Consider the following 61,081-nt stretch of genomic DNA (forward strand, 5'->3'; position numbering starts at 1 on the left):
TTTTCTTTCTTAGTTAATTTAGTGTGATATTCATGACTTTATTTTAAGCCTAATTATGAAAAATTATCCTTGGAATTTTGGTAAAGTAGAGGCCGGTTTAACTAGGCATATGTGGGGTGTCTAACACCGTCCCACACCATACCTTGGTCCCCGTACCCTAAGAATCTCTAATTCCATTGAGCAATTAGTCACCAAAAAAAAAACCTTAATTTTGCTTTTTCAAAAAATCTCAGATTTTCCTCAATTCTCAATTTCCAAAAATTTAAGTGGCGACTCCGATCCATCAACTCTATTCCACTCCACACACCATTTTTCACCGTCCCCTCCCTCGGGTCGGGTAACCACATGATGGGTAGGATGGGGACCAATGAAAAAAAGACAATCTCGACGGTTGAAAGTTAATTTCAAATCAAAAGCAAAAAAGGCATGATTCATTTACCTCTATTGTGATGCTAATGCAATGATTCAAATCAAATGCAAACAATAAAATGATTCTATGTATGCCACATAATTAATAAGAGATGTAAATCGGGCCGGGTTGCTCGCGGTCCAGCACGATTTTGGATCGGCCCGGAATGGCATGGCACGGCATGAAGGCCCACGAACCATGCCAAGCCCAACACGAAGGTCCATGCCATGTTAGGCTGGGGGTTCGAGGTCCACGGGCTGGGACAGTCGTATCTCACATGCCAGTACGGCCCGCAGCACGACCCTTCATGGGTTGAGCGTGGCCCATTCAGAATATAGCCGTTGCCCCCCCCCCCCAAAGAGGCCCAACGGCTAGTTTCAGCTTTTAGGGGGGTTATAGAAATACCCCCCAACAGCTACAAACAATCATATTAGGGGGGTATTTGTGTATTTTGCTTATGTGGATTAAAAATGACATAAATGCCCTCCCAACAGCTATATAACAACTAGTTTAGGGGGGGTTGGGTAAAGTAATAAATAACTTTACAATAACCAAAATACCCCTCCCAACAACTAAACAGCAGTTAGTTTTTTTGGGTATTTTGGGCAATTAAATTATGTTCAATTCGACAGTCAACTATTCCTATAAATAGCCCTCTCCTCCACCATTCTCATCACATCAATTCAACAATCAGCATTCAACAATTCTTTTATCAAGTTATTCTCTTAATCTCTTCAGTCATTCCTCTTTCAGTCTCTCACTCTCTCTGTCTCTCAGACTCTCAGTCTTTCATACATTCTCTACAATCTGAGTGAACTCTGATAGTCTCATAGTCTGATTGACTGATTGAATGATTCTCTAAGTTAGCAATTTGGGAGGCTTGGAGCCTTAGACGTTGTCACGTTGAAAGGCTTTAACCGTTGAAATCAAGGCGGGATTCTGAATCGGCAATCCGAGGTAAGTCCAATTAAATTAATTTTATTTTTTTAGAATTTGAAAAAAAAATGGCCAGCTCTTCCCAAAACCCCAAGTTTAGCAGTCCTATTTGGAGAATATTTAAAATAGAGGATTTTTAAGGGGAAGGAGAAAAGAGTTGTTTGCAAAAAATGTAAAAAAGACTTTAATTATTGTAGCAAGGGTAGTACTGGCCATTTAACCAGACATTTTCTCACACATGAGAAGGAAGAAGAAATAACCCATAATTTAAATGAATTTTTGGAATAATGGAAAATAAATTTTAAAAATACTGGGAAAAGTTGGAGTCTCGGAGAATATTTCTCGCCACCAATCCTGCTATGGCACGTGATCCATGATCTACTAACCCCTCCGGTGTCTACAGGCTACAGTTCCATTGGATTCTTGTTTAGTTGTTTTAGTGCAGGACCTGTAGGTACCACACTACCACAGTACCAAGGTTGGGTAGATGCAGTCGTGAATCATGATGCAAAATATAGATTACAATTTTACAATTACAAGACAAAGGAAGGTATGATAATGTAGTGCAAAAATGAGGTATCTACACTGATCAAATACAAAAAAAAAAAAAAAAAAAATCTATATATAATCAAATCTCATCGTATTTCAATTTATACGAAACATACCTCCACCTTGCCTCATTTTTGTTGTAGGCAAACCATTTGAAGACCAATTGATCTTACTTCTTGGAGATTGTACAAACAAGAAGATTTTACTAGTTACTTGAGTAGAGGTAATTTGATGAATGTAAACACTTTTTGATTGGTTCATTTTTTCTCTGAATTTCTGAATTAACGCATCGGATATGTGATTTCGCTTTATCATATGAACTTTAGGCTGTGTTTGGTTTGAAGGAAGGAGACTTATATGGGACTGTTTTGGGCATGCCCCTTTATAAAAGGTAGTGGTGTAAAGGGTAGGGGTGTTCACAGATTGAGTTGGGTCGATTTGAGTTATTTTATTTAATCAATTTGGCCTAATTGGTATACTTAATGACTAAATCGGAACCAACCAATTCTGAAGCAAAATCAACCCAAACATAAGGGTCGGTTTGGGTCAGTTTATCGGTTTAGCCGGTTTTTATGTATATATTTTAAACTAAAATATCTATTTATATTTTTTATTACTTTTTAGTTTTTATGAACAACAAACTATATATTTAAATCGATTAGTTTTTTATGCAAAACTGATTTTTTGTTAACATATATTTAAATTTGTACAAAACTGAATTAAATATTGTACTATTGTATTATATTTGTATTGGTTTTACATTTTAAGTTTTTATCATAAATAACCAATTTTTTCAAAGTTCAAACAAAACACAAATAAAATATGTCAACATTTAACATGTAGGGTAGGGACTAATTAATAATTACTTGAACATATAGGATTGGTTCGATTTGGTTTGGTTTTGGTTTTCACGTATAAAGACCAAAACCGAACCGAGTTGTCGATTTATCTTCTAATACAAACCGAAACGGATCAGTGGCTTTGAAAAACTGACCAACTCGGGTTAAGTCAAGTCAGTTTGGTCAGTTTGAAATTTAATATGAACACCCCTAGTAAACAGATCGAATTCGAATTGGATAAGGCAATATCCAAATTCGAATCCAATTAGAAAATTTGATTCAATATCCAACAGATATTGAAAATTAATATTCGAATTCGAATCCAACTAAATATTCGAATATTTGATTCGGTTCAAATTCAATTAATTATTTATTTTAGGTAATTAGTAAATATATAAAATAAATATTTTATATATTATATATAAGAATTAAATAATCAATCAAATTCGGATATTGATCGAATCGAATAAGGTTATATTCGAATTTGAATCCAATTAACTATTCAATATGAATAAAATATCCGAATTCGACCAATTAAATATTCGAATTATCCAAATTTGATTCGATTATATCAAATCTCGAATTCGAAATTAAAATTTCGAATACCATTGACACCCCTAATCAAACGAATAAAATAAAGGAAAATAGTTAAATCTGATCACTATGTTTCATGTAAATAGAGAAAGCTCCCCTCGTTTTTTTTAAATTGGACAAATACGTTATTTATTGGCTGATGTCATCAAGAAAGTCCACTCGGGTTAACAACCCGTCCAAATCTGTATGAATATGACATTAATTTTTTTTAAAAACCGACTTTGCCCATCCACGACAAACGGTAGAGATATCTAAACAAACAACAGAGTGATGCAATAGCTCAATAATGGCTAATTTTCAAGATTTTTTCATGTTTGTTGGCAGGAGCCATCAAGATTTTTTTTATTTCATTTCGGATACATTTTAGAGAAGTTAAATTTTGATGGATTCCTCAATCTTGTATTGTGTATATGCGATTAAGGTTTTAGTAAGCCGGATAAAGTGTTAGTGTCAAAATTTAAGAATACAATTAATTAAAGTTCATAAATTTTGTGTGCATTTGAATGGATTGTAATTATTAAAAACGTAAAATTACACTCCGATGCAGTTTTGTGTGTATTTGAATGGAATATAATTTTACATCGATGATAAATGTAAAACCTCATCACATTTAGAGTTTTACATCGATAATCGATGTAAAAAAACTACATCGATTTTCTGGATGTAAAATAACTTTTTACATCGATTTCAAAATACAACGGTTATATATATTTAAGGTTCAATGTAAAATGATAACATTTTACATCTCTTCAAAATACAACGGTTTTACATCGATTTTCTTGATGTACATACAAAATATTAGATTTTGCACTCTATATATTTAGAGTTGTACTCTTCCAAACTCAGCAAACTAATATAATTTGGTTTCTCCTTTCTGCTATACTTTTTATTTTATTTGACTCATTATTAAATTAAAAAAAAAATACGATGTGCCTAAATGACTCCGGTATAGAATTGGAAGTAGTGAAAACACTAAAAAACAGAGGAACTTGAGTTTGACTTCTCTTCCGAGTTCAACAAGAAACACAGAGGTCTGAACTGAGAAACACCACCACGACGGTACTCTGATCGCCCTCAAAACGTACCAATGGCAAGCAGATACACTTACGATGATTCAGCAGCAACAGTAGCAGCTGCGCCTGGTATATCTACTGTATCAAGCTCAGACGCGTCAATAAACGACCAGGATCGTTGCCGGCCTACCCACCAAGTCACATATTCAGACGATGAAGACTACCAATATGCGTATTCCGACAATTACGACACAGCATCTTCACATGGTGAGAAATACTATGAAGTGGCATATCCTGATGACCAAGATTATATGGATGCATATTCAGACGATGATGATGATGATGAACATGAACATGAAAATTTCCAGGAATTATGCTCAGATGATAACGATTACGACACAGCAGATGATGAATATGATGAGGAAAAGCCAGATGATGATTACCCAAAAACCAAGGTTTCCAGCTGCCTTCATCAACCTTCTCTCACAGGGGAATCTGAACCGTATGCACCCTTAACAGATAGCATGGAGGTACTCATTAGAAAACTGAACTCTCCTCTCTTTAGAAAGATCTCGAGTATGGCGGCTGATTTGGGAGTTGAAGAAGGAAATATCACCAGGTGTTCTTATATTGAAACTCTAGTGAGATTGAAGAAAGCAGTTTTGGGTGTTCGGTTTGAGCTCAGTGATGCACAAAATAGGAATTTGGGGGAATTTGAATTCTGTGGAAAACTCGGAGATGTGGCTTGCAACATTGATAAGATACTGGACGACATTGCGTGCTCTGTTTTGCGCTCAAATCTGACAAAATTGGGGCCAGAGCAAGAATCCAGGATGGTGGAAATTCTCGATATTACCATTGATGCTTACAAGATGAAAATGAATGCAAGCATCTCCGAATTGGAAGACGCAGTAGAAAAATTGAAAGGGAAAACTGAAAATGAATCACGAAGACGCCGGATATTTGAAGCTTTACCGGAAAATTTGAAGAGGTGTGTTTTTTATGCTTGTCTGTTCCCCAAAAATTATATATTTGAGAAGGATACGTTGGTCCAGTTATGGGTGACAGCAGGGTTAATTGAGGCCGGAATAGAACGAATGGAGGATCCTGGTAACAAGTATTTAAGGGAATCATTGTACCCTTATTTCTTCGAGGAGTCATCACTTGATCATGGTTACACAGTACACGATGATGTCTATGATCTACTACATCTACATCCTGGCCATGAATTTGCTAGAGTGGAGCATGACAGATTCGATTGTATCACTGAAAACACTCGATTTTCGTCTTTTCTTTGCGGGGATTTTGGTCCTGAAACTCTTGAATCCTTGTCGAAAGCCAAGATACTACAGACACTTCTGTTACTACATGACCAGAGAAGATGCATGGAGCAAATTCCATCTGAAACGTTTTCAAAATTGAGATTCCTCCGCGTTTTAGATTTAAGTGGGACTCACATCTTGAAGCTTCCAAGTTCTATCAAAGAATCAAAAGATCTGCGTTACCTCGATCTCTCCAATACTCCCATCAATAAGCTCTCGAAATCAGTGGGTGACCTACAAAATCTACAAGTACTGAAACTCAGGCATTGTAAGAAGCTTGTCGAGTTACCCAATACCTTTAGAAAACTCACCAGCCTTCGGTATCTCGATTTCGATGTGATTCACCAGTTGACTTCTATGCCTCCAGGAATGAGGAGTCTGATAAATCTGGAAAAGATGAGCGGGTTTATTGTTGGAAGAGGGAACGAATTTCAAATCCAGGAATTGAAGAAAATGAAAAGGCTTCGAGGATCAATTTGCATTTCCAAGCTCGAGAATGTGAGAGGCCGCGGCGGAGCTCTGAAGGCAAACCTGAGGGGAAAGCGACAACTTCTAAACCTAGAGTTCCGATGGAGTAAGTTAGAGGATTCATCTGAGGAGGTCCTTGAAGGCCTCGAACCCAACGAAAACCTCAGAGTGTTGAAGATTATAAGCTACGGTGGAGTGAATTTCCCAATTTGGCTAGGGGATTCAAAATTCTCTAAACTTGAGAAAATCTCTCTGAGTAATTGTAGGAACTGTACCCGTCTCCCTCCTCTAGGACAACTCCCATCGCTGAAGTCGTTGTCCATGTCGGAAATGCATGCAGTTAAACAAATCGATCATCAGTTTTGTGGAGATGAGTTCATGAAAGCATTCCCAAAATTACAGACATTAGAATTTGATGGCATGTCGTGTTTGGAGGAGTGGACGGTAATCAAAGCTGGTGAAATGCCTCTTCTCAGTAAACTTACCGTTGTTGACTGCCCCAACCTGGTCACTCTTTCAGTGCTTTCATGCTTCAAATCCCTTGAACATTTAGAAATAATTTTTTGCCCTAAGCTTCAATCCTTACCAGAGGGAGGACTTCCAGAAATTAAAACATTGGTTATTATAGGGTGTCCAGTACTTGCAGAATGGTTTACCAAACAAGGCAAAGATAGGAGCAAAATAGCAGGCACCCCAGATATATGGATTGATTACAAACAGGTCTCCACAATAAACACTACAGAGGAGCCTACAGGTATGGCTGCTTCATTCTTCATTATAGTCTTGTCATGTTGAGCAAATAACTACGCTTTTCTTTTTTTTTTTTTTTTTGATCGAGTATACCACCAGTCCTGCAAAACAGGAAAAGGTCCAAGTACACTGCAATACCAGAACCTCATTATGGTGGGATGCAGTTTTTGGTTTAGATTGAGTCCTAATAAAGTTCCCTCTTTCTGAGTGCTTGTATGGCACAACCAGACCAAATATCTACAATCTTCCAATTGCCATGTTGGCTGCAATGTTTTGAGTTTTGGTATGTCTATAATGCATCAAGTATTGGTTTAACAAGGTGGTCTAAATGGTCAAAGAATTCAGATCAACTCAAACATCTCTAGTCTTAGGAAAATGAAGCCCAGTAGACCTTTTCATAAAGGATGCTACGTTTAAAAAGTGCACCTTTGCTCTAGCAGGATTGAACAATAGATTCATCTTTCCACATTATAGATAGATACATGGGAGGCAATTAGAAATTGGGATAATATATTCTTTGCATACAGGGAATACCATCTATAGGAATGCTGAATCTGTTTGTCTATCTTCGGTGGACTATATGTTACTCCAGTTGTGAAGTAAATGAACTTGGAAACTGTAATTACAGTTGGAAATTAAAAGCATAGTTGAAGGGGAAATATATCTGAAAGCATGGGTTTTTGTCATAGGCCTGCTAAATTACTAAAATGCCTTATCATAGTTGTCTCTTGTATCAAAATTTGTTGTTGTAAGGTTCATCTTGTATTAAGATTATCTCAGACAAGAAAAATAAGGTATCGGAGGGCCAAACTTGAAATTCCTTGAACAAATAAAGTAAAACAATAGCATTTCAGAAAGTTTGATAGCACTACTGGCTTATTCATGGATCCATGGGACAAAATCCTATATATGCCATTCTCCATCTCTATTTTGCAGTGAGATCTTTGCATAAGGGGTTACTTGCTTAATGGGAATTAAAGGATGAATCCTTTTCTGCATGATTGATTTCCCTACCCTTCTATCCTGTTCAGTACAGTAGAATGTGGGATGTCAGTGTAACCCTATTTTGAAATCATTTTAGTTACAAATATTACTGTAATTAACCTCGACACTTTAATCCTTATAAGCATATCATACTTCCATGGCATGCTATTGTCCTTTCTCTTGAGCCTATTTTCTGTGGATTTAGTAAAGCATACCTGAGGCCCAGGACCCAAGAATTCTTTTGATAATGATAAGAACAACAACAACAATAGTTATAATAACAGTAGTACTACTACCTGTAGTGCTAGTTTATTTTTTTCAGTTGGTTATTCTTCTGAATAGAGATATAATTATTGATGCTGCAGATGAAAGAACCAAAGCAGAAGATGTGGCAATTGGTCAGACTGAAGGGGATTTTCACAACTTGACATCTCTACTTTGTACGGAACAAAGGGACTTCCTCGTGCAGAACAACGGAAAGCAAGTTAGAGTTCAGGAATTTATGGGAAAATTTGTGGGGTTGTATTTTGCAGGCTGGTGGCACAGTGCAGTTCATTGGTTCACCCAAATTTTAGTAGAGACCTACAATGATCTCTACCATAAAAATGATTTTGAAGTCATCTTTGTCTCATCAGACAAAGACAATGAATCATTCATTCAGCATTTCTCCAAAATGCCATGGTTTGCTGTTCCATTTTCTGATGCCATGACCCGTGATCGACTCCATGAAGTGTTCAAAGTTAACAACATCCCAAGCCTTGTGATACTTGATAAGAAGGGAAGGGTTTCTAGTTATAATGGTGCTTGGATTGTCAGGGTACATGGAGTACAAGGCTATCCATTCACACCAGAATGGATAGAAAAGCTACAAGAGGATGAAAAGGTAGTGAGAAAGGAGCAGTCCTTACTCTCTATCATGACTTCCATTTCTGATCACTTGATTTCAAATGAGAGAAACAAGGTTCCCATCTCAGAGCTTCAACAGAAGGTGGTGGGCATGTATTTCACAACTACTTCTGAGGTGGAATGCCTTGATTTTACTGCAAAACTCGTGGAAGTTTATAAGGAACTGAAGAATAAAGGAGAAAGTTTTGAGGTCATTTGGATCTCCCTAGGTAACAGTCAAGAATCCTATGAAAATGGCTTTAGAAATATGCCTTGGCTTGCCTTTCCCTTTGAAGACAAGAGCTACAAGAAGTTGTATCCATATCTTGAACTTACAACCCTTCCAACTTTAGTTGTGCTAGGGCCTAATGGGGAAACACTCAATTCCAATGCTGTTGATCTGGTCAGAGAATATGCTGCTCTGGCCTACCCATTTTCACAGAAAAACTTAATTGAACCTGAAGAGATGGGGAACTTAAATCCCAATCAACAGTCACTTGAGTCAATTTTGGTTTCTGGAGAAAAAGATTTTGTGATCAGAAATGATGATGCTAGGATTCATGTGTCTGAACTTGTTGGAAAAAGTATTCTGTTCTATTTCTCTGCACAGTGGTTCCCTCCTTGCCGTGTTTCTCTACAAAAGCTGATTAAGGCATACCATGAAATTAAGCACAAGGATGATGAATTTGAAGTGATATACATATCATATGATACTGATCTTGCATCATTCAAGGAATTCTTTTCTGGTATGCCATGGTTGGCACTCCCCTATGGTGATGACAGAGAGAAATTACTTAGTCGCAAATTCAAGATTGAAGGCATCCCTACAGTTGTAGCAATAGGACAAACTGGAAGGACCATCACAAAAAATGCCTGGGATCATCTTATGGTTCATGGTGCTAATGCTTACCCCTTCACAAGTGAGCACTTGAAGGAGATGGAACAATAGGCACTTGGAATATTTGACATCTAGGTGTAGATGGTAAAGCACAGTCTTCATGTGGAGCAAAATTCATTCCTACTAAAGGATAGATCTGTCTTGGTTACAGGAGGGAGATTTATGATTCTACCACATCGAACCTTGAACAAGCTCTCTGCTTACGAGTCACCCAAGGGCCTGGAGTCAGCTGGAAATGCAAAACCAAGGGCTGGTTGATAATCTCAAGGATAGAAGAATCTGGACTAAGAAATTGAAAAAATTACAGAAAGTACGGACAGGCCTAATGCAGATTTCAGATTCCCACTGCAAAGCTATAAACATTCAGAAGGTCCAAAAACCACACTCTATGCACCCATACCCGCCCGTGAATTGCCATCAATTCCAAACTGGCACCTACCCCAAATGTACTTTGAGCCTACAAATTCTGACCATGGGGTTATCCGTTATTCTCCCTTGAAATTAATACTTAGATTGTAATAAGTGAAAAAAAAATAAAAAGAGATGATATCCTTCACTTTTTATTCTCATAGGTGTGGATGTGATGATTATAAATAGGCATTCGTCATACTCAGAACTCTCAAGGAAAATGGATGCCGTCTGTTACCTATTTTATTCCAGGTTGATTTATTTTTTGCATTTTTATCGTATCTGTTCTACATTTGACTCTCATATAGCAAGTTCCATACCCTCTCTTAAATCTTAATTGTTTGTCAAAAAATAAAAACCCCTTGACTGTTCAGTAGTTTTGAATCAGATGTTTCTGCATGTAGGTTTTAGGGGCCATTTGATGGATGGAATAATTAAAAAAAATAAAACATATGAGGTTATTATAACCAACCACACTCCAGCTTCAGCCATTAAAGGAGATCACGACCTCATTAAAACTAATTCACTAAAAGACTCTTTTTAAGCCTGGTTCAAAGACATTAAGGCCATGTTTGGCATGTTTTCAACCCATAGTTGACCAGACCCAGCCGGTCGGACTGTTCTACCTGCAACTCGATCATGATTTCAGTCCAGGTTAACCTAAAATCCGAAATTTATTTGAAAACCATTGATTTAATCAGCGATCCACAGACCCAGGTTGTTAAACCATTGAACCATTTGACCTGATCAAGAAGTCATGGGTGTTCGCTTTGGGGATTTTGAGAAGGGGAAAGTTGGTTAATGGGATTCACAATCCCATTGACCAACCCAAGTAAGTGATACCCACTCCTAGGTGGGTAAATTCACTTTCCCATATAAGGAAATTTTTCTAACACTTGGATGGGACAAAAATGCCCTTTTGATAATGGAGTAGAACCTCAGTTTGGAAGGAATGCAAATACAAATATGTAGACTGCAATACCTTATATTTTGTATGTATTGTACTCCTCCCAAACTGAGCAAGAATAGGTAAGAATGAGCAAAGTAAAAAAAATGTTGCTCCAAACCTAATGTTTTTTTCTTCAAAAAAAATGATTTTTCTTTTCTATAATGATTTTTTCTTTGCAAGAATGAAAATGAATTTAAATCCATTTAGATATAATTTTCACTCTCATTCCTTTCTTTTGTCAACCATAATTATATTTTAGCTGAAGTTAGGGTGATTATTTGTAAGACATCCCATTGGCTTGCTCAGTGTCATGCTTTTGAATGTGTTATGGATACCAATACGATCAATTAAACAATAAAAAATGTCCTTACACAGAGGCAAAATACCATTAGTGCACAACCAATTTCTCAAAATACTGGATCAACTTGTCATGGAGTATATAAGATTTATGTGGTACAGATCATCTGTGTGAATTACTAAGCCCAATAAACATGTAAATGTGAATTGGAATCTCTTTTAAGAGTTATTAACAAATCCTTTCTGGCCAATCTGAACTTATTTTGGATTTGAAAAAGAGACACCCAATGTTCCCGGATAAACACTGTCTCATATTGGTGCATGATGAAACTCTCAAATTTTAAAAGACAAGTGGAACACAATTAGGGAGGTAAAATTAAAAATCCTTGAAATTCATTTGGCCCACAATAAGAGAGTTCAGTAATGATGTTTGACCTAAAACTCACCATGACTTTCATATTTTTCTTAAATTCACCATGACTTTTCAAAACCTCTAGAGAATCTTTGTCAATGAGATTTTACTTTTTAAAACTCACCTTAAATCAAATCACCCTATACAAGGTTTGTAAAGGTTTTTCTACATTTTTCTTCCTTTCCTTACTTTTTCCTTCAAATTAAACACAGCCATCATTAATAGAAGTTGTCCAAACCACCCGCAATCAATCTTATTAATATATTTTTACAAAAAGAAAATAAAATATTTGATACAGAGATAAATTTAAAAAATATTTTGAGGCTTAAGCATAACTATGGAGATGTGCATGTGGGCCGTTTGTGGGGCACCGTTTGTGGGGTGCAGATCTGATCTCTAGAGCTGCTTACTTTGCAAGTGGAATGGGCCTCCTAAAGGCTAAAGCCCAAGCCTCCTCTCACTATACAACCCAGTACTGAATGGCTACCTTGAAACCATTGCAGCACAAGTTTCTCATTATCAATAATAATTTTCAGTTTTGTCCTTCTCATGGTATTTATTTCGTGAAAGACTTTCTTGCTCATGACCTCTACTTATTAGTTACTTCTAAAAATGTCTTCATCAAAAGAATTGAGGGAGGATTGATATGGTTTATGTTGAGGATCCTATGCTTAGTAGTTGACTACTATGTCCCGGTAGTCAACTACTACCAATAGACTGCTCCTAGTAGTCCACTGCATCGCAAAGAGATTTTGAAATAGTTGACTATTACCCTAACAAGACCCTGAATAACAACAAGATAATGCAAGAAATAACCTAAAAAAGACAGCAAGGCAACCAAGCAAAAGGCAAACAAATGAGCACCACCAAGAACACAAAGGATTTACCGCCTACATCCATAAGAGTGACAAAACTTGTTCTCCACTGTGAAAGAAAAAAGGAGAAACAATACAAGTACCTTGTGGCTTGCAACTCAAACCAATCCTTAACCCTTGTATACCCATTCTCCCTTCCTCTCTCAACTCAAAGAACAAAACAAGAGAAAAAAAAATCCACTCTTGCACCAAGAGCACCTTTTTTTTCTCTACCCCTAACACACTCTCGCAAATCTATATACACAAATAACCTTCTTTAACCTGAAGGGGGGCCAAACCAAACGTTACATTAAAATAATCCAATGGCTGTAAAATAAGACACAACCCCAAAAATCTCCACCTTTGCTTATTTTTCAACTACTATGGAGATCTATCATTTGTGCCTCCACTTGTTTACAACTACTGTAAACCTTCATTGGCCTTATAAAACACCAACAGCTACACATAACCTGAATCACTTGGTCCTGACTCTACCTGATTCAAAATAAGATGGCCAGTGCACATCTGTAATTGTACTCGAGCTAAGAGTCCTAACTCCAGAGAGAGACATCAATCCTTCCTTTCTCCTAGCAAGAAATTTTTTTCTCAGCATCATCAGTACCTAGGAAACATATAGCATTTGTCTCTGTCCTATCTATGAAAGATACTCTATGTGGCCAGACTACCTTGCACACTTTGTTTCCAACATCCCATTGAGGTCTTGGGAACCACTGTACTCTCAAACAAATGATACAAACATTTACATTTTTCTCCCTTCATCAGGACTACACCATTGTGTGTGATTTTCATGGCTCCACCTACAACAAAGACCTTGCAACCCTTTGAATCCAATCAGCTTACTAATATTAGATTCCCGTACATCTTTGGAACTTACGCCACACAACACAAAGTGTGAACCACTCTATAAAACATTTTGATTTTCATTGTTCCAACACCTGTGATGTTACGCACAAATCCATCACCCAAGGAGACAACACCCATCTTCTTCACTTGGAACGTATCAAAATATTTGTTCCTAGAGCATATATGCATAGAACACCTAGAATCTAAAACCTACTCATTTAGAGAAAAATTGCATATAGAACGTCTCCATCATCATGCTATGCAATTGCCATGCTTCCAGATTCATCCCCACCAATTTTTCATGCAAGATAATCTCTCTTTATGTGACCAAATTCCTTTCATCCATAACACTGTACTTTGCCATTTTCCCTATTCTTGGATTTAAACCTACTACTCTTAGATCCCCTATTAGACGACCTTCCTTTCTGATCCGCTCCCTATGTAACCAATGCAAAATCCTACCCACTCTCATACTTGGCTTTCTCCTGACCTCAACAGAACATATGTAGTGACTTCTTCCAACTTCATTGTATCCTTCCCATATAGCAATACTATTACCAAGTTTTCATACAAATTAGGAAGTGAGGTAAGAATCAAAAGGGCCTTATCTTCTTCTTTCACCTTGACATCAACTTCCCTAATTGATCGAAAATACTATTGAACACATCAAGGGGCCTCCTTGCTCTCTCCCTTTTATTATTCATTTCTGTGGTGGAATGAATAAAATGACTAGAAGAGATATGGCTACATGGGTCATTGAAGGCTTCTAAGTGTCTTTTGGTGGAACTGAAGTCTCTTGCTTTAATATGCGAGTGACACATTGTATTTTGTTTAGGTAGAGAAGAAACAATTGAGCAATCTTCAAAATATTCTAGTTTGGTCTGAAGTGGTTTCAAGGCTACGAGTCAATCTTCAAAATAAAAGAAAAAAAAGTGAAATGTTCCTAGTAGGGGAGGTCCAAGAAATCCATAAGCTTGCTCTGAAGCACAGATGTAAAGTTAGGAATCTTCCTTTTACTTTCTTAGGCTTACCAGCTGGTGCAAAATGCTACTCTAAAACCATTTGGGACTCAGTGGTTGAAAGGATAGAAAATATACTAGGGGATTGGAAGTCTAGGTACCTTTCAAAGGGAGCTAAGGTAACTCTTTTAAAAAGCCCACTAGCAAACTTGCCCATCATTTTTTATCTTTGTTTCCAATCCCAACCAATGTGGCTAAGAGATTAGAGAAGTTAAAAAGGGATTTCCTTTGGTGTGGGAAGGAAGGTGAGCAAAGGATTCACGAGGTAAATTAGGAAACTATATGTAAGCCTTTAAATGAAGGAGGCCTACGTCTAAGAAGGCTAAAACAGGTCAATATTGCCCTTTTAGAGAGGTGGTTCTGGTTATTCAACTACTAGCCTCAGAGCTTGTTGAGGCAGTTGATTGTGGAAAAATATGGTATCAAGAATAGTGGTTGGAATCCAGGGGCCACTTCCTCCTTTGGTTGCTTAATCTAGAAGGGAATTGAGAAAGTGTATCCTAGTTTTATTCAAGGGGTGAGGCTAAAAGTAGGGGATGTTAGAAAGGTCCGCTTCCAACAAGACCCTTGGTGTAATGATTTTGTATTAAAGGAGGTCTTTCCCTCTCAGTTTCTTAAAGTTGAGGACAAGAATGTGATGGTGGAAAATCAATTTGAATGTTCTGGGAGCTCAGGGACTTGGTGTCCAAAATTTAAGAGACAACTCGATGATTGGGAATTTACAGACTTGTTAGCTCTGTTTTAACAACTCCAATCAAAACTTTTAGATCTAATCAACAAGACTCGAGAGCTTGGAGATGGACCAATGATGGAAGTTTTTTTGTGAAGTCTTTTCTAAAGAAGTTGTCTACTGGTGGTACCATAGCAATTCCGTGGAAAGAAGTATGGCTCCCGCATGTTCTAACCAAGGTATCCTTGACTTGGACAGAAGTTCATGGTAAATTCCTTCCAAAGGCCCAACTAGACAAGAGAGGATTGGCACTAGACTCTCCGACTTGTGTGGTGTGTGACAAGGAAGTTGAATTTGTCGATCATATCTTCATACATTTCATGGGTACATATAAACGATTCACTTAATTTTGATCCCTGATGAATGTTAAGTAGTGCTTGCCATGTTCTTTGCCTTTATTGCCTCATACCTAAAAGTTGGTGAGCTTGAATAGAAGGGGTAAGGTGCTTTGGAGTGCCATTCTTCATGTTGTGTGTTACGGTGTTGGGTTCTTGGAAAGAAAAGAATGGGGAAATTTTTGAAGGAAATATCACCCCCTTAAATGATGTGGCAGCTAGGGTTGTAACTACTTCACACTCTTGGTTATCTGCCAACAACTTAATTGAAAACATCCCACATCATCAATTTTTTTAGTATAGCACCCATTTTATTTGATTTTATAGTCTGATTATCTTTTTTTGTATTTATTTTGAGAGCCTAATTTTTGGGTGGCTTCTCTTTATAGTTGCTAGTGTAAATGAAGTATACTTGACAAATACTTGTACTTTTATATAACAAGTGGGGAAAGATGGACATATATAACCCAACTTGAGGGGGAGTGTTGTAATGTAATGTTAGTGTTTCATGACACATGGGCACAATTGTCTTTTTACACCACCCTAAAGTTCTCTTATATAAATAGTATATGTGGTGCCACCACACTATTCTTTTTGGCTCCAAATTTGTTTTCTTCTCTTCTTTCTGCTCTTGTTTTCTTCTAATAACTATTTTATCTAAGATCAAACAGAGAGAGAGAAAAAAAGAAAGAGAGGAATCTTACTAAAGATCAGAGATCATTAGCGACAGCAAGGTTTGAATATCTTTGACGAAGAGATGTGTTGTCATGATAGAAAACTCCCTAAAAGAATGAGACTTGAAAATTTTGCTCATGACACGAATATTTTTAGTGCCATAGGCTTGCCTTACTTTTTGTCAATGGCCCATTTCTCATTCTAAAAGAATGAGGCCACAAAAAAAATGTAACCAAATACTTTGTATCAATTCATTCTTGCCCACAATGAGCAAGAAGTCAAAAATGAGGCCCACAAAAGTGAATCAAACATGCTATCAATACAAAAAGAACCAGCAAAAGGTCATTGAATCCAAACTATAAGGTTAATAACCTAAATATCAACAGGTCAAAGTCAAAGAGAAATCCATAAAATACAACAAGAGTATCAAATTTTAGAATTTGAGGCCACAAGGAATAAGATAGATGATGTCTAGCCATTCCTGGTTTCAAAATAAGATCAAGCATTGATCTAGGTTAAGATCAAACACACTGAGACTCACATCAATCTTCATCGGAAAGAAACTAAAAGGAAACTTTGATTTCAAGTGAATGAGAATTTGATGCTGAATTGTATAACTCAGATACTATCCTTACAAAGTGGTGCTCACACCATATTCACAGCTACTTGCAATCCTATATTGGGAAGAGTTTGCATCTTGTAAACCCGTGGATTCACGGGAAATGTGAACCCGCCAACAAGAGGTGACCACATCGGCAATTCGAAAAAACACTAACTTTAACAAGAGTTCAGCCATTAGCTGAACAAACCCAATTAAAACACCCGCAAAAAGACAAAACTCAAAAACAAGGTTTCTTTCAAAGTTTAAGGTCATTCAAACTCTCCCCCCCCCCCCATCTCTTGTCCTCATCTCCTCCGAGCCCTAACCTGAGCATCCCACCAGCCACTCACCACACATTGGCATCCTTGACTGTGGAACGACAACAAGAAATCCAACATTTTGACATGTACTCTCCCTTCTTCTTCTTCTTCTTCTTCTTCTTCTAATGTTATTTTTGCCCTTCTCTTTTCAACAAATCAAAGATCCCTCACACCAGCAACCAATAGTCACTAGAATAAAGGTAATCCCTATGACTATTTAATGCTCTCTATGTTAAATTTCAGTTCCCCCAAAATTGTGGATTTCATTGAGGAAGAGAAAGACAAACATTTTATGTCAAATTTCAGTTCCCCTGAAATTGTTGCCTTATGGCATTTAGTGGAAGCTAGGGTTTTGAATTGATTATGCTTATGTGCAATATTACAAACATCCTGAAATGAATTTGTAAAAAAGAATGCATGAAGTTTTTTCTTGTCAATCCTAATTTCCAGTATTATATAGATCTACTAATGTGCATGGTGTTTAAAAGGCTGCTAGATGTTCTCCAACCACATTGAAGAATCATATGACCAATCTGAATTGCCCATTAAATATGTAATACTGTAGACTTTTTTGAAGTCAGAAAATACTCTAAACTTGCCACTTGTTCAATTCCCTATGTACATACTATACCTTCTATTTGAGCTTCACTTACTATAGAAAAATGAGAAGAAAATATGCTCTCTATGTGCAAACTACTCTCATAATGAGATGAGAAGGAAAAAAGATACATAGAAAGAAATAGATCAAAGAATATGTGATCCCTTGAATTTTAAGAAAGGAATAGATCAAAAAAAAATATGTAGTTTAGTGTAATCCTCCAAGTTTCAAGCCAACTCTCAACTTGATATCCTCCATAAGAGAACTGCAATTTGTAAACCAACTATAATTTAATTTATAGATTGATTTTAAACCTTCTGTCATGTTGTCACCAATTGGGTCTACTTCTATAACACACTTTTTTTCTAATTCAATTAACTTTTAGCCTTATCATCCATCCACCTTAGCATTCCCATCTCAATTATTTTTTATTTGTTGTACTTGTTTGTTGGTGGCCCAGTACTTTTATGTATACAACATTATCATAGTCATCTTATAGAATTTTCCTTTTTTAGTCTCATTATTGTACACCAATTTTCTTTTCTTGTTGTATGCCTCTAATAATATAAAGTGAATTGCTACAAGAAGGTTATTGTTAGAATATAGAATTTTAAATGGATATATTATGAAGAAGAAGATGAATTTCTCATAGCATGGGAAGAAAGCTTTATCATTATGATTTAAAAGAAAATACATGGTTGAAAAGGTTGTTTGAAGTAAAAGAGAAGTGGGCATTGGTTTATTTTATATCTGCTAACAAGAAAAGCACACAAAAGAGTGAAAACATGAATAGCTTGTTAAGGGATTATTTGAAATCATCGTTGGATATATCTCAATTTCTGAACCATTTTGAAAGGATTGTGAAAGATAGATGCCAAAAAGAATTGGAGATGGATTTCAAGATGATCCAAAGCAAACCCTATCTGAGCATACAAGTGTTAATTCTTGAATAAGTTGAAAAGTTGTATACTCCTATGGTTTTAAGAGAATTTGAGGAGTACCACAATTCCATGGTCTATTTTGTAGAAAGTAAATTTGAGGTTGATGAAGAGATCAAAATTTGAGGTTGATGAAGAGATCAAGACCACTATAAGCATGTATGGAAAAAAATGTGTATGCTGTATCATTCTCACTATTGGATTTGTTAGTCTCATGTAGTTGTAGAAGTTTTGAATTCATTGGGTTGCTTCGTGGTCATGCATTGAAAGTGCTTTATGAAAATAGGATAATTCATATTCCATCCCAGTATATTTTAAAACAATGGACAAGGGATGCAAAAGATGTAACTGCAATAGGATACTATAGTTGTGCAATTAAGCTTGATCCTAAACATGGGTATACTATGAGGTTAACTGAACTAGTGAGAGTTTCATGAAACATATCTAATTGAGTTGTAGAAAATTAAAAAAAAAAAAAAAAAACTTATCAATATGCTTTGAATGGGTTTCAAAAGATCCATATCAGAGTTGAGAAAAATAACAAGAGCGGAGGTTTTAGGTGATGCATAAATTGCTCATTCTCTTAATATTAAAGATGATCTGGATGCATATCTATAACATGGCAGTCAACTAGAATCTTGTCAATTTGCTTATGCTAATAATTTACAAAGGAATGAGATAAAAATGGAGTCGGTAAAGCAATATCATTTCATGATACCACACAAGGGATGAGATTTGCAAAGAAGCCCAAGAGTGGCAAGACTAGTCATGGTGGTGGTAGAATAAAGCAATCATTTGAGAAAAGAAAGAAAAGTTAAAAAATCCCAACTCTAGCCACAAAATCTAGTTACTTCAGACAATAGAAGCTCAGCCTTCAACTCATCTTGCTTTAGTATTATATCATATATGCATTATTTAGTTACTTTTACTAATACATCTTTAGTTGTAGATTTATTTAGGGTAAATTTCTTAAACTACCCTTATGGTTTAGCTAATTGACTAAGCGTACCCTTATTGTGTAAAAATTGACTAATGCTACCCCTATTGTTTCTAACAATTGATTAACACTTCCCTTACCATTAGGAGCTATTAACAAAGACTAAAAAGAATATTTTACCCTTTACTCTTTTTCAAATTTTCAAAATAATACCAGAAATATTTACTAAATCAAGCAATTTGTGCTGGTCCACTGGTTTACTTGAATCAAAATGAATTTGTGGGAAGGTGGTATGTGATTGAGGACTAACACCTTGGTTGAGAAGGGTGCAGTTGTACATGATGGGTGTGGATTAGGAATGGTATTGGTGAACATGGTAGTGTGTGGGGAGGAGATGGTGGCCAACAACCATTTGCTCCCTGGTGGTGGCAGTGGCAGTGGGAAGGAAGATAGGATATCTAATCAAGGAATACACCTGATCTAATCTGAATCCAATGACATAACTAAGTGAAACCGTATCATCAGAGCATGCGATATGTGGCGTAGGTGGTGGAGGAGAGTTTCAGGTTTTTTGAAGGCAAATTCTTTACGTACGAAGGGACCTAAATGTTTGGCGTTGCAGATGGCGGAGAAGGCGAGGAGTTTATTAGTGGCATACTGAGACCTCTGACGGCGAGTACCTGATCGGTGGCGATTTGAGTATGAATATTCCAAACCTACTGCTGAGAATGTTGTGGGGATGCCCATGTTCTGGTTCTATATACTAGGTAGAAATCAAAAGATATTGCTATCGAGATCTTCATCTCCATCAAGTGTGAGATAGGTTTGGGAAACCTAAACCCAATCAACATTCCCAATGGTGCCAATGCATTCTTCGTCAATTTCACAATGATTGAACTTGAATTACCAAGACCATCCACTCAAGCCAATCGACGATAGCCTCTCAGAGAAATCTCTTGAAATGAACTCTTGAAGCAAATAAGAAGTTTCGGCATATCTTGCTCTATAGCAAGGGAGCTATAGCAGATAAAGTTCTTGAAAAGCAAAAGTTTCTAGGGCTTTCTCTGTTCTATTACTATTAGAAGCGTGTAAGAAGTTTTGGCATATCTTGCACTGTAGCAAGGGACCTACAGTAGATAAAGTTTTTGAAAAGTGGAAGAAAGTTTCTAGGGTCTTCTCTATTCTATATTACATTGGTTTATGCAATTTTCTGCAATTAACAAAGTCGTCGGTGTTAGGCCTTCTAGATCATCTTTTTATTTGGTTTAATGTTTTATATGCTTAGAAGTTGTTCATATTACGGTTTTTGATTGAAGAATGACAGGGTTGATTTGGTTTAATTAAAGGATGAACATTGTTCCACACACCGGACATGAAGATGTTAGCAGTGGAAATTGTGCTGCCAGACTTCCAAATGTGGATTCTGGTTCTCTCGCTCACCGCATACTAACGAGTATGATTCTCTTCGTTGCAGTGCCATTAATTTGTCTTGTTCCCAGTGCGGTGATCAATCCCAACAGAGTTTCTACGTCTTTTTTCTAGACCGTTATTCTTCTCTGAAGCAAGTCGATCTCGGTCACCACATACTAATCATCAATCTCAGTCTTTCAATCTTTAAGGTTAAATCTTTTGTTGAAAGAGGTGGAGGGTAAAATTGGATTTTAAAAGAAAATCATATACCACATGCAAATGAATTTTGACAAAATATTAACGGACCTTAACGGTAAGGGTAGAGTTAGTCAATTGTCATAAACAGTAGAGGGAGGGTTAGTCAATTTTCATACAGTAAGGGTACACTTAGTCAATTAGTTAAATCATAAGGGTAGTTTAAGGAATTTACCCATTTATTTATTTGTGTCTATTGCATTTCTCATTTGATAGAAATCACATGGTGTTGGTTCAAGAATGACAAACATTCTTAATCTTAATTAGTTAGATACCACATGTCAACCATATACAATAAATTATGGCACCATTGAGTTACTAAATACCCAAGATCTTAATCAGTTTGCTACTCAGAGACCCATTAGCATGACAAAATTGTTGCAAGTTTTGATAGCTTCAGGTACATTTGGAAATCAAACAAGTCAAATATGGAGTTCAACATAAAACGACAATAAAATAAAACGAGTGATTTGCTTTTTTAAAGTCTTCAACATTTTGTTATTTATTATAGGAAAATATTATAAATGCACCCCAATGGTATTTCGATATAAATTTGGATCACGAATGCCATCCAACATCTCAAGATAGACAATAAGACCATGACATCTCAAGATAGACTGGAAATTATACTAAAAGCAAGGTTTTTAAAATCAAACCAGAGAATGAACCAATCAGGGGTCCGATTCTTGAGTTGAATGGTCCAACCGTTTGAACTGAATGGGCAGCTCGTTTTGACAAAAAAATAAAATAAAATAACAGCCTAAATCATTGGATGGTTCGAACAGTTCGATCGCTCGAGTCAACAATTTACTAACTAAATCAACGGTTTTTGGCGAAATAACGATTCTGGGGTAAAACGGAACCGGTCACCTGACCGGTTCTCGGTTTTTTTGGTCCAACTGCCCGGGCCAGTCTGGTTTTGAAAACAATGTTAAAAAGAAATTTGTGCCACTATCACAATAATAGCCTATAATTTATTAGCATGGATCTAATCACCTATGTAAAATTTGTGCACCAATGCATGGATCTCACTTAAACAAATCATCTATATAAAATATTAGCATGAACTTGCCTTCAGCAACCATATGATCTATATGGTGCATAGAGTCAAAGCTTTGCATAGTCCAAATAAAAGGCAAAAGTAGACAGTTATGCCCATAAGTTCTTGCTGATTCCTAATGGTATTTACAATTCTTGGATTATTTTCACAATCTGTCTTATGAAACAGTAAAATCTTGTATTTTGTATTATTTTGTATGTATTTGTATTTGTACTCTTTCCAAACTAAGCCTTAGCATTTTCCCCCTTTTACTACAAAGAATGCTTCCCACCTATTGAATTTGTGGATGGAAATAGGAAATGGGTCTGGAGCTTATAGAGAGAACTACCGCAATTGGAGCTTATAGAAAAAACCAAGCAACTAAGGTAGGCTTGTTTCAAAGCCAACTACAAGAAGAGAAGGTCCTTGGCCGCTACTGCCGCTGCAACAACTCAACTTTCTTGAAGAAACAATACAAAGTTTTGAGTAATACATGTAGCATGAATATGTAATGAGGATCAGATATTGAAACATCACAGAATGTTTTTAGACATGGCCTGAATAATTCCAGATTTTTACTCATTTTTCTCCAACGTTTTCATGATTACGAATAAAAACTGTCAACCTATGTAGATTCTTGAACGGTTTGGCTTGCCAAGGATTTTACAGGGGATTCTTGAACCGTTTGGCTTGCCAACGTTTTCATGATTACAAATAAAAACTCCTCTTTGATTGCTTGATACGTTACAGGGAACATTGCTTGATCCGTCCCAGATTATTCCAATTTTGAAACTCCTCTAACAACACCCAGCAAAAGACAACTAATTATTAATATCAAGCATGCAATCAGCCATTATAAGCTATATTATCAATATACATTTCACCAACATATCATCGATCAATACCATTTGAGCTCACATACTAAACCACGCAAAGGAGGATATCTAATGTGTATGGATGATAAATGATACAAAACCAAAAAAGAAGACTAATTAATGGAACCAGCTAAATTTCTGAAGTTTAAACCCACAAAGGCAAATGGCAACAAGGTTAATATCACTAAAACAATACAGGGAGTGTTGGATGTTGATGGAGGAAGTAGTGTCCCTTTAAACTTTAAAGTAGTGAGTGGTGAGTTATTTCGACATGGTCTGCAATACAGGGAGGAGACCTACCAGTATAAAAAGACTGTTCTACCAGTATAAAAATTGTAATGTGCATTGCCATGATTTTGCTATTATATTTTATCTACAGTTTTAGAGGAGCAAAACAAACATATTTCCAAGATTCAATTTCAAGCTTTTGTTTATAAAAGTAAATGGCCAAACAAGATTCAATTTCAAGGATTACAGGCTTACAACTCAACAAAATGAGTTCCCCATCATCTATACCAACCCAAATCAAATGAGTTCCCCATTACAGCACTACTGACCGCCGGTGACAAGAAACTGGCTCCACACAACACTCATATAAACCAACTCAAACCCAGATCAAATGAGTTCCCCATTACAGCACTGCTGACCGCCAGTCACAAGCATCTGGCTCCACACACCACTCGTGTAAATCAACCCAGATCAAATCCTGTACGGAAAATCAAAAATAGGGTAATATGAGTTAGGGATTGGGGAGATTACATTTGTTCCGGACCTTCAATCTATTGAGAAGAGAAGAGCAAAAATAACATTAGACAGAATGCTGGATTTCTTGCTATCGTTCCACAGTCAAGAACACCAGTGTGTGGTGAGTGGCTGGCGGAATGCTCGGGTTAGGGCTAGGAGGAGATGAGGACAGGAGATGGGGAGGGGAGATTTTGAATGACCTTAAACTATGAAAGAAGCCTTGTTTTTAAGTTTTGTCTTTTTGCAGGTGGTTCAACCGGGTTTGTTCAGCTAACGGCTTAACACCCATTAAAATTAGTGTTTTTTCGAATTATCGATGTGATCGCCTCTCATTGGCAGGTTCACAGGATGCAAACTCTATTAGGAATATCTTCGTACTAGTAAGCTTATAGTCATGGAGAGATATTTCCAATGCGCAGCTGCAAGTAGCTGTGAGTACGGTGTGATCACTGTTTTGTGAAGACGGAACCTGATCTCCAAATAGCATACCTAAGAAAGTAGTAGTCCATGGATTCATCTAACATCTGATCTGATCGAGGAAAAAAATCTGGAAAGGATCCTGATTGAAAGCGACTAGAAAATGTGTATCAATACCAATTTATGCTAAAAGTAATATTGACTTTCAAATCAGGTTAACAATACCACAATAAAAAACGATTTGTCACCGGATTTGTTCTTGTGATAGACAGAAAATAAGGGGATGTTTGGAACCATGGCCGTTTTTCAAAAAAAATGGTGCCACATCAGATCCACATAGGCGTTTCAGCAAACACCCATGTATCTCATTGTTTGGTTCAGCCAATTATTAAAAAATCGGGCATGCCTCGAAAATCAGGAACCCACTGATGCATCGGTGAACCATTTCTTCTAACGGTTGACTGATGTGTATCCTATGTGATGTTTACCTGTCAGCACATACATGAAAAACGGTGATGAAAATCACCTTACCAAACAGCATAGTGCTGCTCACTGCTTATACATGGCAGAAGCGTTTTTTTTTTTTTTTTGTGTAAAAAACGGGTCTTAGAAGCATGGGCGTTTTTTCTTGAAAATCGGTTCCAAAAAGCACCACGCTTCCAAACACCATGCAAGTTATTTTGTATGAAACAACCATTTACAGATGCTAACTTACCAAGTACTTGTGGTTGTGGAAGAATGAAGAACTGAGGAAACCTCAAACTAGTTGCACGGTTGTAACATTTAAAATAAGTTTTACTACCCTTCCAATCTCATTGTTGTGAAGCTAGTAAAAACTGGGTCCAACTCAAAAAATTATGAATTTACAGTTTGTACAAACTCTGGAGTATGGAGTGAGAAACAATTCCAGCCTCATATAGCAAAAATTCAAATATCCATTAAATAGATTTGTTCCTGTGGCTTGGTCCAAGGTCCTCTTACCAGCATCTTCCCAGAACCAGGTGGTCAACATCTTTCATTACATGGCAGATACTCAAGAGTTCATCAAAAGTCAGAGAAGACCATCAGACCCTCCACTCAGTAATTTTGTTCCCAATTCTCTCCTCGGCTTACACGAGAGCCCTCTTTCCATCATCTCTTCATCATACTTCCTAGCCATCTCAATCATACCCTTCTGCACCAATGCATCAATCAGAGCATTGTAAGCACAAGCATCTGGGGTGCATCCATGTTCCTTCATCTTGTCCCAAACAAGGAAGACAGGCCGTAGAAAGCCCCATCTTCCAAATTTTGACATAAGCATCACGTAAGTGTCCATTCTAGGGCGGACCCCACCCTTAATCATGATGTCAAACAGTTTAAGAATCTCCTTAGGCCTATTAAGGCTCCCAAAGAAACAGTGATATGTAATAACATTAGGGACACAACCCTTCTTAGGCATTTGGTCGAGTAGTTTATAGGCTTCCCTTATTCTTCCAGATTGGCACAGAAGCTTTATGATTGTATTGTATGTCACAACATTTGGATTGCATCCCAAATCCAACATCTCACGGTAGAGCCGCATTGCAACATCAACACCATCCGAGAGACCCATGGCATGAATCACTGTGTTATACGCCACCACATCCAATTCAATCCCCCTCTTCTTCATCTCTTTATACAATTTAACTGTCTTCCATGGTTTCCCTGACTTGCAAAGAATATCCATGTAAATAGAATACGAATGAAGATCACAATCAATACCCTTTCGATCCATCTCTTCCCAGAACTCTCTGCACTTACTCCACCAACCCATTTTAAACCACCCTCGTAGAATCATGTTATACACTTTTGTGTTGGCTGTGAAAGGTGAATTCTTTCCCATACACAACTCCTCAGCTTCAATTACGTGCTTGTACTCACAAAGTGCATCAATAAGATTCAGAAATGCAGTTTCATCCTTCAAATTGAACTCTTGCATCCGATTATAAGTATTAATTGATTCTTCAACCATGTGCGCCGAGACATACCGCTTGAACATTATCCGAAACGTAGAATGATCAGGTGAAGAAAATCCATTTCCATTTCCATCACCAGCCATTCTTTTAATTAAGTCCCAAGCAAGCTCAAACTCGAAGAATTTCCCCAGAATGTCTATCATTCGGTTATAGGTATCGGTGTTGTGTTGGAACCGGCACTCATTTTCAACCCAATTGAAGAATTCCAGAGCGCGTTTCCAATCGTTTCCATAGCTGGAAATGGTTTCTCCAACTGTTTTGTGATCAAACTCGACTAAATCATGTGCAACGGAGGGCTTGTTTTTTGAACTCTTCCTGGAAACCTTAGTAGAACCCGGTCTCGCCGACCTCGAAACATCAGAGTCATAAACAGATCTCCATTTTTTTACCTGGGTTTCGTCTGAACTGGAGAACTGGCCGACTGAAGGAGTTGTGTGGAAGTTGAGGAAAACTTGAATGCGATAAAAAAGAGATTGAGAGATACGGAAAGAACATCGGCATCCGTTTAAAGGTCTAAAGATCATTTCAGAGTCTAAAGACAAAGTGCATAAAACAAAAACAAAGAAAGAGAAACTGAAGAAAAAAAGAGGCAAAGGAATAAGAACTTGAGAATCGATCTTCTGCAGATCAATGGAATATACAGAAACACAGTCTAAGAATGGGTTAGCTAAGCTTAGGTGTGCTTACTCTCGATAGTCTCGCATGATGGAACTGGTTTCTCGACTCAATTGTTTTTGTTTGGCAAGAATCAAGACCTTTTTCTTCTAAAGCGGCTTTCCTGCAGGCTCACATCAGTATTCTGGAAGAGAAGCCTTGGAAGCTTGGACGATGAGTTGAGGGTTCAGTTTAGAGAAGCTAACTGCCTCTCTGCCTTGGAGCTTCCATTCCTTGCTCCACCCTTCTAGAGATTGGAGCGCAGATGCCAATTCTTGGAAAAATGAACACTCAAGTCTTCTCTGTTCATTCTCTCTCCTACTGATATAGGTTTTTCTCCCCGCTGCTCTTCTTCTCCCGTACCCTTTTGCGACAATAGCGCATAATAATGTGGGCAGGGGTAGGGATGTGGTGACAATCTGTGGGTAGCAGATCCGGAACGGGGATGAATTCACATCAGCGCCCCACAATACAGTCCAACCGTGTATTGGAAACGAGATCGGCTTCAATCGGTGCAAGGCGCGTTCGAACAACCTTTATAGCCTTGCATCGGGAACATTTCGATATTTCTATGTTTTATTTTATGGAGAGATGTTCCCAATGCAAGGCAATGATGGTTGTTTGAACGGGCTTTGCACTGACTGAATCTCATTTCATTGGGAACATGACAAATATGAGAGATGATGAGACATCATCCGAAGATATTCCTAATATATGGTTGGAATGTGTTATGGGGTGCCTTGGGGTGTGTGACCTCCACAACGGGGTAGTCTATCCCCCAACCCAATACATGTGGGATTGAATCTCAAATCTCCATTACAACCAACAAAGAGACCTTACCAACTAGTTGATTGACACCTTGCAAGATCAATGACCCTGTACAAGCAGAATAGGGGCCTAGATGTATGTCCCATCCATTGCTCCAATGCAGTCCTGTGATTCATTGAAAAGTTTTATATCAACCTTTATTTGTATACCACCTAATATATCAAACAAAACATTAATAATGGTGATTGTTACCCTAAAATAAGGCCAACAATATGTTACATCCCTAATCTCTGGTGTAACTTCATCTCTTGTTTGGATTAGAAACTCATCCTCTAGACTTAACACTGCATTAAGAACTTGATTGAAGTGGCTGCTCACAATCTCCCTAAATCAACTAAAATAGAATCTTATGGTTTAGTTTCTCACATTATGGACAAGGATATGTTCTTCAACAATACTCCATGTAACTTACAAGACTCATTAAGTATCTTTACTAGCGTTACAAATGACTTTCTCTCCCCATTCTAAGCTAATTATAGCAATCAATTTCCTTTATATGATAAAGGTGCTTTAATAAATTTTTATACATCTCGGCTAATGGGTGGTTCTCTATCAATATAATTCAAATGTTCATCTATTAAGGCAATGTATATTGCAATAGCAACAAAAGCAATACCAACAATTGCAATCAATCATCCAAGTTATCCATCTAAATCAAATTCAATAAGAAAAAAATTCCATATTTCCAACAAAAACAATATAAAGACTAACTTACATCCAATAAAACATTATTTTTAACAAACTCAATAAGTATCTAAAGAAAGAAGAAGAAGCAGTTTTCTTGCTCACATTCAACCATTCTTGTATTACATTAATACAATATAATCAGTTTGAGGTAATGAGATTTCGACACAACTTTTTTATCATTAACAAAAATTTTATTTATTTATGAGAAAAGAGTGTTAAATACAATACCATGGTTTTAAAAAGTGACCTGAAAATGGAAACGTTCTGGCCATCGGTTTTTGGGTTGATGATCCGACCATCTGGTTCAAACGGGCAGCCCATTCAAACAAAAAATTAAAAAATAATTAAAAATAAAAAATGGCCAAAACTGTTGAACAAGTTGATAGGTCGATTGTTCGACCACCTGGGTCAACATGTTATTGACTTTTTCAATGATTTTTTATCAAGGACCAAGTTTGGGATAAAACAAAACCGATTGCCTAAACGATTCCCAAGCCAAACGGCCCGACCATCCAAATCAATGACGATTCAAATAAAACCATGTACAATACGATCTAGTTGTATCCCTGGTTTTGGCCTAGCCATATGCTACCCAACTAGTGGACACAACCAAGTTATATGTAAATAGATGTTGCTTCCTCACAAATTGATGACTATCAACTTCCGGTTGGTAGAGAATAATTTAGTGGGCTTTAATGGAAGTGTTAAAAGTGAGATTAATATTACTTTTGCATTTTTAAACTCGAAAGTCTGGATACAACTAGAATATGAAACTTTAATAATTAATTGTATCCATGTGTCATTGTTACAAATAAATGATGAATTCTCATTTTATATCTCTACCTATCTAATAGAATTATGTTGGTAATGATCTTCATTTCCTTTCCTTTCCCTTCTCTTTTTTTTCTTCGAACCAAACATAGTCTTATTGTTTAAGATAATCTTTATACATAGTGACTTTCTATTTTCAGCCGCTCTAACTTCCCTGAAGTAATAAACCCATAACCACTATTATGGGCCAAACCAGCCCATAGTCCCAAATCTTGACCCACACACAGCAACTAGTTGAGGTGCGCCGGTTCAACAATCTGGACTATCCATCATAATGTTGTCAGAGTCCTACTTGACTTAGAATGGTTTTGGTTGGGTCACTGGTTGAAAGATCAACCATATGGTTTGACCATTCAGGTTAGGAATAAAAAATACAAAAAATTCAAAATTAAAAAAAAAAAAAAGTTTCATGTTGTCTTCTAGGCCCATTTTACAACAAAATAAGCATAAAAAATAAATATTAGAGGTAATAAAATATTTAAACATGTATTTGGGATATAATTGACCCAATGAATATTTCTAAAAGACTAAGGGCTTGTTTGTTTGCTCCGAATTCTGAAGTCTGGATGTCTTTAAAACTGTAATAATTATGAAAAGTTTAAATGCAGATAATAAAATATTTCTTGGTTCTAAAGTCTAAATGCAGATAATGTTGTTCTGAACTTTAAATGCTAAATTATGAAAAGTATCAAATAGCCATTTTAACATTCGATATGAAAAGTTTGTTTAATTATTTAACAAATTAATTAATAATCAATTAAATGAATATAAAATCATTAATAATAGTGGAATTGACAAAATTTGTAAATTATTAAATACCTTTAAAAAATTGAGCATTTTTTAATTAATTAATAAGTAATAAATTCTTACATAATTATTAATTAAAGTAACTAATTAATGATTAATAATATATAATTTATAATTATTATTATTCCATTAATTAAGTAATTAGTACTAACTATTTAAATGATAATTTTTAAAAACTACTTCATTATTATTATTTTGTAGGGCAATCATAGCATGCATAAAAAGAGCAACCTTTTGGGGGCACTCTTGGAAAACAAAATTAAGCATTATGGCTATTATACATGATGTACAGAACATTAAGTCTGAAATAAAATGAGAACCAACACTCTTAATACCTCTTTAAGTAATTAAGAGATAAAGAGATATTAAGACAAGTGTACAGGCCCTAAGAACCATGCAACCAAAAAAACATTGGGACTATTGGTTCCCAATTTGAATGGTTTGACCGCCTGGTCCAATCTAATCCTAACAAGTAACAACACTGATCCATCTAGCTAATACCTGTTGAGATACCCTTGGTAAAATTTCAACATTCATGACTAATGGATCAATGGAAATTGAAAATTGTGAGAGGATAGAAAGTGATTATTGGGCTATCTGTTTTATATATAGTTAAGCTGAAAGGATTCTAATTGGTGGTAAAATGAGAGAAAGCAAATTGAGATGGTTTGATCATATACATAGAAAACCAATTATAATAACTGGTAGAAAAAAGTGATCTTTTACAAGGTGAAGGAACTAGAAGAGCTAAGGGTGGATGTAAAAAGAAATTATTTAAGTGCCCGATTCTTTAACAATGGATATGGCATTGAACAAAACGGAATGGCAAAACAAGATTCATGTAGTCAACTCCATATAGTTGGTACTAATGATATCTATATTTAGCATTTCTTCCTGGGAGTAGAGGTGTCAATTGGACTAGATTTGGTCCAACCCGATCCAGTCCAATGCGAGTCCACTTACAAATGGACTAGACCCAATCCAGTCCAAATCCAATCTAATCCATGAAAATGTAAACGGATTGGATTGGGTCCAATATAAATCGAATGAAATATCAAAAATTATATAAAAAAAACAAAACATATAAAAATACAAAAATATATTAAGATGAAGAAAATCTGAAAATTACAAAAATATACCCTTTTGGCATTGAAAAACACTTTTTCAAAAGTGATTTCATAAAAGTACTTTTATAAAAGTACTTCCGTAGAAGTACTTTCATATAAGTGCTTTTGTAAAAGTACTTTCATAGAAGTGCTTTTATAAAAGTGCTTTCGTAAAGTATTTTTGTAAAGATGCTTTCATAAAAATACTTTTATAAAAGCATATAAGTGCTTTTGTAAGTTATTTCATAAGTGTTTAAAAAAGTGCTTTCGTAAAAGTGCTTTTATAAAAGTACTTCCATAAAAGTTCTTTTGTAAAAGTGATTTCATAAAAGTGCTTGTGTAAAAGTACTTTTATAAAAGTGTCTTCATAAAAGTACATATGTAAAAGTACTTTTATTAAAGTGATTTCGTAAAAGTGCTTTTATAAAATTACTTTTGTAAAAGTACTTTTCATAAAAGTATTTTCGTAAAAATACTTTCATAAAATGATTTTATGTTGGCTTCAATTTTGATCGATTTCAAATTGGACAAGAGTTTGGCCTCATGATCAGATTATTGGAAAGTTGGTTTGGATCCAATTCAGACCAATAAGAATATGGACCAATTTATTTTGGATTGGCCCAATCTAATAATTATAATGGACCATTCATATCCAATTTGATAAGGTTTAGATCGGATTGGGTCCAATCCAAAACCAATCGATTGACACCCCTACCGCGTGGGGGGGAGGGGGGGCTCCAATGACCGATTCTGTTTTTTATAATGATATCTTTCCCTCCCTTCTACATCACTATTGATTTATTTCTACTTAAATAGGTACATAGTCTATATTACAGTGTATACATTTTTAAAACAAAAAGATCATCTTCTGTAAATACATAGTACATAGTTGTAGCTATATTATAAAGGTCAAACAGGCATGGATTGGGTTCGAACAAGATCTAGCTACTGAATGGTTGAATAAGGTCAAACCAAAATCAGATACAATTCAAGGTCTGTTTGGTTTGCAGTTGGAATCAGATTTAGAATTAAAATCCATTGAAATCAGAATTAGAATGGTCTATTCCCCCCACCTATTTGGTTCAGAGGGGAACCGGGGATGGCTGGAATTGGATTCTCATTCCCGAGGGGGAGGGAATGGTCATTCCCTTAAATGAGAGAATGTCATTGTGGAATGATAGTCAGATTCCAATTCTGTCCAACCAAACAGTTGAATCAGAATGGCCCATTACGATTCCAATTCCAGAACGCTGTTATGAATCAAACAGACCCGACCCTCGGTTCAATAAAAACAGACCAGTTCTTGAAGTCTAGATATTCAAGCATTAGAAAAGGCTCCAATCCAGTTTGATGAAGACTGGTCAGTTCTGGCCGTTTTAATGTTGATATCTGTAGTTGAAGTGTTAAAACTGAGAAATTTAACCAAGCCCCTTTTTAGATGCCCTGTCTGGGTTTCAAAAACATTGTCGTTTTACAGTTTAAGAGATCGGATTCCTCCTAAGCAAACCACGTTTTCCCAAACAGTCAGCCTCCTTGCATGCCTAAAACTAATAAAATTTCAAAGGCTCAATGAGTGACTGATAAAGCGGCCATTTACTTCTCTCAGATATATCAGTTCTAGTGAATCAGCACTTGTGTAAAAAACTGCATCACCACTTAAGAGATGTAATGGGGAGTTCCAACTCTGATACCGATCAACTAGGAGATGAAAACATGTCGATCCACTCCTTGAATACCCCGAAATGATCGAGATCGATGTGTTTTCATCTCTCGTGTGATATCACACATCAGAGAGTGATCATCTAATTCTATCACACATCTAATTCCATGGATAGAAAATCCTCTGGTTGTCGAATATTTGATCATCTAGTCCACATCGTCACATTACCCCACCCTGTTTGGTCTTTTGTGTACCCCACATAGCCTCCCCAAGTTTCTAACTTTCGATTTTAAATCCTTATACTCATAGTGCAAGGCTTATTCTGATTTTGGGTTGAAATTTTCCGCTTAGCCTTTTAGCACAGAGGTGGCAGGAGGAACAAAGGGCTGATACATGTCGAGTAGAGAGAGAGAGAGAGGAATTAGTAATATCTATTATTTCAAAACGACAATGTCCAACATTCTCTGTAGAAACAAAATACAGCAAGACATTTTCATGGAAATTCAGGCTCAAACATCTCTTTAGCCAATGTTGGAAGGAAGTTATGGTTCATCTAAAATTTTAAGAGAAGAAAAAACAAAGGGTGAAAGATCTTAAGCCGTATATCACATTCACAGATGTATTCCTATAGAGGATTTGAACTCCAGTATTCAATGATAAAACCATTAATCACAAACTAGGACCTGCACTTTGGTGCCTTCTCAGATCCTACATGGTGAATAGCCATAAAATGCACTTTCATCAGTCAGTTTCCATGCACAATTAGACAGTCCTGACCAACAAAACTTTCATTCATATGTCCGCTTCCTCTTCAGGATGGTTGGTAATATAGAGACGGTTCCTATCAGGAAGAGCACTGCCAGAGTCTTAAAATCATATAGATCCCTGACTGACTTCAGATCCCCCAGAGCAAGGCCAGCCTGATGGAAGAAACCAAGAAAAAAAATGCAGGTTATTTCCCTAGTTTCATAGAATTTAAAATCTATTGCTTTGAATATTTCAAAAAAAATATAAGTGGAGCCCCTTTTGGCCTGTTATTTTTAATGTGAGAGAAAGTAATTGCAGATAAAAGAAGAAACCTCTTCCATGCTTCTTTCTCCTTTCTCGACCTTCTGGACCTTTTATGTCATAATACATACATATATTAACAAATTAATAATATTGCAATGAAGCACCTGCCTTGCATGGTTAACCGCACCTCACCAAGGTGACGCCATGACAAATTTGAGATTTAACCATGCAATTTGTTCAACAATCAAATTAGCTGATTTGAGAACCCAAAAAAAAATGATGCATTAGGTTTCCATATCATTCAGCTTCATGATATGGATATGATTCAGATGGTAGGAAATGAAATGTTTCATACTCCTTTCCTTGAGAGAGGACCAATGTAGATTTTGGAAAAAAAAAATAAGGAGCAAGGAGGAGCAAGGGGATTGGGAATAGGTAATTTTGGGGAAAAAAAGAATATAGCTCTGCTGCATAAGTGGTTGTGGAGGTGGCCACTGGAGAGGGAGAGACTCTAGCATGAGGTGGTGAAAGTGTTCATGGGCAAGCTGGCAATGGTTGGGATTATGGCATCTCAGCAGGTTATCTGGCTTCTCCTTGGAAAGCCCCCATGGTATTCTCCAGTTCTTAAGCCTCATAAGATATGTTGCATGTACAGGAAACAAGGTTTTGTTCTGGGAAGATCCAGAACCTCTCTCTCTCTCTCTCTCCAAGAACAAACCTATCTAATGTTTCCCTTCCTTCTCCCCTTAAACTAGTGTTAGTTGGGATTTAGGCTTGAGAAAAGGACTGAGGGACCATGAGTTTGATCATGCCTTGCTCCTAAAAAATCTTTTTGACTCTTTTTTTTTGGATCCTTATCAAATAGTCAGGTTTGGACTCCACACCCTAAGGACATCTTCTCTTGTGCTTCTTTTCTCTCCTTCTTGTACTCAAATTCTTCTGCCCCTGTCTTGCCATCTAAAGAAGTTTGGTCCAAGCCTATCCCACCCAAGGTAGGATAGTGAGAGTTGTTACCATCTAATAATCTCCGCACCCTAAGGACATCTAAAGAAGTTTGTATTTCCCTGAGTTGGTGTACTATTTTCAAGGCTAATAGTGAGAGTTGTTACCATCTAATAATCTCTTGCCCATAGTTGTCAAGGCGATGCCTAGGCGACAAGATGCCCTTTGAAGCTCGCCTCACCTAATCGCCAAGCAGTTTTCTACTTCCTTCTATAAAATACTTTTTTATTCATTCTTTTTTGAGATTATAATTATAAAATATACATTATTAAACTAAAATAATCATTTTGTGTGTTTATATACTAATTTCTTTTTATTATTTTCTTATTTATTAGGGTTTAATCAACACAAACATTGCTGAATACTGTATTGAACCCTCAAAGACTTAAAAACCTGAACCAATAAGGAAGAACTTGATATTTTATCTAATCAGCACATTTTCCTCTTCCATATATTCTTCTTCTTCTACTACTACTACTACTACCAATACATTTTATTTTCTTCTTTTCCTATAACAGAAATAAGGGTTCACCCCTATATTTTTTGAATTTTATTTTCCTTCTTCCTTTTCTTCTCATGAATATGTTGATTTCCTATACTTTAATATGAAATTTATACTTTTCTTATGAAAATCATGAATAATTATTAAAGAAATATGGTTATGGTACCTAGGGAACTACCCTAGGATCTATGTTTTTAACATAAAAAAATCCATCGCCTAGGCGACAAGGCACCCCCCCAGTCGCCTAGCCTCGCCCTGGCGCCTTGAAAACTATGCTCTTGCCCTGTTGTTGCAGGCTTTTGGGAAAGATTATTTGCACTATTCGGATGCAGGTCGACTATGCCCTTGCAGATCAGCAGTGTATTCAATTCAACCCTGTAACCTTCAGATAGCTAAGAGAAAGGATAGGATCCTGCGGAGATGTGCTAGGATGCTTTGGTATGGACAGTTTGGAAAGAGAAATACTAGAATATTTAATGACAAGGAAAGGGATGAAGAGGCTACTTGGGACTACATTGTAAGTAGGGCTATCCACTGGGTCAAAACTCTGGATCTTTTTCCTTTTTCTCCTTTGATGATATTTGAAGGAATTGGGGAGCTGTAGCAAGAAGCTCAGAAATAAAGATAAAGCCCTTTGTGGAAGGAGTCCGAAAAGCTAAGGAGTTGAACATCAAGAAACTCATAATTGAAGGGGATTCAGAGGTGGTGATAGGATGGCTGTCTAAAGATCAAAATGGGTTATGAAAGTATAACAATGAGAGGAGGAAATTCATGTGGCTGGTGCGGGAGATGGAAGTTAAGACATGTTGGGTTAAAAGATCGGCTAATTCCCTAGCTGACGGTTTAGCTAAACAAGGGGCAGAAAGGAATTCACTGTTTTGGGCCAAGACGTAACTTTAGTGTATTCTTTTCTCTTTTTCTTCTTTTTCTTTCTTTTATGAGGCTCTTAGTGACTCTTGGAAGATAAGTGTGTTTATCTTCCTCCTGTAAATTTTCTACTGATGATTAATGAAAGTGTTATTGATCAAAAAAAAAAAAAAGATAAAGCCTTTTATAGTTTAGGTACCTCCTGAAGAAGGTTTCGTTAAGCTTAATTTTGGTTCTAGCAGCCTGGGAAATCTAGGGCCCTCAAGAATAGGGGGTGTTTTTGGAAATGCAGGTGGCTGTATAGTTGCTTTATTCTCAGGTCCTGTAGGTGAGGGAGACCGTATCCAAGCTGAGTTTCAAGCTGTTTTGCAGGGGAGACACTTTGCTAGAGATATGAACATTGATAGATTACTAATTGAGGGGGATTTGAAGTTGATAATTGAGTGGCTAAGGAATCCAGACACTGTTGTTTAGACCTACAAGGAAGCTATGAAAAGGTTTAAATGGTTGATCTCCAATATGACAATAAGAATTAAGTGGGAAAGGAGATCGACTAATGGGATAGCTGACTATTTAGCTAAGCAAGGGGTGCATAGGGATCATCTGTTTTGGGCTCATTTGTAATATATTGTTGTATTTGAGGCAGCACATCATGCCTCTCTATGGGAAGAAGCTCATTGTATAAGTTGTTTTTACTGATTTCTTAATAAAACTTTCTATTACTTAAAGGAAAAACCACAATGCTGCAAAAACTAAAAATGGATTTCTTTTATCAGTACCTAAATCTATAAAGTTTAGAGGTTATCAATCTTTTTATGTATCGAAGTCCATATTTTATTTTTAAAGTAATGAAGTATAAAATAACAAATTTTGTATAAAATTACTGAAAAAAGGTATGTATACATTTATTTTTTTCAAAAACAAAAATACAAATTGTCATTGTACATTTCATTATTTTAGAAATAAATCTGCTTAATTCCATAGCTTCTTGATTCATACAAAACATGAGTGAATCATTATACCCTTCAATAGTTGGTTCTTTCTTTTGTGCTCCAGAATTTCCAAGCCTAATTTTTGCTTTCACTTATGTATACTCCTGGTTTAATTCTAATATAGTCTTTTTTGCTTTCTCTTTTCTGTATGTTTGCACAAATAAGAACTGCATGCATTCATAATTGTTGTGTTATATGTTTAACAGTGCCACAACAACTTGATTTGCTACATCAACCATGCTCTGAAAATTCAAGTACTCTAATGTGCAATGACTAGTCTAGTCAAATGACAGATGTAGAATGAATAGTAAAACTTACTTTTACAGTAATATATGATGCTGGAATAAGACCAATCAGTGTTGCAAGCAAGAAAATATGAAAAGGTATATCGACTATCGGGGATGCCAAATTAATAAATGTGTTGGGCAAGGTTGGAGTTATCCTCAAAAAAAGCATGTAATTCAGCAGCTTTTCTCTACGTTTTGCAATCTGTCCAAAAAAAACGAAGTAGGTATAAATGGTATCCAACATACAGTCAGAGGGACACATTTTAAGGAGAAAAATAAGTACAGAAGCAATTTAAAATAGTAAACAACATTTACTGGTGTTGAAGAAATCCCAAAGGAATACCTCTGCCTGGAAAAATCTCAACCTTTCAGGCCACATCCAGGTAACCAAAGGCCTCCCAAATAACTTAGATAGGAAATAGCAGGATGATGCCCCTGCTGTGGCATTGAAAACAACCAAGACCAGGCCTCTGGCAACACCAAAAAGAGCTCCAGCTAGCAATGACATGAATATCGTGCCAGGAATCATAAATGTTTGCATGAAGATGTAAGTTGAGCAGTAACCTAGAATAAATTGTGCTTGGTATTCGTGTGCATATGTTGCAATATTATCTCTGTGACAATAATCAGAAACAAATATCAGGAAAAGCAATGCAATTAAACATTCATGCAAAGAAAGTATACATGGTTTATAGTTAAAAAGAGTAACTTAATAAATCACAAATGTAGTTTTAGGAGACTATAAAAGACAAGTACATTACCAATCACCAATGAGTTGGATCCTCTAGAAGCACTATGAATAAAAGTAGATTATTTCCAGAAGCATTTTTATTCGTTAAATGACAAAAATACCCCTACTGTCCAAAAAAATAGAAATACATAAAAATTAAAAAAAAAAATCTAACTTTGACTCTTCAGCTCCTACATCTGGTAGATTTCACTTAATTAAATGCACCAATCTTGTAATGATCCATGAATCATTGATCAGGGAACATGGTGGACTAGGGAAGCTTGAGTATCTCCATCAACTAAGAATAACAGCCATCACAGAACAATCAATTTTCTAGGTTGTGACAAAGATCAGACAATGGCATAGATGATAGAAATGAAAATCTACAACAACTATAGATTGTTAAATTCAGCAAGTTCTTATTGGTTTGACAAGAGACATAATGTGTCTCTAAGACACAATGATATTATCACGGTATACTTCAGTCCGACTGGAGAGAGTGACCTTATGAGCAGCAAAAATCTTGGTCTTACTCCAGGGTCTCAGATACAAGCATCACTATGCATAAAAAAAATAAATAAATAAATAAAAAAAAAACAGAAAAAGATAACAGTGCCATATAAAAGACCAATTTGGCTTATAGAGACAGTATAAGGTATAAACTTCAAATGTGTGATTGGACTTTGTGATGCATTTTCTAATGGATAATAACAGTTTACTTTTATCATCTTCAAGCCAAGGGTAAAATATTAATTAGGGTTCTTGGCTCCAATAGAATCAAATTGGAGAAGTTAAGGAGCTCATTTATAGGTTGAACAGATCATTCAGATAGGTGCCTAGATCAGCCAATTATCATTGCTTATTCTCTGGCTAGAAAGGATGAGATTAGAGATTGGGGTGCTGAGCTAGGGCCAGAGAAATAAAAGGCTCTGTTTTTCTGTTTTTGTTGGTGTGTCATCCATCCTTGGCACCTTCTTTTTCAGCAGTAGAGGATTTCTATCTCATCATCATTATCCTTTTTTTTTTGATAATTGAAAATGATTTCATTAAACAAGAGGAATAAGATTTTACAAGAATCCCTTGGAGAGGCACGAGATGCAGCCTCCCCTAACTGTTACAAGAGATCAGAAATAAAATTACAATGCTGCCCAGAATAAATGGTCCCTAGTAGACCCCTGTTTAGCAAGATGATAAGCCAAGGCATTTGCCTCCCTACCCACCCACTGATATCTACATGTTATGTGCCTTGTTAAACATTTAACTTTTTTGATGAGATCCCTATAACTCCAAACAACTGAGTCTGGATTTGGCAGCCAGCCCACAATCACCTTAGAATCCCCTTCAATTGAATAGGTTCTCCACTCCTAGTTGATTAGCAATCTGAATTCCCTGTACTGCAGCCAATATCTCAGCTCTTGTAGAGTCCCCTATCCCTATCAATCCTGAGAATAAGGATATGATGTTGCCATTTTCATTCCTCAATACTCCTCCAATGCCAGACAGTCCTGGGTTACCCTGGCTGCTTCCGTCAAAATTCAGTTTAAAAAAACCTTCTGGGGGAGTTACCCAAACTGTAGTGTCTCTGGTTTTTCTAAACGAAGTGTGTGCAACTGTAGCCCAATTACCTGAGGTTAGCTAACAGGATTTCTCTCATTAATAAATAATGATATCCTCTTGTATTGTTGTTACTGATAAAAGAAAAAGATGAAAGAACCTTATTATTGAGACACAAATTTTCTCACAAACCCACTTAATTTTAATAAGACTGCTTCCTACTGCCAATTTACAAAGTTCCTGCTCTTTGGACAAGACCTTTCCCCCTTCCCAATCCCCAGTAAGGTGCATAAATCATCATAAGTACCCATTTTTCCACACAAGGAAAAAAGAACCAATCAATAACTATAAAACAATGGGCTTCAGCATATGAGCATGTCCAGTGGAGTTATCTTGACTATTTATTGCAGAGAATGGGCTTTGGCATTAGATGGACAAGTCGGACTCACACTTGCCTCTAAACAGCTAGATTTTCGATATTAGTGAAGGGCAATCCCAGAGGCATCTCTGAAGAAGGGAGACCCGGAGAGGGCTACAGCAGTGTAACCTCTGACCATTCTTATAAATCATTGTCACAGAAACTTTAAACATGATGATTTTTCAAGCATTTAAGCTTTGCTACAGTTTGCAAATGATACAATCATCTTTTCCCATGCAATGCTTTCTGATTTGCTGTTTTTGAGATGCTTATGAATATGCTTTGAAGAAGTCTCACGATTAAATTTAAAAAAAAAAAAAAACATTCAAAAGAAAGAGCTGCTAGCTGTAGCCCATAGGTTTGGAGACGAATGATTCATAGATCATTACAAGATTGTGGCATTTAATTTAGTGGTGAACAATCAATTAATTCTTTTACATTGGAAATGAATGTAAAAGAATTAATGTTTTGGGCTGTCACTACCTAAAACAATCAATGTTCAGAATAGGAAAAAAAACAATGGAAATGAATGTAAAAGAATTAATAATTGAAGGAGACTCAAAGAATGTAATAAGTTGGTTGCAGGATAAGAAGAAAGTGCCATGGAGTTGCAGATATGAAATCAAGAAATTCAAATGGCTGTCAAAAGATATGGAATTAAAGATTTTATGATGATAAGAAGCTCCATTTGGTCTCATGGTCCCAAGTCTGTCTCCCCAAACATATGGGTGGATTGGGCTTAGATCTTTAAGGCCAAGTTTGGGAGTGCTTATGTTAAAAATAAGTGCTTAAAAACAAGTGCTAATTCGAATAAGCATTTATTTGCATTTGGCACCCAGCTTTTTCAAGTGTTTATTTTAAAAAATAAGCCCTCCCACCCTCTGTTTTGTTTTAATTTAATTTCACTTTTTTTCTTTTCCTTGCTTCTCGCTTCTCAGATAATATAATTAGGTCCATAGGTTTGGAGACGAAATCAAATGTGCAAAAATGGGACCTATCTGGAAATTTTGCATTTCTGCTAAAGCAAAGCTTTAGGCTTCCTTGGAAGGGGGTGTTTTTTATGCTTTTAATGGAATGTAAGTTAGATTTGGAGAACAAAAGCAACAGCTTTCCAGAGCTGTAACACAAGAAATCTGAAGAAATTGAAGCTCCATTGCCACCAATTTTCTGAGAAAAATGGGTCTTTGAACGAAGGTTTCTGGAACTCTGTGTTTGAATTCAGCGAACAAGGTCAAGAAAACTGAGTTTGGGTTCGTGTTCCACAGTTTGTTTCATCACACTCTTGTCTGAGAAGTTCTCCTTGTAGGTCCATTTTGGGGTTGGATTAGGTGTCCTGGAATCATGTTAACAATGGTGATGCCTTCCACCACTGCCTGTAGCTCGCTGGAAGAAATGCTGGATTCCATCCGGCGAAAGTGCCAGTTTGGGGAGCAAAAAGATGAAAGTCAACTCGCTGGTGAAAGTGGCAGTCTCTTCTTCTTATCTCTGCCAAACACAAAAATTTAGGTTTCTGCACTTGCTGGAATCAGAATTTAATTCCACAATCACAGAAGAACAGGGTCACTGGACGATTCGTCAAGCAGCATGTCGCTGTTCTGGTCTAGGAAGTCATCGGCGGTGCCACCAGCTGTGCCGTCTGTAGCCAAGAGCGGTGGCAGGCCGACTACTCCCTCATCTTGGCCTCCACCGAAGCTGTCAGTCTCACCTGCTACCTCAATCGGTCATGCCCAACGTTTTTCATATTGAAAGGGTATAACTGGTTTTCTAAAAATTGACCAGAGACAATTCTGGGAGAAAAATTGAATAAGTGGTTACTGTACAAGCACTTAAAAAAAGCTGGAATTTTGGGCTTATTCAATAAGCACTTATTTCAGACTTATCTCCCAAACGTCAATAAGTGCTTAATGGTGTGGTGATGTCCCGGCCTAAAATAAGTGCTTATTCGAATAAGCACTCCCAAACTTGGCCCAAGTCTTATGAATAAAGCACTTATGGTAAAGTGGCTATGGAGGTATGACAATGAAAGAGAGACCCTTTGGAGGACTTTAATACATGATAATTATGGTGAAACTGTCCTAGGCTGGGAAACTGCCACTGTTACCTCTTATGGCTTGAATGCATGGAAAGGTGTTATGGAAAATCAGAAGGAATTCTCTCAGGTCATCATCTTCAAGCCTGGTCATGAGGATCAGGTGAGGTTTTGGCAATGATATATGGTGTGGATCAAGGCCTGTGCCAGGCCTATCCTCAAACACTAAATGCAGCTTTGGGCATAAATGCCTTAATCAAAGATTATCTTGAGATGATGGGTGATCAAGTTGTTTGGTCACCAAAACTCAGAAGAATTATCCATGACCGGGAGATGGAAGAATCGCTGGCCTTCATGGGAGAATTAAACCAGATGCATGTACAAATAAACTCACAGGAATAGAATGGTTGAATGTTGAACACTCAGGTAATTTCATAGTTCAATCTTTCTATATGGTGCTTGCAGCTCATCACGTTGAAGACATCGCTTGGAAATGGATTTGGATAGTGGATATCTCATCCATTTTTCTGTGGACAGTTATTCTGGACAGAATCCCAACCATAGATCACTTGGTGTTCAAAGAAATGGCATTGGACAACTGTTATTGCTTGTGTGGAATGACGAAAGAATCTGTACACCACCTTTTCATACACTGAAAGGAGTCTGGAGTCCTACTCCTACAGCAATATGGATTCATTCGGGTATAAATGGACCTCCCCAAAGGACCTGGTGGCTTTGTTTTTCCTCCTGCATATTAAAAGGCTTGAGCATAAAAGGCAAGGTATGGCAATTGACTCCTGCAGCAATTTGTTGGTCTCTGTAGCTAGAGCATAATAACAGAATATTTGAAGGAAAGAAGCTGGAGACTAATGCGTTAATTGCTAAGATTGAAAAGTTTACTATTGATTGGGCCTGCAACAGCAATGAATTTATTGGACACTGGCATAGAATCATATGGGATAATGACTTTGTAGTATAATGCTTTCTTATAGCTTACACAATTCATACTGGTGTATGCATCTTGTAATCGCTTTCTGACTGAGGGAAGCTCCCCCTCTTTCAATACAAATTCATTTTACCTCTCAAAAAAAGGAAAAGAAAAAATTGAAAGAAGTACAACTAAACATTGTCCACTTGTCCCATACTCAGCAAGTGGTTTCAGATTGAAAGTAGGCAAAACCACCACTCAACCTTGTTGAGTCTACTCAGATAAAACATTGGAATAAAAATAAATAAAATAAACATGCATGTATAATATGACCAAGTTACAATTATTTTTTATGAGTACTATGTTACAACTATCTTACATTGCACCTATGGTGGAACACCTCAATACCCAGTGTAATATGGACAACTTGGCCAATTACACTGAAGGAGAAACCATAATAATCCAAAAGATTGTTTGACAAACTAAATCAATCATATTAGAAAGGAAGTGATGTAAGTTGCAACACTACAAATATTCATGCTTTATTTTTTTTTATTTCTGATGTAGCTAGAGTAATTTGGTTTGGTAGTCTCTTTCACTTGAAATCTGATAGAGTGAGTAGAAATCTTAACATAGTGGACTGGCTTGCTGAATCTATTGATTTCTTAAAGAATAACTCTTTGGATCCTTCCTTTGATTGTGTTTGGATATTATTTGTGGTTTCACAGTGCATTGAGGAATTATCTAGGTAGAACTGCACTTGTTTTTTTCTAGCTAGTAAATATTGTCTGAGCTAGTTGTGGATCTTCTATCTGGTAACCTCTTCCTTTTTTTTTGTCAGTACTGGTAACTTCTTCCTATTGATCAAGAAGTGGCAACAAAAAGTAATTTTCAACCTCTTCCTATGGTTTATATGGAAATTCCTCCTAGGGTTGGTAGTTTTTGTTGGGAAACCTATCTAGAAAAATTCAACACTGGTGATCTGCTCCAAAAGAAGAGACCCAATACTTGCTTATCACCTCACTGGTGTGTTCTTTGCAAAGCTGATGGGGAGACTGGTTTTCACTTACTGGTGTCTTCTAATTTTGCAAAATCTATTTGGGAGTGGGCTTTATCCCTCTTTGGGTGTAGTTGGAACCCTCCATCAGGCTTGCAAAGTCTTTTCTCCCCCTCTTTTTTCAGGTGGCGTGTGAAAAGGGGAAGGACTATGTGGAGAGGACTGAGGGCTGTAGTATGCTGGTCATTATGGGAAGAAAGAAACTCCAGGATCTTCTCAGAAGTTGAGAGAGTGATTGAAGAACTGAGGGTTGTAATCCATACAAGGGTCGTACAATGGCTGAAATCCCTTGAGCTATTCACAGATTACACAGTGGATGACATGTTGAGGAAGTGGGGTGAGATTGCAAACTGTACCCAGATCAAACTAGTATTGAGTTGTCTTGGATCCCCCCACCTGCTGGATTCTTAAAACTAAACTTTGATGGGAGTAGTAGGGTGAATCCCGGTCACTCAAGGACTGGGAGTGTTTTTAGGGATGAGGATGGGGTTATTTCCGCCTTGTTCTCAGGCCCAATTGGAGTGGGTGACTCCCTTAGAGGTGAGATCTAGGCAGTTATGGAAGGTGTCCAGAGAGCTAAGGAGATGAACATCAGAAAACTTATAATTGAAGGGGACTCGGAGGTGGTGATAGGGTGGCTGAATAAAGATAACAGTGGCTTATGGAATTACAGCAATGAGAGGAGGAAATTTAAGTGGTTGGTGCGAGAAATGGAAGTTAAGATGAGTTGGATCAAAAGAACAGCTAACTCTTTTGCTTATGGATTAGCTAAACAAGGGGTGGAAAGGGAATCAATGTTTTGGGCCCGGTTGTAATTTTAATGTTTCTTTTTTCCCTTTCTTTTCTTTTCTTGGGGGCTCAGTTTGTAATTGGAAGATAAGAAAGTTTGTCTTCCTTTCTGTAATTATTCTATATTGATTTAATGAAAGTGTTATTTATCAAAAAAAAAAACAAGAAATGAAATTTGCTTTGCTGATTCTAACATGGATTTGAGGAAGGTTTTGTACACCATTCACAGGGAAATACAGAACCAAGCAATGGCTTTATAGCAAGATTGGAGTGGATTTCAGCCAAAAACTTCAGGAAAATTGAGTCCAAGGCCTGTCTAATTGGTGGTCTCCAGATCCAGGATGGCTGAAGATTAACTCTGATGCAGGTTTTAGGAATGGCTCTTCTCCTTATGGAGTGGTGATTCATGATTCAGAAGTTCTGGTAGAGACTTGCTTTGGAGGAAGGTCAGCATATCGCTTTGTTGAAAGGTCTCTTTTAAATAAAATTGGCTGTAGAAAAGCTGTTTTGGAATCAGACTGTCAACCATTGATGTTAGGATTAGAAAAGAAAATAGAGAGGATTGGCCAAAGGACTCCATTTTTTTCATGAAAGGCATTCAGAATTTATGTGGTGTCTTGGAGGTTAAGTTCTCATTTATCCAGATGAATGGAAATGAAGTAGCTCATGAAGAGGTAGTGCATGATTTTCCCCAGGATGTGAAGTGTTGATCTGCCAGATTGGTATAAGATTAATAGTAGTATGTCTCCAGTTTGTTCTAGTTAAGGTGATATAGGTTAGTGTGTTCATGTTGTTTGTTTCTTTTTTTTTTTTTTTTGATCAGCAAAAAACTTTCATTAACAACAGAGAAATTAAGTTACAATAGATAAAGATTGCAGAGGGACAAACTGCAATCTCCAGCAATTAGTTACTATTCTGCCCAGTACAATGAAGATCTATTTGCCCCTTGTTTTGCTAGGGAATCCGCCATCCCGTTTAAACTCTGTTTGTTTGGTTTTAAACTTTTAATTAAAAGCAGTTTTTTACCACGTCTGCTGGCTGCTCAGTTTGGAACTAGAAACTATGGATGGGACCCTGGACCTGCACCCACGTCTGCTGGCTGCTCAGTTTGGAAAGGAATTGAGAAGGTTTATCCTCATTTTATCCAAGGGATTAGGCTAAAATTAGGGGATGGCAATAGGATTAGTTTCTGGCAAGACACCTGGTGCAATGGTGCTTCTCTAATGGAGACTGTCCCGTCGCTATTCTTATTAGCAGAAGACAGGGATGTGATGGTGGCAGATCAGTTTGAGTGGCGGGGAAATTCAGGATACTGGGGTCCAAAGTTTAGGAGGCATCTCAATGATTGGGAAATCTCTGATCTGTTAGAGCTGCTCCAAGCAATTCAAGACTATCAACTGAATCCAAATCAGCAAGATTCCAGATTTTGGAAATGGACTAAGGATGGGATTTTCTCAGTGAAGTCTTTTTATTTAAAACTGAGTGCTGGTTCAGCTCAGGCTTTTCCTTGGAAAGAGATTTGGCTTCCTCACATTCCTACTAAAGTCTCCTTCTTGATCTGGACTGCAGTGCATGGTAAATGTCATTCCAAGGAGCAGTTAATCAGGAGGGTCTGGTGCTGCCCTCCACAAGTTGTGTGATGTGTAGTGGAGAAGATGAATCTGTGGATCACTTATTTATTCATTGTGAGGTTGCCCATCTGCTGTTCTGTCATTTCTGCTCCCCGTTAAATGTAAGGTGGTGCTGCCCCAAGTCTTTATCTGACCCGCTTTTCTCCTGGAAGTTGACGGGCTTAAGTAACAGGGGTAAGGTGTTATGGTGTACGATCCCTCATGTAGTGTGTTGGGTCCTGTGGAAGGAAAGAAATAGTAGGATTTTTGAAGGTCAAAGGTGCTCCTTTAGATGAGTTGGTTGTTCGGGCATTGGCTACTTTACATTCCTGGCTGTCAGCCAAGGACTCTTTTAAGCATATTCCACACCATCAATATTTTGATATGGATTTTTTGTTTACTTGATTTAGTTGGGGGTCTCTTGTATGCATTCTGGAGAGACCAGTTTTTGTTGACTTTTTGTATAGTTGCTGGCTGTACATGGAGTTTTTGTAGACCGAAGGTTGTTATGTTTCACAGTTATACTCATTAATACAATTACCTTTTTCTCAAAAAAAATGCGGTATTCTACCAAAAAAAAAAAAAAGTTGCAACACTACTGAGAAAGAAGTGGCCGCATTAGGACTGAAGATTATCTTATGAGTAAGTTGATACCAGCAAGGTTCAAAATGAAGTAGCTCACAAAGAGGCAGTGCATGGTTTTCCCCAGGATGTGAAGTGTTATCCACCAGATTGGTATAGTAGCATGTATCCAGTTTGCTCTAGTTAAAGTGATATAGGTTAGTGTGGTTCTGTGTGTTCATGTTGTTTGTTTCTTTTTCATTGCATTGTGTTTAAACTCTGTTTGTTTGGTTTTAAACTTTTAATTAAAGCAGTTTTCTACCAAAAAAAGTTGCAACACTACTGAGAAGGAAGTGGCCGCATTAGGACTGAAGATTATCTTACTAGTAAATTGATACCAGCAAGGTTCAAAATTTCATCATGTATCAGCCCCTATTGGCCCATATGCATCGTATTGGTGGGTCACTGATACGCCAAATATGCAAGCTTTGGTGTTTGCTTTGGTGTTTTGACATGTTTCAGGGAGTAGAGAAGCCTTGAACCAACCCCTCTGAACAGGTAACAGGTTTTGAAAAAAATAAATAAAAAAAGGGGGTTGAACCAAAACACCCGATATGCCCCATCCAGCATATCAGTGTGTATCGATATTTGGAACCTTGGATACCAGTAGGAGAGGTGTCCAATGTTGTTGAATTAACTGCTACATTGGGTTGTAGATGTGGTTTAACAATTTGTTTTGATCATTAAATGTTAAAATTTTCATTAATTGAGAGGCAAAATAAAACATTTGCAAATCAGATTCCATCTAGGTTATTTTTTTCTTTTAGTAATGAATTCTATTGTTACTATCAAAAACGGTTCCATCAAGGCAGGTAGCCTCAGCTAACCACCATTTATATTGTCAATTACAAGCCCCCCCCTCCTAAATATTGTAGCGGATTGCTTAAAATATCATATCACCCCCTGGCCATTGACCTATCTGGGGCTTCCTCTAGGGGCTAACCCTAAGGAAAGCAAAATTTGGAACCCAATTGTAGAAAGATGTGAAAAGAGATTGTCGCCTAGAAGAGGAATTACATCCCTTTAGGAGGGAGGATTACCCTAATAAGATCAACTTTGGCTAACCTACCTATCTATTTCCTCTCTGTTTTTAGGATTCTTGGAAGGGAAGAAAAGAAATTAGAAAAAATTATGAGGGGTTTCTTTTGGAAGCCGGGAGAGACTAGAAAAGACCACTTAATCAACTGGGAGATTGTGTGTAAAAGTAAGGAAGAGGGTGGGTTAGGTCTTGGGAATGTGATAAAGAAAAATACAGCTCTCTTAGAAAAATGGTTACAGAGATGACCTTTAAAAAAGGAAAACTTGTGGTTTGAGGTAGTGGATAGCATTCATGGGAGAATGGAGAGTGGTTGGGATGTTGGTGTATCACATTGGGCTACCTTGGTAGCACCTGCCACCTTGGAAAGCAATCCACAATTTTCTTCCTCAATTCCTCAGGTTTATCAGGTACGATATTTGCTCAGGGAACTTAAATTGTTTTTGGGAAGACACTTGGTTTGGTGATTGACCTTTAAAGGACTTGTTTCCCTCCTTGTATTCCATTTCCTTGTACAAAACTGAGGTGACCTCGAGTTTTCTACTCCATCCTATTTTACCTATGAGTCACAATTGGGATTTTGGGTTTCAAAGGGGTTGAGGGATGAAGAAGATACTTGTTTGTCAGAGCTTCTCCTTCTTCTTGATTAAGTCTTACTAGAACCTTCTAAACCAGATAAAAGAGTTTGGTGCCCAAACCCTAAAGGCTTATTTTCTTGTGCCTCTTTTTTTAAAGCTCTTTGCTAATCCCCTTCCTCTCAATCTTTTCCTTAGAAGGAAGTTTGGTTTCGATTGGTTCCCCCTTAATTAAGGTTTTTTTTCTTGGGAAGATATACATGGGAAAATTAGCACTTTTGATTACTTTTTTTTGATAGATAACACTTTGGATTACTTGCAAAAGAAGAGGTCTTTTTTGTGTATTTCCCCAAATTGGTGTACTCTTTGTAAATCAAATGGTGAATCTTGTTACCACTTACCAGCTTCCTATTCATTTGTTGCAGAAATTTCGGATTGGTCATTGGTTTTTCTCTTTGTTTAGGCGCAAGTTGAATATGTCAATGGAGATTAAGATGTTGTTTGATCCATCTACCTTTGCTTGGCCGAAGAGAAGGGGAAGAATAACGTGGAGAGCAGTAGTGGTTTGGACATTATGGGAAGAAAAAAATGCCAAAATCTTCCAAGAGAAGGAGAGAAGAAAACAACAAATTATGGATTGTGTAATGACCAGGATACACTAGCTATAAACTATGGAATTGTTCAGACATTTCTCCTCTGATGATATTTGTAGAAATTGGTTTTCAGTGGCTTCTAGTTCAGTGCAGAAGACTAAAACACTGTTGGTTTGGATACCTCCCATTGAAGGCTTTATGAAACTAAACTTTGATTGGAGAAGTCAGGGCAACTCAGGCCTTTCTGGAATTGGAGGAGCCATAAGAGACAAGGATGGAAATTTAAGAGCAATCTATTCAGGACCAATGGGGAATGGAGACTCCTTAAGGGCTGAACTGTATGCAGCCCTACAAAGTGTACAGATTGCAAGAGAGATAGGTTTGGAGAATTTGGTGATAAAAGGGGACTCCAAGGTGGTGGTGGGCTGGCTTAGAGATCCAGACTCAATGATATGGTATTATAGAAATGAAATGAAGAAATTCAAATGGGTAACACAACATATGAATTTGACTATACAATGGGTGGGAAGGGAGGCTAATGCATTTGATGACCATTTAGCTAAGTAAGGAGTAACTAGGGATCAGTTGTATTGGGCCCATTTGTAATTTTTATGCTGCTTTTTTTCTTTTAAAGAGTGAGGCTGCACCTTGCGCCTCCCCTTGGGATGCTTGTAACAGACAATTAACTTTTTTGCTTCTAATGAAATATTAATGAACTTTTACCTATCAAAAAAATACCCCAAAACATCTGATCGCTTGCAACCCCTGCTTTTCTGTCTCATCTGCTATGCCATTAACAGATGGAGGTACCGGCTTGATACTTGTTCTCAGCTCTTCAATAAATCTTTGACCTCCCTCCCTTAACATATGTAATATACTTCGAAGAGCCCTCCTTCCTAACCACCCTGTTACTTCCTTCAAAATTTTTGAGACTTCTATACTTTTTTGAGGGAGAGGAGTTTGCTAGAAAAGGTGTTTATAGAGTTAGAAGAAAGAGAAAGAATCCAATATTCTAATAATAATTTTGAGGATGGTGTTGGTGGTCCTGTTGAAAATGATACTTATGTATTGGATGCTGAAGGTGAAAAGGTTTTATGTAAATAGTTTCCTTGGGAGAGATTCTGATTAATTTTTTCAGTGGAAGGTGGAGGATAGTCAATGTAGATGGATGTAGAGGATGGGGGAGGGTGAATGGTATTGTAAAAATTAAAAATGTTATTGGGAAGGAGGGATCCGTAGGATATTTAGATAGGTGAGAGTGTGGGTTTGCAGTATTTTCTGTGTTTTTTGAGTTTAGGTTCTTTGTTGACAAGTGGAGTTTGTCTTTGTTATATCAAGTTAAATGGATCATATACTTCTTGTATACTTTCTCTTCTCTTCTTTTCCCTTTTTAATAAATTTCTTCAATTTAGGATCCTGTAATTGCAAGATTTGTGCAGGAGCTGGCAGACCAGAAGAAGGCATATTTTACATATGGAGGCAAACTCTCTCTAGTCAAGATTTTTTTTATATTTTGATAGATAACTTTAAGATTTTATTAATAGTGTAAAAAGAAGTATGCAAAGTATGCCCAGAACTCCATTTACAACTAGGCCGGCCTCAGCCCCTTAACCTTAACCCCAAATCTTGGCTTTTACATTCATTCAACATTAGTCCTCTCAAGAATAATTTTTATCTATTTAGTATTTACTTTTTGTTTTGTTAGAGTGCCATCCAACCCATTGGCTGATCTTTGCACCCAAGTATATGTGATATTTATCTCCCTCATGAAACACTTGATTTCCCTTAACATCTTCCTGTACTGCCAATGTTCTTGTCCTTTCCTGGTAGCCAGCTCACTACCACTCCAGAGTCTCCTTCCACTTGCATACAGCTGTAATTCAATGATCTGACTGCAAGTAGTTCAGCCTATACCTTTTTTTATTGGAAGTTCAGCCTTAATACATTTTCTATAATTGTAGCACATTTGTCCCTAAAATCTCACCCAATACCTGACAAACCTGGACCGCTCAATGTGCACCCATCAAAATTTAACTTGTTTTGGTTGTTTCAGGGTGGGTGCCATGGAATCATAGTTATGGTCCTAACTGTATAGTCAAGGACTCAAGAGTGCAATGTCAAATATGTCTATTTATTATTTGCCATCCATCTCTACTTTCCATCCATTTCAGTCATAGTAGCAACTAAGCTCGAAATGGAAAGCAATTTCCTAAGGATGGTTGCAATGATGAAAAGAAGTGCCATTTGGTAGCTTGCCTCAAGTATGCACATCAAAGGAGAATGGTGGGGTGGGATCATGATTTTTTCACCTCATGGACAGAGAACTACAAGGCAAATGGTTGTGGCAATTTGGAAAAGAGAAAACCAATATTTCAAGAACCATAATTAGAAGCAAATATGAGAGGATTGCACATGACTGGGAATTTTAACCATTCCGCTCATCATTGGCAGGACTGAGAGAATGCTGATGAGATGGCTTCTAATCTTAATGACTTTAAAAGGCTTCTTGCACATTTGCTATTGAGAAGATATTCTCTTCAACTCCTTTCCTTTCTAATATATAGAGGGAAAGGGTATACAATATAGAGATATTTGCATCTGTGACGTCCTTTTTTCTATGTTGGGGCTTGCCTCTTTCCCTATAGTTACATAATATACTATCTCACCATTCATCACAGAGAAAAAATAACAAAAATAAGGAAAGAATATCGACCCCAATAACCAAACTTTATGGTGCTAATTGGCACAGGAAAATCTACAGTTCATAGCATAGATGTCTGTTAATTTTCACCTTACGTCTCAATCAGAATTAGCTACAGATTATCCACATTAGCTCATGTTTAGTACTAAAGAATGACCAGCATTATATACAAACCAACGCGGTCTTCAAAGATGAAAGGAATATAGGCTGGAACTTCTTTTCAAACATCTAACACCAAAAGTACAGAAAGAAATCTGTCGAGAATCAAACTTACTTGAGAATTCGAAGATCTGCAATGGAGCGGGGCAATTTAATCTTGCCATAATCGGCTGCCGGCATGGTCAAATAGACACAAAACAGACCGGTAGAGAAAAGCAAAAACACACTCGCTGCCGCAGCCAGCTCCCAATGCGACAACGGAAACCTCTCCAATTTCGCGCCGATCGGTTTCTTACTCGTCGGAGAATCCTCTTTCGCATTCTCCACATCCCTCAGCCTTCCAACATCGACAACCAAACTCCTCGGAGCTGCCATCGTAAGAATATTTAGACTGTAACAGGAGGTCCACGACGTGTCACCCTTCATTATACGCATTGACCACCATCAATGGCATGGAGTCAACTGAAACCACCCCTCCACCGACTAACCCAGATCCCCAAACCCAAACCCCTGTCTTGCTATATAGTCCTCTCGAAACAACTGGCACAACGCACATCAGAACTTAGCTCCAAAAGAAGAAAAAAGAAAACCCTAATCAAATTCAAGTCACTAGATCCGATCCAGACCGCCAAAACTCGAAAGGTGAACTATCTTCCTCGAAGAAATATCTCCCAATTGCATATAACAAAATAAAGAAACTAATTTTTGATCGTGAAACCTTTTTTTTTCCCTTCAGAAAGGCTTCAATCCCTGTGGGCAAAACAGAATTTGATTGGAGTTGAATAGAAATGAAACTTCTAAGAGACCGAGCGAATAAGAGAGAGAGAAAGGGGCGGGAAGGATGAGCGTGTGGAGAGTCAAGACCCAAGACCCAAGACCCAAATATTATACACGTTATGTCCAGAGGCTGACATAAAAACGGCCTGAATTTCTGCCACTGCGGATTATTAATTTATTTCCATTTTATTTACAAATAAATTCGCACCAGTCCCAACTATTTTCTTTTGCATTGACCTGGTTTGTTTGGAATGTAATTCCATTTGTATTGGGGCAAAAATATGAAAGTGCAAATGTCCTTTTTGTTTTTTTAGTAGAAAAGTGCAAATAATTTGAATGATTTATTTTGACCTAGTACAATAATTTGTTTGATTATAAAATAAAATAGATAAAATTATAAAAATTTTTCCTTGGGTTTGTAGTTTCTACACTCTTATAAGCCTAGTGTCCTGGCTTTTGAACCTCACAAAAACCTTCTCTATAAATAGGTGCAAATATCTCCCTTTCTTAGCTTTTCAACAATGAAGATGTTAAAATCACCAAAATGCCCTTATTAACAATAAAAGTATTATTGTATACAATTTGAAATTTCAATTTTAGCCTCCGCTACTTTACTTTGTTGGACAACTTTTAAAAAAGTAATTCTCTCTAAGTAAGGCTTAGTTTATAAAGAGTACAAAGACAAATATGTACGGTATAAGTACATACAAAATACAAAATATGAGGTTTTGCATATTTGTACTCCTTTCAAACTGAGCCTAAGATAAAAATGCTGAAGTGAATAAAGAGAAGTGAATCTGTTTCTAGGGTCTTTTAGTAAATACACATATGAATGAATTTGGTCATCAGTCTAGTATTTTAAAAACTTTAAATGCATTACATTTTCATTTTCCATTTAGAAAGTAAATGGAAGAGAGAGATATTTGCACCTTGTTTTTTCAAAACCATAGGTGAGGTTTAAGTTAGAGTCAAAACACAGGAGAGGTTTATAGGATTGTCAAAAATAGGAAAAGAAAAAACAATAGGGAGGCTTTTATAATTTTTTTTTAATAAAATAAAGTAAAATCCAAGTAAAAATAAGCTAAATTTTGTATTCTTTTGATTGGTACTAAAGTTTAGTTTGGGAAGAGTATAAATATAAATTTGTAGAGTGCAAAACCTTATACTTTGTATTATTTTGTATATATTTGTATTTGCACCCATTTCCAATTGAGCCTAGGCTGTGTTTGGTTGCAATGCAGACACAAATATGTACATTGCATATTTACCCTTTCTTCGGTTCATGAATGCAAACACAGTTTACATTTTAAACCGTTTTTGCACTCGTCTTATTTGTTTGGAATCAGTGCAAAGTATGGGCCCTTCATTAAATGCTCCAACACCTTAACTTTGGTCAAAAAAGTTAATTATCAAAAGAATACAAAATTATATCCAAAAAATAGATACAATAATACTCTCTTCTAAGAGTACAAAAGTGTCAGAAAATACATTTTTAGTCTAATAATTATTACTTTTTTACATATCAAATAAACACGAACCAGGGAACATAAATACCCCTACTTGGCATTTTGTATTGCAAACAATACAAAAACTAATAACAAAAAAACCAATATAAACGAGTGAACCGGTGCAAATTAAATTGGGCTGGGTAGGTATAGTGCAATTTTGCACTGTATCAAATAGGATGATTCATCCTCACTGCATCAAGATCAAATCCTATGTTTTCACCAAACCCTCTCTCGTACCAAAATAAAAATAATAATAATAATAATAATTCTTCGACCCCAATAACATCATTACCCATCAAAGAGTCAAAAGTATTCTTTATATTTTCCATTGATTTTTCTGATGTGGCTTTGGCTCCATAGGTCTACAGGACTTTGGGGTAGGGACAGTGAAAGGTGAATATGGGGCCCAATGGTCATCCATGTCACAAAGAGCTACAGTTTTCATAGGTCGCTCTTGCACTTCTTTAGTTCCATTTTGGGAGTAATATCTGAGGCCCACTAGTCTTGTATTGCCATTGAGGCCCACCAAAATACCAAGTTCAAGCTTTAAAAATAAGAAATGGCAGACAGCCCCTGTGCTTGTTCACATGACTAATCAGTGATATTATCACATACATCTGTGCCAAATCATCAATGCCACAATGTATGATTCATGAATAAACTCGGATGGGCTCCCCCACGTATCGCTGCCACTGGAGATGTTCCCATTTCACGGGAGGGATGGACTGTGGGGCGTGCTCTGTGGGGGATCTAATCCCGTCTCGGGATCAGCTGCTAGCAAAAGCATATTAGCACGCTTTTGATGGAACAATTCAGCCGTGCACCAGAAACATATATTTTATTTGTCATTAAAGGGGAGATGTTTTCTCTATATATAATTAAATTGCTTTGTTAGGGATGTCAATGGGTCGGGTTAAATAGTAAATCTGACTCTATAGGATTGGGTTAGGATCAATATATTTGGCTTTAGGGACTGGGAAAATTTCCACCACTACCCCAAACATAATGGTAAATTAGTAAAATACTACTATGTTTAATATTAATTTTTAAAATATCCCTAAGCTTCTCCCAAATTCCTAAAAACCTAGGATCCCATAATTCTATTTCTAAAATACTCCCAAGTTTCCATATCCAATTCCTAAAATACGTCTAAATCCCTGTAATCCTATTTCTAAAATACATCTAAACCCAACCAGGTTTGTTTCGCAATAAAGAGAAACTGTGTAGGATTTTTGACAATTATCTTCTTTCTCCAAGTGTAGGGTTCTTGCATAGACTAAAGGATAGAAAAAGATCATGGCATAGAATAAGACCACAAGATAGAGAGAAGTAGTTTTTCTTGATAGAATGAAGGCGGAAAAACTTGGTGAAAGTGGGGTTCATTACAGTCTTTCGTTATAGAGTGAAAGAGGGGAGATGGAGAGACACTATGAGAGAAGAGGAAATTTGATGTAGAAGGATATTTTTGCGGTAAGCCTAAGGGTGATAATGAATCAGACCTGGTTTGGGTTTTGGACCTATAATAAGGGCTATGGCTTAAGGTTGGATCAGGTTCAAGCTTGAAACATAAGACCGGGCCGATTTTTCTCTATGTGTGTGTATATCTATACTACTTTAAAAGCACGAATGACCTCAAGAATATTTCTAGAATTTTCTAAGGACAAAATTTACCCCTCTACATTTAAATTTATTGATAAAAATGAGGGCAAATATGGTAATTGATTATTGCTATTTCAGTGCATTCAATTCCCTCTCGTTAAATCAAACATTTAAGTTATTAACTTGCATTCATGTTAATTGAATCATATATTTAAGCCATTTTTGTTTCTTATCATCATGAAGTTCTATTTATTAAATCCATACTTAATAAATTAATAATTTCAATAACATAAAAGTTTATACTTTTAAAATCTACCTAGAAAAAATAGTGTTTTTGCCTAGGTGGTGGTAAGAAATTAAACCATTTTGGGCCAAAAGGGTTAATCCTTGTTGCCACAATTAAATAAATAAATTAAAAAATAGATAAAATTAAAAAAATTTTGGAACATTTTTTACACACATATTAAACAATAATAATTATGCATGATAAATAAGAAATGTTTTTACTAATAATAGAAATGGAATGTTGTTGCCATGATTAAATAATAACATTCAAAAATAGACAAAATGGAAAAATAGAAATTAAAAAATTGGAAACATTTTTAAAATACATATTAAACAATAATAAGTATGAAAAATAAGAAATGTTTTTATTAATGATGGAAATGGAATGTAAAATTTAAAACCAACTGGAAATAAAAATATTTCCTTATTCTCTCTCATTAAAACCTATATTTAAAATTTGTTATTCACATCATTAAATTCTTGCAATTAAATCAACAATATTATTTTTAATAGTATAAAATAAATATTTTGAAAGCAAAACCATTTTCTTTCCTCCCGGTGGTGGGCAAGCAATTCGACCATTAAATAATAAAAAATAAAATAAAATAAAATAAGTATGAAATGTGAGAAGTACTTTTATTAATGATGAAAATGGAATGTCAAATTTAAAATCTACATAGAAATGAAATGGTGTCATAATCAAATAATAAAATTTTTAAAACTAGAAAATACAAAGAATCCCAAAAAAAAAAGATAGAGAAAATTGTGGGCACATATCTAATGTTATATATTTAAAAAATAATAAAATATTGGGTACATCTCAAATAATATGCATTCATTATATTGAACAAAAATAAGTACTATACATAAGAAATATTTTTATCAATGATGGAAATGTAATATAAAATGTAACGTCAACCTAGAAGTAAAACTATTTTTCTTTTTGAGTGGTGGATTAGTGGTTTGGGTCAAATGATATCATAGACAAACAAAAATTAAGTAAAAATTAAAAATTATTTTATATAATGTAAATAAAATATACAATTTAAAGGGAAAATTATAGTCAAAGCCAGTTGTACATTTAAAATTAGGTTGCAAGGTGGTCTAGAAACCAATAAAACTCTGACAACTGGCTCTACGTTTCAAATTATAAAAACCCTTGCCATTCATTGAATGCTTATGTGGCTATTGTCAACATGGGACTCTTAATCCATGTTGGACACAACAAAAAGCTTATACTGAAAATAAGTTTTTAGTTTCTCTCCCACTCCCTTTGTCTCTTGACCTCCCTCCCTTCTCTCTCACTCTCAGTCATCTCTCCATCTCCCACTCTCTCAGCTTTGGTTTGTAGCTAAATCAAAACCTCTCTCTTTCTCTCTCAATCTATCATTCTCCTTTAGTCTTTCTCTCGTTTTCTCTTTTGTTATTTTTTATTTATTTTCCTTACAAACTTATACAATATTAATCAGACCGTATAAAAGAACTAAAGGGACCAACCATTTGTACAATCAAATTATAAATTTCTACCAAATTGATGTAAATTTCATAACCAAGAGTTCTTATGATTTTTTACCAAATTGGTGTAATGATTTTTGAATTATAACAAGCTGGTCTCATGTTCTTTTATATGATCTAATTAATACCATATAAGTGTATGAGAAAAATAAAAAAGAAAAACAAGAAAGAAAGTAGGAGAGAAAGATAATGGAAGAGATTGGAGGAAATGATATGTAGAAAGAGAATAAGAGAAATTGATAGAAAGAACGTAAATACAAAAATAAAAAACCATTTTTATTTATTTTCAAATTATACAATCATTGAGCTGAAAGAGACGACTATGAGAATGAAAGAGTGGGGGAGATTGAGAGAGAGAGAGAGGGAGGGAGGGAGGGTTCGTAAGATAAACTAAAAACCCTTTTTTTTTATTTTTCAATCATCCAACATTAAATGGCAATTTCGGTATAAGCTTTTTGTTGTGTCCAACATGGATTAAGAGTCCCATGTTGGCAATAGCCACATAAGCCCCCAATGACATGGTGAGAGTTTTTATAATTTGAAATATAGAGCCGGTTGTTAGAGTTTTGTTGGTTTTTGAACCAACTTGTAGCCTAATTTTAAATATACAACTGATTCTAACTATAATTTTTCCTAATTTAAAACTAACCCAAAAATAAAACTAATTTATTATCTAGATGGTGGGTTAATGATCCAACTTTTCAAAGAAACCCATGATGTCATAATTGAATATTAAATATTTAAAAGAAGATAGAACACCAAAAATGAAAGTGTACATAATTTTGTCGAAAACATATTAGAACATTTCTAATGTTATATATTCATCATATTAAATAAAAATAATTGTTAAAATAGAAGTTATTTTTATTTATGATAGAAACGGAATACAAAAATTTAATACTAATAACAACAGCAACAACAACAACAACAATTATAATAATAATAATGATTGTTATTTGCTTCAAGCATTTGATTTTATTTTTAATCACATTGCTACTTTTATTTTCAAGTTATTTATATGAATAAAGATTTCTCACGTGCAATGCATGTGCTTTATTACTAGTGTATATGTATAGATATAGTCAAAGGCAGATTTAAAGCACTATACTTATACCCCGCCCTAATTTGTGGCTCTTATGAGGGCTAAAGCCCTAGCCTAGGCCTAAACATAAAACCTAGGTCAAGTACGAAAATTTTCAAATGGCTAATATGATCACCTTTATTTTGAGCATGGCTTTATACAATATTCAAATAACTAGATTGGCCATTAACTCATAAAAGGGAGAGGTTCATACAGGCCTAGAGGCAAAGGCTGAACTATTTTTGCCTCCAGGTCGCGGGTCACCAGTTCGACTGTACAGGTTGAATGGGTCAAACCATCCCACGTGTATTTAATGTATATATACCTATATGTATATAAATATAACATATATATATGTATAAATATATATCTTATCAATAAATAACATATAAATATGTTTTAGATATGTTATGTGTATTTTTATATTTAACTTATGTTTTTTAATTTTTTATTTATAAAAATATTAAAATTGCAACTTAAGGCCAAAAAACCAATTTTTCACAGAAAAAAACTAGGGTGAGGTGCCTACCACACCTTGGGATGCATAAATCTCAAAAAGTTACTCCAAAAAAAAATCACCCTAATCAAACATCGGAGTGCAAAGTTACGGCCTCCGAAAGTTTGCATGCATCGAGTGTGCAACCTGCGACCCAGTGACCGAGTTGAACAGGTCAATGGTTAAACCATCAGGTGGTTTTTTACCAAGTCAACCTACAACCCACCTTTCCTAAATTATCTTTAATTCATATTTATCTGCTAAATTATCTCTCATTTCTATTTATCCTCTTCCCCACTTTTCATCTATATTTATATAAATAAAGTATAAAATTAAAAAAATTAAAAATGATTTAAATAGAACAACGAAATTATGTAATAACATTAATACAAATATAATTTTATGGATCATTTAGTTTAATAGCTAAGGGCCTATTTGTTTGCTCTGACGTTTGACATTTAAAAGTGTAATAATTATATTTTGAGGTATATTAGTATTGGTGAACTTTTCTTTCCTTTGAACTCTAAATGTAAAAAATGTTGTTTTGAATTTTAAAAATTGTAAAATATTCATTTTAATCCATATATGATATTTTTTGTTTGTCTATGTAATTCAATGAAAAATAAAATAAAAAATTATTATAATGATTAGTAATTAATTAATAACAATTATAATTATTAATAAATAATTATTAATTGTTAATAATTAATATTTAATTTCCAACTAATAATAAATATTATTTTAATTAATAATTAATGATTATAATATATTAATTGTTATAATAATTAATTACAATAATTCTTATTAATTAGTAAATATGAATAAATACTATATTAATTAGTATTAACAATAGTTATTATTAATTAATTATTATTTTTTTGTAATTTAATTAAGAATTGATATTAAAAATTGTTATAATGATTAATATTAATGAACAATTGACAATGATGATTATAATAATTAATAAATATTGATTAATGAATAATCATTAATTATTATAACAATTATTATTAGTTAATTATTAATTAGTATTAATTAACTTTTAATAATAATAATAGTAAATTATTGTTATTTTTGCATTATAAAAAATATTAAATGTAGTATACAAAAATAAATCATTATTAATTGTTTAAAAAGTTGCCTACCCTTATGTGTTTCTATTTTTTAAATTTTGCTTAACAAGGCCCGTGTATTGCGTGGGTGCCCGTTAGTTTTTATCTATTTATTAAATATCTTTAAATTGAAATTTTTAATATATTTATTAATTTATAATATTTTCAAATAAATTTATAGCTACAAATAACTAAAATATGTGGTTGTAGTTGTACATAGGTTTTAGCCACGAATAAAATACGGGGCTATAGTTGTAAATAGCTTTTACCTAAGCGAAAAAGATCTTTAGCCACACATTAAATGACCGTAGCTATAGTTGAGCTTTTACTGATGTAACTTATAGGCACTAATA

The 61,081-nt window shown here is 36.0% G+C and overlaps 3 protein-coding genes across 4 annotated transcripts; 1 reads left to right on the forward strand and 2 right to left on the reverse strand.

Annotated features, from left to right (window-relative positions):
- The first annotated feature begins 4,291 nt into the window (after positions 1-4,291).
- On the forward strand, positions 4,292-10,187 carry LOC104596799 (uncharacterized). Its single transcript, XM_010258091.3, has 2 exons — positions 4,292-6,884; positions 8,230-10,187. The coding sequence occupies exons 1-2, from the start codon at positions 4,415-4,417 to the stop codon at positions 9,696-9,698; spliced, it is 3,939 nt and encodes a 1,312-aa protein (XP_010256393.1). The 5' UTR covers positions 4,292-4,414; the 3' UTR covers positions 9,699-10,187.
- Positions 10,188-25,073: 14,886 nt separating this feature from the next.
- LOC104596800 (Pentatricopeptide repeat (PPR) superfamily protein) lies at positions 25,074-27,357 on the reverse strand. Its single transcript, XM_010258093.3, has one exon. It carries the CDS (start codon positions 26,843-26,845, stop codon positions 25,376-25,378), a length of 1,470 nt encoding a protein of 489 aa, XP_010256395.1. The 5' UTR covers positions 26,846-27,357; the 3' UTR covers positions 25,074-25,375.
- Positions 27,358-33,307: 5,950 nt separating this feature from the next.
- LOC104596801 (SNARE associated Golgi protein family) lies at positions 33,308-53,275 on the reverse strand. Of its 2 annotated transcripts, XM_010258094.3 has the most exons (4): positions 52,471-53,275; positions 37,899-38,169; positions 37,587-37,757; positions 33,308-33,814 (listed from the first exon to the last, which is right to left on the reverse strand). In XM_010258094.3, the coding sequence occupies exons 1-4, from the start codon at positions 52,788-52,790 to the stop codon at positions 33,683-33,685; spliced, it is 894 nt and encodes a 297-aa protein (XP_010256396.1). In that variant the 5' UTR covers positions 52,791-53,275; the 3' UTR covers positions 33,308-33,682. The 2 variants fall into 2 exon arrangements, with proteins under 2 accessions (XP_010256396.1, XP_088744207.1); XM_088888081.1 differs by lacking the exon at positions 37,587-37,757 and having other exon boundaries at positions 52,471-53,249.
- Between the last annotated feature and the right edge of the window lie 7,806 nt (positions 53,276-61,081).

This window comes from Nelumbo nucifera, chromosome 5 (assembly GCF_055504915.1).
Source record: "Nelumbo nucifera cultivar China Antique chromosome 5, China Antique-T2T, whole genome shotgun sequence".
NCBI classification, from domain to species: domain Eukaryota; kingdom Viridiplantae; phylum Streptophyta; class Magnoliopsida; order Proteales; family Nelumbonaceae; genus Nelumbo; species Nelumbo nucifera.

What these genes read in the sequence shown, in the direction of transcription:
- LOC104596799 (XM_010258091.3), top strand. Translation starts at nt 4,415, where the DNA reads ATGGCAAGCAGATACACTTACGATGATTCAGCAGCAACAGTAGCAGCT. An exon ending in CACTACAGAGGAGCCTACAG is followed by an intron (nt 6,885 to 8,229) that starts GTATGGCTGCTT and finishes TTGATGCTGCAG; the next exon opens with ATGAAAGAACCAAAGCAGAA.
- LOC104596800 (XM_010258093.3), bottom strand. Translation starts at nt 26,845, where the DNA reads ATGATCTTTAGACCTTTAAACGGATGCCGATGTTCTTTCCGTATCTCT.
- LOC104596801 (XM_010258094.3), bottom strand. Translation starts at nt 52,790, where the DNA reads ATGCGTATAATGAAGGGTGACACGTCGTGGACCTCCTGTTACAGTCTA. An exon ending in GCAGATCTTCGAATTCTCAA is followed by an intron (nt 38,170 to 52,470) that starts GTAAGTTTGATT and finishes TTATTGTCACAG; the next exon opens with AGATAATATTGCAACATATG. An exon ending in TGAGATTTTTCCAGGCAGAG is followed by an intron (nt 37,758 to 37,898) that starts GTATTCCTTTGG and finishes TTTTTTGGACAG; the next exon opens with ATTGCAAAACGTAGAGAAAA.